The following is a 72,089-nucleotide window of genomic DNA, read 5'->3' as shown; positions in this document are numbered from 1 at the left end:
TTTATAATATATATTTTTTATTAAAATACAAAGTTTCTTATGTTACATTATTTTGGTTTCAATCTACCAATATAAATTTTTGAAAAATCTGATTCATCATCATCACTGATATTCTTGGAAAATAACAAATCCAGATTTTGTTGCATACCCATTGCTTTTCAAGTTGAATGGTTTTGCACGCTTCCATTTTTTATTTAACATAAAAAAGGTTATATACATTGCATAAGATTCCAATTAAAAGATAAGATATTATGTAAAAATACCAACCATGAAACAATTTTTTCTACACTTGCAATCCATCTCATATATTATGTAAAGATAGCAGCCAAGATATATATAGTGGTGGTGATATGCAAAGGCCTAATGGTAAGAATAAAGGCCCAATGAAGGAAGAGGAAAATATTGAGAATCAGGGCCTAAGTACAAAAAGAATAATCATACCTCCTCAGAAACTTGAAGATTATGTGGTGAATTTGGCAACTAATGCAGAAAACCTTTAGAAGATTGATGACTCACCTAAGTTTGTTAGATTTTATTTTGTATTAGATATTTCATATATTTCTGTTATGGAATTGTACTATATTTATGGTGTTGCTCTCCACTTGAATGAATATCAAAAAATTGAGAATCAATCATGTTCCTCTCTCTATTTTTATTAGGGGTTTTCTCCGAGCCTTAATTTAGAGAAGCCACGACACACTCACACACCCATCAGTGATGCTTTCAACACTAATCTCCTTCTCCCATCAAATCTAAATGGTCGGCGTTGTAACTTGTTCCACCAATGAGAAATTGTATGAATTGGTGCAAGTCCTTTCACATTTCCATGAATATTTCAACATTCGTATGGATGAAGTCAACCACCATATTAAGTCTTTAGAGCGTCATTCACACTCACCGGATGTTGTCACCCCACACAACCAAATTACAGAACAACCTCAATGTTACATTCTGAAATTCGATGTACCTAGATTCCATGGTGTTAATTCTCATGGGTGGATTTTCAAAATCAGTTAGTTCTTCCTTTACCACCAGACATCATAGGAAGAACGCATTATCGTCGCCTCTTTTTACTTGGATAGTCCGACCTTAACATGGTATCAATGGATGTACAACAACAGCCAAATCGTTTCATGTACACAGTTTATGCAAGCACTAGAGCTTCGTTTTGTGCCTACGATGTACGACGACACACGAGGTAAATTGTTCAAGCTTCAATAATAAAATTGTGTCTACAAACATCATGGTCTTCCCAAGAGCATCATTTCTGACCATGGCCCTGTCTTCATTAGTCAATTTTTGAGGGAATTATTCAAATTCGGTAGCACTTTATTACGGATGATTTCAGCGTATCATCCCCAAAATGACGGTCAAACAAAGGTTATAAATTGCACGAGGGGAAAATATTCGTGATCTTTTTTTAATGCTAAGCCTTAGAGTTTTTCATGATACCTTGGGTTAAGTACCATTACAACACTTATGTTCATGATGCATCTAGTTTGTCTTCATTCCAAGTGATTTATGGTAAACTTCCTCTTTCTATTCCTTCTTACTTCATGGTCCATCCTACATTGATGCTTGTGACTCCGTATTGACTTCACGTGACGAAATTCTTGCTCTCTTGTGTAAGAATTTAAGTAAGGTCTTAGTGCATATGAAACGTAATGCAGATAAACATCGACGTGAAATTGAATTTGCAGTCGGGTCTTAAGTATACATCAAGTCGTAGCCTTATCGACAAGTTTCACTATCGGGCACCAAATATCATAAGCTTTCCAAACGCTATTACGGGCCATATCTCATCATAGATAAGGTTTTCCATGTTGCTTACAAACTGGAATTATCAACCCATTCTCGTATCTATAATGTTTTTCATTGTTCTCTATTGAAACCACATGTGGGTTTACCTCATACTGTTATTGATCAGATTCTACAAGACTCCATCGATAATCACGCCTTGATTACACCTCTAGCCATGTTATATTTTCACACACAAGTATTTTACAGCGTCCCCACGTGTATGGCTTTGGTGCAGTGGGATGGTCTACCTCCGGAAGAGACCTCTTGGGAAAATTGGAAGAATTGTGTCGTATCCACAACCTTGAGGACAAGGTTGATTTTTTAGGGGAAGTATTGATATGAAATGGCCCAGTGGTAAGTATAAGGGCCCAATGAAGGATGATAGAAATATTGAGAATCAAGGCCCAAGTACAAAAAGAACAATCAGACCTCCTAAGAAACTTGAAGATTATGTGGTGAATTTGGCAACTAGTGCAGAAAGCTTATAGAAGATTGATGAGTCACCTAAGTTTGTTGGATTATATTTTGTATTAGATTTTGCATATTTTTCTGATATAGAATTGTACTCTATTTATGGTGTTTCTCACCAGTTGAATGAATAGAAAAAAATTGAGAATCAATCCCCTTCCCTTCTCTACTTTACTTAGGGGTTTTCTCTAAGCCTTAATTCAGAGAAGTCACAACACACTTACACACCTATCAGGTGGTGCTCGAGTTCTTATTGGATGTATAGGGTTTCTTGTGGATTAATATGTTGGTAATATCTTGAGCGTGATTACTGTATGAAAGCAGGGCATAAATTTATAGTAGGTTAACTGAGAAATTATACCCCTTAGTTCTTTTATAAAACTAAGGGGAAATACTTTTTCTTTTTTATTAAAAATTAAAATAAAAAAAAGAGACTTTTCCCTTAGTTTTATAAAAGAACCGAGGTAATATATCACTTATAAAATAAAATGGTGAATGGTAAAATATTGAAAGTAACATATATTGTTATTTCAATTTTTTTACGATTCACCACTTTCTTTGTATGTTATAATATTCAAACCAATGACAAAATTTTCAAGATCTTGTATTGTGAAATAACAACGTTTCTTGTAATTTACAGTATGTTTAAGAATAAATTTATTAATGTTATCAACCGAGGAAAACAATAAATTATGTAGTGTTTTCTTTAATTGATAACATAGGAATGTTATTCCAAAATATAACAATGGTCTTGTAAGAGGTGGAAACAACAATAATAACAATAACAACAAAAATACAATTATGTGAGATATATTACAAGAGCAAAAAAAAATATTTTGTTCAAAGTTAATGTTAGAAGAACAACATACAACACATAACTTTTTATGTCTTTCAATCCAATCCAAAAATGATATGTACAAGTTTGAAACATCTATAGATGAGTTAATTTTACGGTAAAAGTAATGAACAAATGTTTTTATAGTAAAATCTGATTATTTAACCCCCTCGGTTATTTAAGGAACCGAAGAAATAGATAATTTAACTTACAAATAAAAAATAAATTAAAAAGAAAGATATCACTTTTAAAGAAATAAAAATATAAATTACATTTGATGGGATACGAAACATGTCCTGGATTAGTTTTTCCCTCGATTATATTCAAAAATCGAGAGAATATATGATATAATTTTTTTAAAATAAAACATAGCATGTCCTGAAATTATATCTCGTCTTTTTGTTTGGTGAGATAAAAACTTTATTATTAAATGTATTATTTATAATAATGGGAGAAACTTCAACTCTATACCTCTGAGTTGAACTGTATCTTCTCTCAGCCTCAATATTTTTTTTTCTTCTCTTTAAGATCATATTTTTCTCTTCAAAATCCGATTTACTTATATAATATTGTTAAAAGTCTTGTTTTTGACAATTCTGAAATACAACATAATTTTAAATTAAATAAATAAAATGCAATTAAACAAAACTCTAAAATGAGTAATTAGTTTTTATCATATTAATAAATAACAATTTTTATATTAGACCATCTCATATAGAATTTTGTTCGGACTTTAAATTAACAAATTGCCAATGTATGATAGGATTCATTCATTTAAATTAATCAATTGAAACTAGCATATGGACCACAAATTGTTGGTCCTAGAATTGGAATAATAATATACTGGTTCTGTTAAATTACGAAAAATCCAATTAAAAATATCAGAGGTTTAAACTACTCAATGTAAAAACTAGATGGAATAATCTCTTTTTATCATATCAACAAGTATCGATCGAAGACATTAATGAATTAAATCAATTAATTGAGAAGTATATGTTGAATGGAATAAGGCCACGCATCTAAGATTTAAGTTCAACGGGATGCATCATCATGGGTACACCAAAAGTCGGCATGTACAAATGATTATTTTGAAAATAAGAATGCAACTTGTTTATTTATCTTTTGGAATTTGGAACCTGAATCTAATTCCAATCTTCTCTTGATATATTCTTAACAAGGTCAAAAACAAGACATATTATACACCTTTATTATTTATAATCATAACCATTAACTAATGTTGCAAGGAATAAGAACGTACCGTAATTTAGAGAAAAAAAGACCACGTCCTAAAAGGGACACATTTACGATAGCGGTTAATAATATTAAGAGAAACAAGTATATTGATCTCATTTTATTAGAATTTAACTTTATAAACATATTTGCACAAGAATTGCTGAGAATTTAACTTTATAAACATATTTGCACAAGAATTGCTGAGAATTTAACTTTATAAACATATTTGCACAAGAATTGCTTCCTTGGAGAATGTGGTGGATAGTATCTATCCCTATAACCTAAGTTTTGAAAATATCTTGTACTCGATCTTTTATTTTAGTGGATATTAACATTTGTTTATGTATCTTATGAGTATTTAAATATTTATATCCATATTTTTTTACAATAATATAAAGTATAATATATAAATGTATATTGTATGAGTATGAGATCCGGTGAGTATTACCTATGTTCATATCTATAGTTATTTTGCGGGTTTTTTACTCTATCAATTCTAAATATTTTTTATGAGTATCTATTGAAGATGAGTCAAATTGTCATCCATATGACTTATCCATTTACGTATTATTGTTTGAGGGGTACTCAATTTAAGGTATTCAATTTAAGATAAAATAGGAATGGAGTCCAACTTTAGAAAAAAATAATGCAACTAAATCAGATCTCAATCAATCAAGTGAAAAAGTAAAGTAAAAAATAATTACAACTAAGAAACTACCTTACAACTAAGAGGGTTTGGTATATTTCGATAAGTAAAAAGTGAATATCTGACCTAGCTGTTTGGAAGGGGTATTTATTTATATATGTGGTTACTTGACCCAAGAACCATTATAAATACTAGTTCTCATGTATCTCAATCCAACCACATGCCCCCTCGCTTTGACCAAATAATGAGAGTTATTTGTGAAGACAAGTCTCTTATGAAGATATTTTGGTGAAAATAAATGTGTTGGAAAGAAGAGAAAGAATGTTTCATGCTCAAGTCAAGATTGAAGAACTTAATTTTTCACAAGTTTGATTATGATAAAGATATAGTATCTCAAGGATCTAATTCATGTTTTTCATCTAAGGTGATATGAAATTTATTATTGATATACCTTAGGTGCTCAAGAAACAATTATGCATTTTGATCATTCAAAAACTTGTTTTTAACTTGGAAATTTTCAAGATTTCTTTCAGCAACAATTTATTGTCTTGGATAAACAATGGATTGTCATAAACATGCTTTTAACTTAGAAAAAATTTAAAATTATTTTTACTACAATCTATTGTTTTGTTGCCTCTGCCTAAACAATTTTTCAAAACCAAGTCAACAACAATAGATTGTCTTTCCATAACAACAAATTGTCACAGTTCGGTTTTTTTAAATTTAACGTTGCAACAAATGCAACAATAGATTGTCTGCTTAGAACAATCCATTGTTCCTGAAGCATAATGAAATTTTATGAACATTAACACATTTTTTCATTACCTCCTTTTGTGACATCCTTTCCCTAATCATTGCATCATATTTGTGAAGTTTTCCTAAAGCATTGCCACGAATTTTTAAAAGGTATCTTGTGTCATATAAATAGTAGTAAGTTTCATATTCAAACTTACCTCTTTCATAAATCATTTTTCATATAATTAAAACAAGTTTTTTTTAAGTATTCATATATCCATTACAATGAAACTTTATACATAACTTTCATATCATTGAAAAAAGTTTCATTCAATTATTCTGAGCACTTAAAGTATATATATGTTTAAATTGTGATCAAGAGAAAGAGAAGATCAAATTGATTATCTTGGAATTCAAGCCAAGTCAAATACTACTCAAAATTCTATACAATGTTGTATTTTTTGTTCATCATTGTTGTTTGGTAGGATCATCACAAGTTGTTGGTGATTATTGTAAAAGGTTCTTTGATTTAGGGAGATTCAAAATCCACCATAGTTTTGGTGTTTGTTGTAAAATAAGTTGGTGTTGCTTTTTTGTGTTGGTTTATGTTAGAAGAGTATAAAATAGGTCTTGGTGTAAGACTTATACAAAGATCTAACATATTGGAAAATCTCTCACAGGGTGTGGGAGGACTAGATGTACCCTTGGTTGAAAATGAGAACTAGGATACATATGTGTGTTCTTTACTTTACCGCGTTTATTTATTTTTTCACTTTAGTATTTAAGATTCTTCTAAAAGTTCAAAGAAAAAATAAGAAGACACGAACCATTGTCTTAAAATTGAGAAAATATCAATAATTTAATTCACCCTCTCTTAAATTGCATACTCAAAACTTACATTAGTATGATGCGTCATCTAGCATAATATGAAACATGGTTAATCTATGGGAGCTTAGAATTTTTTAATTATTAATCCAACATAGAGCTTGACATGTCCTCTCGTGTGTTAAGATGAAGTAGTATTTAGGGCAACTGTAATTTAGGGCAATTATTATGTGTCGGCCAAAGGCCCAAATGGTTAAGGTTAAAATCAACTCAAATCCGTTCCACTTGAACTAAGGTATAAATGTCATTTCACATTGAAAGCAAGATACACTTTTTCGATCTCCATTTTTCACTTCACTCATCTTGAATCTTAAACTAACTTGGGCATTAGAGTGTTAATCTTGCATGTCCATCCCCGCGTTGCCGTATCAGAAATCGTCACCACCGGTTCAGGATTCCTCATCCTCTACTTCTACTATTTCTAGTTCTACTACGAAACAAAAAAATTCTTCTAACTCATCATGAAGAAACACATTTTTAACATCGAAATGATAAAATTACAAGTGACTCTACAATAACAAATAATCAGACATGCATTATTTTGGCCACATGGGAGAAGTTGAAGGGATTTAAGAGGGTTTTTTTTCAAAATTCTGATCCTCTTAGTGGAACAATCCCGATGAACATGAATTTTGATTAAATAATTAGTTACAAACAAAATATCAAAGGATTATCGGAATGTCTTTTGTAGCGTGTTTTAATTTTGATCACAAATGGCAGAAGATATTGACGTCTACGAAGTACACACGAGTGCAAAGTGAAAGGTGGTGTTATCCGTTTTCTGAGAATGACAAAAACTAAAACTTGGATTGGAGGGGAAAGAGTTTCCCTATTTATAGAGAGCTGCTAAAACCCTAATACTCTTATTTTAGATTTTTCCAAAATTAACTCAGTCTTATCTATATTTATTAAACTCTTTTATTTAAATAAAATAATTAAATTAAATCATATTTAATTTATTTAACTGTCAATTCTCATTCTCATTTATTTAATTAAATAATATTTAATCAAATAAATTATATATGTTTTAATATATTAAATAATTTAAACACTATTAACACATAATTAAATTAAATCTTACTTAATTTAATCATACATTCTACTATAAGTACTATATACATGTGACCTTGTAGGTTCTCGTAACATTGACAATAATATTAAATCACTTATTTAATATTATAAACAATGAGTAGTATTTAGTAACACATCACCGCTACCCAAGTGACGAGAATGTCGTGTGATCTGACATATTGAACACAAGGCATAAAAAGTGTCACCCTTGTATAGTCCAATATTCTATTCCTTGATCACCGAGTATACTCATTAACAAAATATAAACTCAATTCTCATATTGACTTATTTAAGTACAGTCATTCATTGTACAGTCATACTCGATCAAGGGGCGCATAAATATTACTCTCGTATATGTTGGAGGGGCAAATCCCATATAAGTCACTCATATCCCTCAGCATGATTTGTAGAGTGTTCATCAACCATCTTTATGGTCATCATATTACAGACAATGTTTAATTGACAATAAAGTACTCAACTCCACATCTAGGGTCCATAGTGGTTTCAGGTCGAATGAGTCGTATACACCACTATCACTATGAGAATAACTTATGCATTAATGTTGTCATATTTGACAATAAAGCTTGACTACGAATACTTTAAGAATAACATCATTATGTTTAATAAGGTATCATGATTAAGTTACACTTAATGTATCATTAAACAAATTAATTATTATAAAGACTTTATTATGTCATATACAGGTAACACAATAAATACAATGCCTAATAAGTATATATATTAACAAACAATATATATCAAGATTATGATACTAAAGCATATACAACCAATATTGATTTGTTATTAGGGATTACTCCAATAGAAGTTATATCCAAAATCAAGTTCATATATTTTGGAATATCCTTTTGCTACAAGTCGGGATTTGAGAGAATCAATTTTTCCATTGGCCCAAACTTTAATATCATATACTCATCGATATCCAATAAGTTTCTTTCCTGGAGGGAGAGAAGTTAATTATCAAGGAGAGTGACAATGGTAACTTACAAAGTTATTAAATATGAGTAGATTTTCGAGTAGACTAAGTACTTTTTCAAAGAGCAATGGAAACATCAAGATTTTCTTCAAGAAGGTTTATAGTAGGGTCATTCGTTGGTACATACATGATTTAAATCGCGTTCCAGTGCTTTCTAGTTTTGTATTAGCAATGCAATTATGGCATTAGTATACAAATTGGTGATCTTTTATATTGCTCAAGAGGAGGATTATTATAAATATTTGTAATCAAAACTGATCATGGTAAAAATGAGTGTGATGGACCAAGATAAGGAATCGCAAAAACTTCTCGAGTAGTATGGGACTCAGCTATGAATGGTGAGAAGTAAATCTTTCCTTCGAAGAACTTTACATTAGCATAAATGTAGTATCAATTTTGTACATTGGAGTAACATTTGTAACCTTTTTGTAACCTAGAGTATCCTAAAACATATTTTATGGCTCAGGAAAAAAACTTATCAAGACATGGAGACAATTCTTAAACAAAATAGGTGCATCCAAATATTCGAGGAGCAATATGAAAACAATGGTTGTTTAGGAAATAAAACGGAATATATTATTTTATGATCAAAAGAGGAATACGGAAATTGATTAATTAAAAAACAGGATGTCAAAACCGCATCATTCAAATGTCGGACAAGTACATTTGCATGAAGTAACAAGCTATGATATTCTATTGAAAGGGTACGAGGATGATTGGACTGATGGATAATACCCTACAATGACAAAAAATAAAAATAAAAAGTCTAGAAGAAAAATATTCATTTGCACTATCACTTCTAATTTTTTTTTATTTTCTTACTGAATTGGGTGTTAGCCTCATCGACAAAAGTGGTGAGAATGGAAAAAAGATCAGATTGTTCTTTCATTAAGATAACCCAAGTTTATCAGAAGAATTCATCTATAAAATTAACAAATATTAGAAACCATTAGAATGCACACAACTTGGTTCCTATATATATGAATGGATAACAATAAATGGATAATCAACTTGACTTTCATCTTTGATTGAAAAGGAAGAGCAGACATATTTGCCTTCTTGATAAAACTCACAATTTAATGATGAAATTTTAGCAAGATTCAGAATCATTTGTTTTAATTTTGAAAAAATTGGATGACTTAATCGTTCAAGAAAAAGGTTTGGAAACTTAATCGTAGTACAACTTATAGAAGGAACTAATTAGAGGTAATAAAGACAACGTGATTCATGTTCTACACCAATCATTCGACTTGTACCACATTCATGTATAGTAAATGAACAACCATCAAAGGTTATTGAGCAGTTTAGAGACCAGGTAAGTTGGCTAAGGAAGATCAAGTTAAAAGGCAACCAAATATAAACAAAACAAATTTCAAAGTTATAGAATGAGTGACAGAAAAATGATTGAATCCTGTAGTGGTGACCTTAGAATTGTCTGCTAGAGTTATGAACTGGGGAAATTTGGGAGATGATATGAAAGAGAATAAGGAACAATTAACAACAATATGATCAAAGGCCCATGAATCAATTATTCAAATATTTTGATTCTTACAAGATATATGAAGGTTGTAGAAGCATAAACACCATTGGCAATCAACCTATGAGATGAATTTCCTCGAAAACCATGAAAATAGTAACATATATTTTGAGTGTGATTCACTCTCTTGCAATATGTGCATTAAGGACGGTCCATTTTATCCCAAAAAATTGATTGGACCAACAATAAACAACTTGATATGGAGACCATAAAATGAAGGTAACAATGACTTTTGGACGGAAGAAGTGTTGTTTGGATTTTTTAACAAACCGAGGAAGATTCAAGGGTTCTAGTGGACCAGAGGTAGAGACTTTGATAGAGGATTAATAGAATTGTGAAATGTTAGAGTGATTTTCACTAAACTTATCATTCATTTATATGCACTACTAAGTAAAAGCTATTTCACAACTGTTGGAAAAGGGACACCACAATGTCTGACCAACTGTTTTGAGGTAAGGGTGGTTGTAAGTATGATACTTTCCACCATGGTCGTGCGACCGTAGATATACACTAGGTAGCATGCTACATATCACAACGATTACTTTAAACAAACATTGAGATATTCTTAACGTATATCATTTAACAAAGGTTGTGCTAAACAACCATTGTGATATATACACTGAGTTTATTATAAATTATGTAGAATGCTTATTTTGCCAATGCTCACTAAACATATAAACTTTCAATATGATCTAGAACATTATAATATGAAAAATTAAGCTATATTAGAAGAACAAGTTACATCATTCAATGTTAGACAAGAATACTTCATCCCATTATCCGCATTTTACTATTTAACAGATAGGTTTTGTTTCAGTGCTCCTAGTTATTCAACCTCCCATTCCTTCACCTCTAGTTGATTTTGAAAAATATTAATTACTTTGCTAACAAAATTAGAGGTGGATAAATGGGCGGTTGAAGAACTAGAAGTATTAAACCAAGTCCTAACCGTTAAAAAGCGAAATACAAATAATGAGCTGAAGAATTCTTGTCTAACATAAAATGGTGTAACTTGTTTTCTAATATAACTTTATATATCATAATATAATTTTCTAATTCAATCCAAAAAGTTATATATTTGTTAAGGGGCTGGAAAAACACTCAAACCACAAAAGATATAATAAACTCATCTTCTAAACAAACCTCAACAACAGTTGGTACACAAGGTGAAAAAGATGAAGATGGAGGAAGAGAGAGAAGAGAGAGAGAGAGAGAGAGAGAGAGAGATAATAAAAAATTCTAACAAACTTCCAATACTCTGCTAAAACAGTTATGAGAAAATGGTTGCACAAACATTGCACTATAATACTCAGTGGATACAACTGTTGACAGCTACAGTATTATATATACACAAATAGTAATGCCACGTACATAAAATATTAAAAATACGGAATTATCCTTCAACACCATCCCTTAATTCAGGATTTAACTAATCAAAACTAATAACACCAATTCCATCCTTAAGTCAAGAAATTGATTAGTCTTAATCGCTTTCATCAGAATATCTGTCAACTGCTTCTAGGTGCTACAATGTTTAACTTCTAGCACTCCATTATGAAATTGACTTCTCAGAAAATAATACTTAGTCTCAATATGCTTGCTTATCCAATGCAGCATTAGGTTCTTAGCAAGATTGATTATAGACTTGTTATCAATCATCAGCTTTAGAGGCTTGTTTACCTTGACCTTCAGATCGTGCAGTAAATTCAGAAGCCAAACAAATTGATAAGCAGCCACAACACCTACAATATATTCTGCTTCACATATTGATAAACCAAGAATTGGTTGCTTCTTGGAACACCAAGAAATAAGACCTCCTAGATACTTAAACAAATATCCATAAATACTTCTTATGTCAACTTTGTCTCGACACTAATCAGAATCTGAGTAACACGTCAACTCTAGATTAGTCTTTTCTCCATAAGAGAACAAAACTCCATACTTTTAGAGTTCCCTTTATATACCTCAGAATCCTGGCAGTAGTTTGGTAATGAGACCACTTCGGTTTACTCATGAACCTACTAACCACTCCAACTGCATAGCAAATGTCAGGTCTGGTATTACACAAATACCTCATAGAGCAAACCAAACTGTTTGAAAGTTATGGCATCTACATCATCACCTTATAATTCAACGACTCAAATCTCTTCAGAAGCTCAAGTTCATATTTCAACTGATGCAAAATGATACCCTTCTCAGAGTACATAAACTTCACCCCTAAGAAATATGTCATCTTTCTTATATCAGTTATCTCAAACTCATTCAGCAACAACTTCTTGAACTTAGCCATCTCATGTTCATAACTCCCTGTTAGCAATATGTCATCAACATAGAGACACACCAAAATCATATTGCCTTCAGAAGTATGCTAAACATAAAATTCATACTCCATATCACACTTTCTGAATCCTTGGAGCTTGAAAAATAAATCAATTTTCAAATTCCAAGCTCTAGGAGCTTGTTTTACTCCATACAAGGCTTTATGCAACTTGTACACCATTTATTCCTGATTCTTTTTCACAAATATAAGAGGTTGTGACACGTATACCTCTTCTTGTAATGGATCATTCATAAGTGTAGATTTCCCATCTAAATGCATCAAAGGCCAATTCCTGTTAGCAGCTATGACAATCACCAGTATGATTGTCTCATGTCTCGCTACATGAGCAAACACTTCAAAGTAATATAAGTCAGGTTTCTGTAGAAAACCACTTGCTACTAACCTTACTTTGTGTTTTCCAATTGGTCCATATGGCTTTAGTTTCTCCTTGAAAACCCATCTGATGTTGATGGATATTTTGTCCTTTGGAAGCTTAGTCAACTCCCAAGTCTTGTTTCTTTCTATAGCCTTAAGTTCTTCTTTCATGGCCTTCAACCATACTTTCTTCTTGAGTGTTTCTTCAATATTGACTAGTTCAGAGTCTACTAACATGACACACTGAATGACTTCTCCTTCAGAGTCTACTTCAGTATCTTGTAGCATGTCAAACTCTGCAAACCTTATTGGCATTTGTCTGATTCTTTGTGGCTTTTGAACATGTTCAAAATCTCCTTTGGATGTTGGAACTGTATCAGATACTGGAACCCCAGAAGTACCACCTTTAGAGGCATGACCAACTTTAGAGTCTGGAATATTCCCAAAGTCTGGATCTCCACCAGAGTCTAAATCACCATCAGAATCAGATTCACCTTCAGAGTCAAACTCGCCTTCAGAGTCAGACTCACCTTCAGAGTTACTTTCAGAATCATTTTCTGATTCTGACTCACCTTTAGCTTTAGAGTCATCTTCTGACTATGGCTCATCTTTAAAACCCTCAGATTCTGACTCTTCTTCAAAACCTTCATATTCTGACGCATCTTCTAATTCTGACTCATATTCATAATCTCTTTCAGAATTAGAAATCTTCAATCGCACAGGTTCACCATCATCAGATTCATAAGCCATCAATAGCACAGGTTCATCATCATAATGTCCTTTGGCTATGTTTGCTTCTTCTGACTTCCTTTCCTTGTTTGACCAACAGTCCTTAGCAAAGTGGCCAAACCTATTACAATAGTAGAACCATTATTTATTCTCTTGTCAAGCTTCTCCATTCCCTTATGATGTTCCTTCTCATCGGAATTTGAGGCTTCTGACTCCTAATACCTACCATGTCTTTTCTTGGCCTCTAAACAAGAATACTTCTAGTCCTTCTTGACACAAGAAGCTTTCAGCGTCTACTCTACCTCACTCTTAAAGGTTCTTTTAGTCAGACGCAAGTCTTGCGCCTTTAGATTACTTTGCAGTTCTTCTATTCTCATGGTTCTCAGATGCTTAGAATGTTCATTTGACACAACATTGAAATAAAACTAAGGAGTAAGAGATCTAAGTACATTCTTAATGATACTTTCTTTAGAAAGAGTTTCTCCACATGACTTCATCTCATTTGTGATCAGAATTACTTTGGAGATGTAGTCAGGTACCTCTTAATTGTTCTTCATGATGAGATTCTCATACTGCTTACATAGATACTGAAGCTTTACCTTCTTCATTGATGTATCACCTTTGTATCATCATATAAGTGTATCCCACATAACCTTTATCGTTGTCGAATCAGTGATTTTCTCAAACACGTTTACATCCATAAATTTATGAATGTATAAGAACGCCTTTTGATCCTTCTTCCTTAGATCATGTTGATCATTCCTCTGTGCATCCGTTGCATTTTCTGGATGTGTAACCTGAACGTTACCATTGCTGACGAGATCAAAAACATCTTGAGCGCAAAACAACACACGCATCTTAATCATCCACCGTATCTAGTTCTTGCCATCGAACACTGCAAGTTTGATACTCAGATTACCGTTTCCGTTCATCTTCCACCTAATGCAATACACTCAAGTCTCATCAAACGCTAGTGTTTCTCAATCCCGTAGAATCAAGAAATATGATTCTATTACGATTCTGATCAAAAGTTCAACACAAACTTAAGAACCGAAATCAATCACATAACGCCTCACCATTCACTTGTGTTTCCCTGTGGATCTGAGTCAGAGCTCTAGATATCAATTGTTGGTGCACAAGGTGAAAAAGATGAAGATGGAGGAAGAGAGAGAAAAGAGAGAGAGAATAACAAATTATAACAAACTTCCACTACTCTGCTAAAATGGTTACAACAAAATGGTTGCACACACACTACACTACAATACTCGGTGGATACAACTGTTGAGAGCTATAGTACTATATATACACAAATAATAATGCCATGTAGGCGAAATACTAAAAATACTGAATTACGTTTCAGCAAACCTTATATAATTTTCTAATTCAATCTGAAAAGTTATATATTCGGTAAGGGGTTGGAAAAACACTTAAACCACATAAGATATAATAAACTCATCTTCTAAACAAACCTTAATAATAACATTCATCAACAACAAACCTTAAACAACATACAAGATACAACAAACAACTCCTATTAACAACAACAAAATCATCAGCAATATAGCATAAACTGCATACAACATACAACTTTTATTACTAACAACAATAACATATCAACTCATAAAATGTTTCAGAAACGTATTTGTCTCATAATCACATCCACAATAAAAGAAGGATGGAGTTGAAGTGAGAGCTGTAAACTTGTGTTAAATTTGAGTGAATGTCATTTTGGATCTTTCACACAAATTCACACCTCTCAATTTAGCTTCATCCTTGTTAATTTTTTTCATTCACCTTCCCAACCTACAAGTCAAAACCAGCATAAATTTCACTCATCTTAAGTTATACATGTCATATTATCATACAAACATTATGACACAGGCTATTGAAACATAAACAATGATACATTGACAATGTAGTTCACTTACTAGGTTATACATTTACTCATTAAGTTAACTTTTAAACAGATTTTGAAACATAAACTATTGTGAAGAGGAACCTGTAACATGATAATTTCCTAAGATTTGATGCAACAAAGGTAACTCTTCGAAGAAGACGAGTTTGATGTATGAGTTTGGGGTTTCCATTTTGCATGTTTGTGAAGAAAGGTTGTCGAAACGCTAATGGAGATTAGGATATATCAGAGAGACGAGTGAGAGAGATGTTAGGGTTTTGTTTTGAGAGAGACGATTGTTATGTACTGAAGCGAGAGATAATTTCGTTTATATATAAATATGTAAAACCTTTCACAACTATTGATAATAATAATAATCATGATGAAATGATAGCACCTTACACTAGAGCTGTCAAAATGGGCTACCCAACCCTATATGGGCTGGCCCTGGCGGACCTCGGGATTTTATGGCTGAGCAAAAAAAAGCTTTGTTGTAATATGGACTTGAAAATTACTACCCGAGCCCCGCCTAGATGGACTTCGAGCTACCCGACTCTAAATGGACTTTTTTTGTTATAAAAACTTAAAATAAAAAAACCTCGTAATATTTATTAGAAATGAAATTAAAAATTATTTTATTTTAAACGTAATACATTTTTAAGTACTATATTATCTTTTATAAATACTATAGTGTGTATAAATTATATAAAATAATACTCGGATATTTAGCATAAGAAAAACTAATAGAATATGAGGAAAACGAATTAATTATGTTAATGTATACAATTTAAAAGAGAAAGATTGAATAGAATATAAATAAAGTTTATTGAAGTGAGAAAAATCAATGTGTTATTTTGGAATAAGACAATATATGTATTAATATAAGTTTTAAATATATATATATAGTTATGCAGGTCTAACGGGCTACCCACGACCCATACGAGCTAACCCTAATGGGTAGCGGACTTTTTAGGGCCAGAGTAAAAAAATCTGAAAAATATGGGCTCTAATTTTAAGGTCCAAGTTCTATGATTTTTTGAGTCTGACGAGCTGCCTCATATGGATTGACCCATTTTGATAGCTCTACCTTACACCACAATTGATAATATGAACTGTGATGATATACAAGGGCAAACCCATTTTGTAACGAAAAAATAGAAAATTGTTGGTGTTGAGATTCAAATCTTTACACTTCAGATACATTTCATCAAGGTTGTTAACTATGATCGTTGTCAAATATCCTTTAATAAATAGAGATTTTTTTTTCCAAAAAGAGTTATTACTATGATTAACAAAAAGACTGTTGTAATATAATATTATCAAAGATCTATTTTCTAATAGTGATATACCTCAAAAAATAAATACAATTTACATTTATAATGAAATTAATAACTATATTTTTTCTATTTGGATTAGATGTAAGACTCTAGATTACTACTCCTTCCGTCTCTTACAATAAATGTCATATTTTATTTATTTTTAATTATTAAATTATTAAAATATATATATATATATATATATATATATATATATATATTATATATATATATATATATATATATTATATAATATATATAGAGAGAGAGAGGAGAGAGAAGAAGAGAGAGAGAGAGAGAGAGAGAGAGAGAGGAGAAGAGAGAGGAGGAGAGAGAGAGAGAGAGAGAGAGAGAGGGGAGAGAGAGAGAGAGAGAGAGAGAGAGAGAGCGAGAGTAGAGAGAGAGAGGAGAGAGAAGAGAGAGGAGAGAGAGAGAGAGAGAGAGGAGAGAGAGAGAGAGAGAGAGGAGAGAGATAGAAGAGAGAGAGGAGAGAGAGAGAGAGGAGAGAGAGAGAGAGAGAGAGAGAGAGGAGAGAGAGAGAGAGAGAGAGAGAGAGAGAGGTATATTTCAACATATCATTTAATTATTATATATTCACATAGTAATATTAAAATTTAATAACAGATTAATTATTATACAATATCAATGTAAAAAGTTTTACACTGTCAATGCATCACAATTATTCGTTTGTATTACTTTTTAAATGTTTAAAATAAAAGTCAAGCATTTTAAATAAATCAGTGATTATGATTAATTGATAGTGTAAAAAATATTTACACCGTAAATGTATATCAATTAAATTCATATAATAATTAAATAAAATATTTCAACATATCATTTATTAAAATCATAATATATTTTGTATTTATCATTTTTTTTCTTCTTCTTTTAAATAGAGTAGTTAAATACAACTATCGTTGTGGTATGAATAGAGTCATTTATGTGTGTAGGAACTTATTTTCTGTTTTGGTCAATAAGTGATGATGATCGAACCTATTTATTACCTCATGGATGACTATTTATGACGTCACATACACATGTTTTTATTTATTTAATTTCACACAAAAAAAAAAAACTGAAGTGTTTTAAAGAAGAAACTCCAGTCTAAACCCGGCTTCAATTGAATGGTATTTTTTTGCTTAAAGAAGAATCTCCATCGATTAAAGGTATTAAAAAGTCTATAATAAAAAATCACAATTTGTTAATCATTGAACGAGTAAGATAGTCAGTCACGTACCAAATAATTTAAAACAAGATTATGTGGAATTTTGTCATTAAGTGAGGTTGAATATATAAAAAGAAAAAGTAGATGGGTGTCACCGTTGCTTTTGTTTGATTTTGGGTCCAATTCAAATAGATAGAATTTGACTTTGAAATAGTGAATAAATATATTACTAAAATTCTAAGAATAAAATTGAAATGGTTTCATACATGGACGTGTGTGTGTGAGCATGATTTTTTTTTTTATATTATATAGTATATATGTCCGGTATTATTCTACTCACACTTTAATTGGTATGATTGGTATAATCACAATATTCATATGACAAACTAATGACCAAAGCATCCGTGGTGTTGGCATTAATCAAATCATTAATTTAATTATGCAACCGTATTTCACACACAACAAAGTGACATAAAACCAAACAAACCAAGTGGTGGTTCTCATGTCATTTCCATCATTAATTATCATTAAATAATACATGTTCAAATAATATATGATTAAAAATGCAATATGATGTTATAAATCTTGTTAATTCATATAAGTTGATATATATTATGAATGACAATGAGTATCTATGAGATCAGTGTTAGTATTTTTTTACTATCGATCTTATTTAATAAATATAATAGTCGTACTAATTTTATATTTGTGTAGAAATTCGTTAAACGTTTATATATAATAATAATAAAATATATCATTTATTTAATAAATTTAAAAAATATTTTATTACTTTCAATAGTAAACGGGATGGTGCACTATTATTTAAATAAAAGTGGGATGAGACAGATCTACCAACAAAATATCTCTAAATATAAAATTTATATTAATATTTGTATTTACAAGAATACGTAAAAAAAATACATATTAAAAAACACAATATTAAAATTTTGACATAACGGTCAAAAGGAGCATGTCGGACTGGAGAGTGGGATAATGGTATGTGTAAGGAGGCATAGACATATGGGTCCACCAATGATTTGGTATGATGGGCATTTGATTCCATAGGAGGTAGATGATTATGGAGCGTAGAATTTGGGATCAAGTGTGATGAGAATTTAAGATAAGGTTTTGGTGATGGCTGATGATGTCTTTCTTTGTTTGTTCCTGCCTTTAAGGTCAACCGACCATGTTGCTTTCTTGCTCTTTCATCCACTCTTTTCTTTTCTTTTTTATTTTCTATAATCTACATATTCAAAAACTTTTTTTATTTTATTTTATTTTTTGCTTTTTGAATGTTATTTGTCTCAACTTAGCGTGCCTACCAAATGTCCTATTCAAGGAAACAATGGTTGTTTTAGTGTCGATTCCGCAGTCGGCAGTACTACAAAGTCCATTTACAACGCGTTTATGAAACTTTCTATTTTATAATTTGTTAATTTTAATGTTTAAGAGTACTATTTAGTCACTTCAATTCATCATCTAAAAAAACTATAAATAGATCTCATTATTAAATAAATTTAGATGATTACATTTACAAAAATTAGTTCTTTTAAATTAAAATACGCTTGCGGTCCTAAATATTCTAAAAGTTATTTTAGTCTAAAATAAAATAAATTTTTGAATGTTGGCCATCTTTAAATTTTCCATCAAAATTAATAATTCATCAATTAACTCCAACTAATATGTAGCAAGTTAACTCAAGACGTTGTAATATGATTTAATTACTAAAGGTTTTAATTTGATTTCATATCTCGATCATAAGAGATTTGTAATTATTGAGGGACACATTATCTTGAAATTAATCTATATTGATGGTTTGATAGAGATTTTCATAAAGCATGTATGATTGTGGTTGTTGTCATTGGAAGTGACAAATTCTAGTGAAAAGAATGAGGTTCTTCTCTCCAGCTGACCTTGGTAGTGATTGTGTGGAAGACTATAGAAAATGTGGAGTTCTTTTCAATCTTCGAACAGTTCACCATTCAAGAAATTGGTGGGATCAAAGGGTGATTTCCACACGCAAAGATTGTGAGTGAATTCATGAAGCTGGAAGATTCAAGAAGTGAGAGTCGAGTAAAGATTTCACATAAGAGTTTGACATTAAGATGTATACAAGTCAAGATCCCGATAGGAGATTTATTTTTCTCAGCATTATGTGGATTGGTGATTGTATGAACTCTTGTAATATTTGTCAAAACATAGTGGAAGAAAACATGTTACAATGTGAAACCATTGAAGAGTGGAATAGGCTTCTGCGAGCACGATAAAGTTGAACTACTATATATCCCGGTGTACTCTCTCTCTCTCTCTCTCTCTCTCTCTCTCTCTCTCTCTCTCACACACACACACACACACACACATACACACACATACATACACACATACATACACACACACACTTGCATTTTAATTTTCGTAGGATATTGCATGCTTAGGTTATCAATTCTTAGTGTAGTTTATCGTTATTTTAGTTGGTAGCAATTTTATTACGTAAGGTTATGTTTTGTTAGGATTGGTACCTAATTGAGCTTTAGTGATGATTAAACTCTGAAAAACTAGTGTTGTTAGAATCCGGTATTAATTGAAGCATTGTACATGACATATCTTGTGTAATCTACAATTACTTAATTAATCATTGTATTTGAACAATATATGAGATATGTGAATTGTGTATGTTTCAACATGTTGAATTTAAATATAAGCATAAGATCTATATTTTTGCTTTAAAACTTTCACGCGCTTTTGAAAAACCTTTCATATTCTATTTTCAAAAAATCGGTCAAATTTTTTAATAAGGATCTACTCAACCCCCCTCCCTTTTATACTTTTATTCTCACCCAACAACTTTATCATCTTGGATCACTTCTTGACTATACCTACAAGCACTATATCCACAAGCTCAAGAATTTTTATTGGCTGGTCTTCATGAAATTTTGTTCTTCGCATGACAGATGTTGGACATAATGTCTGGGATAATGTGTATAACGAGCTTATATCAGATTAACATGATGCAAAATATAAATCATAAAGAAAGAAATAATACAAAGGATTGTTAAATTTGTTTGGGGGACTTCTAACCCAAGAAAGGGATCCACTATCAATAGTATTATTATAAATAATCTTAGATGAATAACCCTTGTTCAATGCATCTCTTCCTAATACTACATATGTCTTTCTATTAAGGATTCGCTCTAAATATGAGAATCCCTCTCACTTTCTCTCAATCACTACTCTATGTTAGACGAAGGCGACTTATCTAGAGGGATGGTGAATAGATCCTAAGTTAAAAAAACTTTATAAAAACTATTTTGAAAAATTTAACGGCTAGCAGAAGTGACTCAAATCGAATCTTCTAAACCGAACCGCTATCGAAAAGCCCGGATACGCGTATAGAGAATCAAGTTATGATAATGAGAACAAATTGATCAAAATATTTTTAACCACAATCACTTAAATGTTACACTAATAGTAAGTTTATTTCCAATTATCAAATACACAAAAATGCAATTGAGACAAATTATTGAACACCTTGTGTGCAATCATGTTCGTTTAGAATTTTGTATGGTTTTGTTGATTTGCAAATCCAACCACAATCTAATAGATTATGATCAACTCAACAAAACCTTTTTCAAAATTTTATCAAAAAATTTCACCAAACGTATTGATTACACAATCGACGAATTCAATAATTTATAAATGTAAAGTAAAGGAGAGAGAGAGAGAGAGAGAGAGAGTGAGAGGAGAGTACACAAGGATTTGTTTAAAGAGTTCCCCAATCGGCCTTACTATGGGTACGTCTTCCCTCAATTCAAACTCAAATGAGATAGTGAAAATTAGCCTTGCTTTGCAAAAGTCATTTACAAGAGAAATGTAGCAATGCAACCCTACAAACCTTATATTTGATGTTGATTCTAACACTTTCTCTTCCCTTGATCCGAGCTTGATCAAGTCATCCAACAATACCAATTCGATCAACCATCTCACGCTACTCTTTTGCAAGAAACCCATGTTCTTCAAAGTTTTCACTCGATCAAATCCAAATTACGAATTTGTGTAACCCAAGATTTGCTAAGATGATCCACCGTCTCATGCTACTCCTTTACAAGAAACCCCCATTCTTCAAAGCTTTCACTAGTCGAATCCAACTTGCGTAGTCTTGTACAAAACCTTCAAATCCCCAATTTATCTTGAAGGAAAACCCCAACTTGGTTTTCTTATTTGAAACCCCCAAAGATCCTCAACCCAATTTACAATTCAACAACCTAAATTGGACATTATCAACACTGATTCTATATGACAGTCAAAGAAAAAATAATTATATTGTAGTTTGTTTATGTGTATGCATAGAACGTAGGTTAAAGATGAAGATAAGTCTTTCATATTCCTGGTTTCGTGTCTAGAAATGATGCATGTATGAAGTATTTATATGTATGCAAGTTGGAGGCAAAAGGAATGCAAAAGATTTTTAAAAATCATGAATTTTTGGAAAAATGTGTTGCATGTATCGATCTGTGTAAGTCATGTGTCGACACATACATGCGGCACATCAAACAGAAGCTACATCCTTTAAAATTGGCCCACGTGTGTCGACTCATAGAAGAATTTTTCTTCTATATGTCAACCTGAAATGCTCTATGTGTCGACACATCAAACAAAAGCTACAACCTTTATAAATGATCCACATGTGTTGACTCATAGGATGTATGTGTTGACACATATACCTGTTTTTCTCACAAAACCTATTTTTAATGCATGAAACCTTTTCTAAATCATTTCTGAAATGTTTTTATGCTTTCTAATCCTAAGATGCACATTAAGACTTAGAGGATACCGTCCAATATACATAAACGCTAAAGTATTCTAGTTTTGACATCATACAAAATACATCTAACTGGAAGTTGCACTCACACTCTAGTGATCAATATATAAAACATAATTAAGTATTATTGAAATACAACTCAACTAACAAAATAACCTTTATGCATTTGATAGGAAATTAGTCACTATAGAGGTACACAAATAACAACAAGAATAAAGACTCAAGGAACAAACCGTAACACACTATATCTTTAATAATTGCATGTCTTTCTTTGTTAGGAATGAGTATTTTTATATAGGAAACCATATGTTGGGCCTGAGCATTTGATTTTAAAAACAAACATATTTGATTAGATGTAGAATTAGTTTTGATACAGATTTGATTTACTTATTAATTAATGTCCACCAAGAGATATGTTCTAATTCAATTCGATTTAGTCTTTTAAAAATCATATTGCTAAAAAATACTACTCATAAATGACAAATCTCCTTGGAATCAACCATAATCACGCACTGATTTACTTACAAACTCTGGCTATAGACTGAGGTCAGATGTTGGACCTCATGCTGGAACATCTTGTCCCACATGATTCATTTTCATAAATAGCATTATGTATTGCCCATGTTGTTTTACATAAAGCAGCCAATAAAAGGAATAACACTTCACGAACCAAAAGAGAGTTTTTTCAATGGTGGAGGTCACGAATCAAATAGAGACTTAGACAAATCTCCCAAATACAAACAAGATCTATATCATTAGTTTAACTCCCAACCAAAATGTTGACTTCCTAAGGAAGAATTATTTATTCAATAGAAAAATCTACTCTAGGTAAAATTACAATTTTACCCTCACCCGAAACATATTCCTCACTTGAATCAATAAAACTCTCAAAGAATTGTGGCTAAAATAAGTGAGAAAGTTATAAGTATTTAGAGAGGTGAGGAGAGAAATGAAAAGTGAAAATTTTCACGTTTTTTGGATGTGAAAAAATGGTTGATAATCTCTCTATTTATAGGCCAAGAAGTGGTATAAATTTGGAAACAATCCATGAGTCAAATTAATGACCTAATCGATTAGGCAATACAAATAACGATTATTGTGGCCCAAAATGGAAGGTTTAGATATAGAGTTGTTACCAATCATTAAGATTTTGCCAAAATCGATTATAGATTCAATTATCCATCACCTAATCGATAAGGCCAAAGATAAAAAGCTGCAAAAAGTCTACAAATAAATTGAAGACTTCCCTAATCAACTGGCTAGGCCCCAAAACATTTTTATGTGATTTTAATTTTAAAAAATGAGAGGCATCTCAATGTTTTTATTGTGTGTGTGTGTGTGTGTGTGTGTGTGTGTGTGTGTGTGTGTGTGTGATTTATCCATAATACTTCTAGAAATGACTTTGTGTCTTTACAATACGCTAATAACTCAGACATACATGATTAGGCGAACTTTCACAATTTCTCTCTTTTAAGTTTTGAGATTATTATCTTTGAATTTAGCATCACACAAGAACCTTTAGTCTTATTTATGAGGCTTGAGATATCTCTATGTTGATTACCATCATTTCAAGCAACCAGTGATCATAAACCTTAAGTCTTCACTTGAAAGTCGTTGGACTATAGTGTTAACTTTAAATAAATTTCTTGCTTGATTCAGGATGACAGTTTGATCAACCATCTTGTGCATCTTTGATCATTTGTGTTATCTCTTGCAGTTCCTTGACCTAAAGTGTTATCATCATCAAAACTAAACAGATACTAGTTGACTTGCAACTTGGCTATCTATAAGCTTTACCGTCTTGGATATCTTATTGACTATATCTGCAAGCACATAGATCCATATTATTCCTACTTTTTATGATGATAATGCATCTCACAGAGAGGTGGTAAAAGAAAGAACAAATAAATAAAATTTGGAGTGTGTCGCACCTCAAAAAAATGAGAACACGACGCTTACGGAGAGCACACTCGAGGGATGGACTGAACATAGTCACCACCGAAATTTATTTATTCCCAAATAGGGAAAGGAGAAATATCGATAAAACCCCTAAAAGAAAGGATAAGATATGGTCATCGCAACCAATATCAGGGTTCGGTAGTCGGTTACGTAGGGGGAAGGTATTAGCACCCCTCACATTCGTTGTACTCAATGGGAACCGCTTAGTTAATATCGAATTGAATGTTAGCTTATATTAGTTTCTAATCTTCTAATTATTTGGGATATAAAAAGATAGATTAGAAATATTTTTGAATTTTGTTAATGAGAAAGAACCTATAAAGTTTTTTATTCTTAGGGGGCAGAGAGGAACTAAACCTAAATTTTTTATTAACGGGCCTGACAAGATTTACAAATTCTACTTCTGCGTATCTCCAGGTGCAATAGAGAATTCAAGACTTACGTAGTTTTGGGTAGAAAATGTTTGTTTGTTGGTCGATTTTAGCGAAAGCTATCTTGTATTAATCGACGAGAAACATTGTTTTACCCAAAACAGATGAGAAGTGGACATATACATCACATCGAATGGATTTACAAATCAACATTCGTAAAAACGTCATTTATCTCAACTCAATAATTGTGGATGAAGCATTGCTTTGCATCATATTAAGACAAGATGCCTTTCATTTATGAAAATGTTTTGAAGTTTAATCACACGGCGGTGAGAAAATAGTTTGATTGGTTGAATGTATTTTGGGTGAATGACAAACGTTTGATGAGAACAAGACCTAAGACTCGGGATCAAACATTTGAGGTTCCACCAGAATGCTAGATTTCAATGGTCTTTTTTCATTCGATTTATTTAAGAAAATTGTTTGATGGACAAAGAACACTTGATAAGAATCAATTATTCAAAGAGTTACGCTAGAATGCTGGATCCCAACGACCCTTATTTTGTTAAAGTTAATTTATGTGTTTTAAGGAAGAAAGAAAAGAATGAACGGTTAACCCAAAATGCATGGCTCGGGACCAATCATTCGAGGGTTCCCACTAGAATGTCAGATTCCAACAGTCCTCTTCTATCATGTTTTTGAAAAAAAGAATTTTTTTTAAAGCAATAGTTAAAATGATTAGTGAAAGGTTGAAAATGAATTGTATTTATTTTGAGATGGATATTTAAATTGTGGAATGTTGGAATTGATTTTGAAATCAAAGGAAATGTTTGAATTTTATTCTTTACATGTATGATGAACATGAATAGATATTAATCAATTAAATACATCGAAATCGATTTAAGCAAATAGTCAAATTAATCAACTTAGAAAAAAGTAAATAATTAATTAAGACTATAATAAACTAATTAATAAAATTTTAATCAATTTATTTTACTACTAATTTGAATTAAACAAAATAATAAATAAGGTAATAATAAAAAGAAATAAACAAAATAATATGGGTGCATGCAAATTCTAGTCATTAGACCTGAACCAAATATTGATACTTAAATTAAACACACAACGAACATACTCTGATTATAAAATAGTAATTAAAAAAATGTAAAAAATAAAAAATAAAGAAAGATTTTTCATTGTTGACTTTTCAAACATTAAAACTTAAAACACATTATCAAAAAGAGTATAATATTCATCAATCACTCTAGTACTTCATTTGTAGCAAACATGTATAAAACATGAAATCTTTGGTTTCTATTAAAAAATAACATATCCCGCATTGATCTAAATGATAAAATTTATATGATTTTTCATCATTTTCAAATGATTGTAGAAATTTTCTATTTATAACACACCACATATAAAAAAAGAAAATAATAAAAAATTCAAAACCAAACAACATCTTCGCCTCTCCCACTCAAAAAATTTCAGTTTCATTTAAAAATACAGAACGTAACCACAAGGTAAAAAGAAAGAAAAAAATAAATAGCAAATTATGAGAGAGCACATGAATCTACCTATCGAAAATGAAGTGAAGCAATGGTTGGCTTTCCTCGGCAGTGGCGGATCGGAAATACAAATCAATGGTGGTGCTTTTCCTAGTGAAGAAAGCAAGTTGTGCTCGGTGATGCTAACAAGGATGTGTGGCGGCGGTCCTGAAGCTGTCGGATCCATACAATTGTTGATGAATCTGTGTCGACATCAAATAGTTTGAGTTTTATGGTAACAAAAATGGTGCAATTTCAACAGTTTGAGGAGGTGTGGTTTTGGAGTATGAAGTTTGTGATATGGTTAGTGAGTCTTGATGTTTATTTATGGTGGAAAAGTTGAAGGTTGTTGTGTGTTAGCCGTGTGAAACCTATGGTGGTTGATGTTGATTTTGAAGATTGTGTATGGAGGATGTTTATGGGCAATGTGGTGGTTTTTATTTATGAGTAGTAAGAAAAATGGAAAGTTTTAATGGGTAGTGTGTGAGTTTAGAGAAAAAAAAACAAATATGGAGATGAAGACTAACATGACATATGATTTTCAAAGTTAAAGAAAAAAACAAATATTGTGTTTGGGTTCAAGATTCAAGGTTAGCACGGTTTCTACCAACTTCTTCCCTTTGAATTTCTATCCAACTTTCAAATGAGAGAGTGACCAAATAGTGAGGCACCGCTGGTTTATACTTTTGTTTTGTTCTCTATGAAATTGAGAGAAGACAGTTGGCTATGAGACGCCTCCCTTGGTGTTTTTTTATGAGTTTTTGTGTTTTTTTTTAAGTTATGATAGAGGGGACCTATCTCATTGAGAGGCGCCGCTACAGGGATTATCTGGATTGACTCTCTAGGTTCTCTTTCTTACATTTGCCAATGAAGCAATATATAGCATGAGTTTTAGGATTGCAACTTTATTTAATACCAACAATTCCTTTTAGAGTGTTGTTAGTATAAAAATAGTTGTAAACAAATTAGATTAAATAAAAATAATATTAATATAAATAAATAAAATTAAATCGGAACAAAAACATAAAAAAAAATCTAATTAATTATTATGAACTTTTTGACAAAGAAATAAAAATAAAATCACTCAAGATGAATAAAATCCGGGCACGAAAATGCTCGAAAAATTAAACTGACTGCACCAAAATGATCAGCGCGAAATAAACATCTCGGAAATATACAGCATTTGAGCAAATTTTGAAATAAAATTTGACTAGTTAAAAGACTCAGACTGACCGAAATGTGACCGAAAAAGTAGTCAAAAAATTAAAATGAGCACGCCAGATTAAACTACGGCAAATTTACCGAGATAACCCACATTTTCGAAGAAATTCCCAAAATAACCCAATTTTCAAAAAAAATCCCAATATACCCCATTTTTAGAGGGAGGCGCCAATTGGATTGGCGCCCCTCTTAAAAATTGCAAGGAGGCGCCAATCCAATTGGCGCCTATGTGTAATTTTTAAGAGGGGGCGCCAATCCAATTGGCGCCTCCCTTGAAAAAGCCTCAAATGAAAAAACTTCCAACATGAAAGTTGTATATCTTTTCAAGACAATGAATTTGGATATAAATTTTGCATCATTTGGATTTTTTATGAGAAAGTTATGGGCAGTTGAAGTTGGACTTCTGAGTTTTTTAACTGTTATCTGACCGATAATGTTTTGTATTATTGCATGTGTTTCTTTTAGGAATATGAATTTTTGTCCAACATAACATTTGAACTAGATATCTTAAATTTTTCAATGCACTTGGTCCCACCTCAAAATAATTAAAAATGAGTGAGTTAGGTCCCTGCGAACTTGACCCAAAATTAGGGTTTATGTCAATACAAGTGTATGTGAATTTTGCCAAAAGGGACCAACTTCAAGCCCTTTAGTTTGAATGATAAAAGCCTCAAATGACAAAACCTTCAACATAAAAGTTGTAGATCTTTTCAAGATAATTAATTTGGACTAAAGTTTTGCATCATTTGCAATTTTTATGAGAAAGGTATAGGCACCTGAACTTGGACTCTTTGACATTTTATCTGTTATCTGACCTATAATGTTTTGTATTATTGCATGTGTTTGTGTTAGAGTTATGAATTTTTGTCCAACATAACAAGTGAAGTAGACAGCTTAAAGTTTCCAATGCACTTGGTCCCACCTCAAAATAATTAAAAATGAGTGAGGTAGGTCCTTGCGAACTTGACCCAAAATTAGGGTTTCTGTCAAAATATGTGTATGTGAATTTTGCCAAAAGGGACCAAATTCAAGCCCTTCAACATAACAATAACAAGTCCTTGAATTAGGGTTTCTGACCTATAAATTTTTGTATTATGATATGTGTTTATTTTAGAATTATGAAAGAAACCTAATGTTTGGAGTTTACACAAAGATAAATTTGACATAATACGAATTGATATTAATAAAATTTGGATTTTACACAAAGAATCCTAATGGTGATGACCGGGATCACCTAACCGACCTCCGGTCCCACATCCCCTAGCTACCCTAACCCTTGGCCCTAACCCACGTTGACGATTCTGCACCGGTGTTTGTTCATCTGATGGTCCAGGAGCGTCATTACCTCCTACAGGAGAAGATCCGTTGAGGTATTCAGCCAACTCAGCATAGTCTTCAGTATTCAATGATGGTGTACCGGCGTAGCTGAGCTCATGACCCATGCCAGAGAAGTTGGGGTGTGGTTGACTCATGGATGGGCGACCGGGACGGTTGAAGGGGGACATGGGTGACAATGATGGGTCTAGGAAAGGTTGGAAAGGTTGTTGGGGTGTTTGGAAGAGATATGGTTGTGGGATGTTTTGGTATTGTGATGTTTGGGGTTCTTGGCTACGGTAGGTGATGGGGCGGTTAGTGTTTTGGGTAAGGCGACTTTGGTAGGGTGATGGTGTGGGTGCGAAGCGATGTTCGGTCGAAGGTTGATGGTCCATTTGTTGGTGGTGGTATGGGGGATGTTCTTGGTTTTGGGGTTGGGTGAATGGCATGTTTTGGTTGTATGTTTGTGTGTTTGTGGAACGGAAAGTTTGTCGGATAGGTGGTTGTGAGTAACCGGGCTGAGAATGTTGTTGGGGTTAGATGTTGATCCTTCTTGTGTGTAACTTGTCTGGCGTGGGTCGTAGAGGTACATATCATCGGCGATGAATTGAAATCCAACTGATATATACCAAGCCATATAAGTACGACTTGGTTTTACCTCATTTGGCATGACTGCGTCAGTTAAGACATGGTCATGACGGTGCTTCCACTTGCGACACTCTGATCTTGCAAAGGTTTGCCAAGAGTTGTAGTTCCATTGGTCGTTCACTTTACGCATATGCCATTCTCCTAGGCTAGCTGGGGGATCTGGGATATTCTGGACCATACCAAACTGCAGCTTCACACGGTCGGTGTTGTGCAGCTCCACTGTTGTGAACCGTATTATCGGTGTGCATGTTGTCCATACGGCTGCGTCTTCAAGGTTGATCTGATGCTCATGATCCATATTAAGGTATGGACGCCAAATGAACTGAAATGTTAAAGACGATAGGATTTAAATGAATGTAGAAAAAGTCAACATAATATGAAGAAATAATGAAATTATTTTGCTTACGTCTGCCAGTCGAAATTAAAGGTAGGCGCCAAACCAATTGGCGCCACCTTCTGCATGTCTGACAAGTGGCATTGTTGTCTCCTGCATGCTGAACAAATCACTTATGGATGGCTTGCATGATTGACACATCATCTCTGACCATCTTAGGTGTCCGACACGTGTTTGTCTTGTCTCCTGCATGTTGATGACTACCTTCTTGATAGCTTGCCTGGTTGACACATCAACTCACACTGTCTTGCAGGATTGACACGTCATCTCAGACACGTGGCTCTCTAGTATCCTGCATGCTGAATACTCACTTCTGTCTTGCATGACAGACACATCAACTCTTGACTAGCTAGCATGCTTGATACATCAACTCACACTGTCTTGCATGAGAGACACATCAACTCTTGACTAGCTAGCATGCTTGACACATCAACTCACACTGTATTGCATGACAGACACCTCATCTCTGAAATTACTTGCATGCTTGACACGGTATCTCAGACTAGCTTCAATGTGAGACACTGATACCATCTATTTAAGTGTCTTACTATCACATTCATCTGCACTTGCAAAATACTTTTCATCTCCAAAATACTTTTCATCTTCACTCACATTCATCTTCACTCACATTAATACTTATCATCTGCAAAATACTTTTCATCTTCACTCACATTCATCTGCACTTGCAAAATAGTTTTCATCTCCAAAATGTCATCTTTATCATTATACAGTATCAACGTTCACTGCAACGGTGAAACATTTGAGTCTGAGCTTCATGGTTTTTCTTTTAGAAACACTGATACCATTAGAGTCACGATGAAGAGAAATGCAACCTTTTTGCATTTCAAAAAAAGAATACAATCCTTTATAGCATCAGGTATTGTGTCAAAGATGACATATCAGAATCCTATATTTTTTGAGAATGGTCAATGCAAGTTTTTCCCCCTAAAGATACGAGACGATGAAGATGTTGAAAGCATGTTTCTTAGTCATGAACATTCAGGCATGGATTGTATCGAGTTGTACATTACTCTATAACCATGTATACCGTCTCAACAGTCTCAACTAACAGATCAGGATCCAGCTGGTGGAGATGCTGCAGATGATGCACAATGGTCAGATGAACTCAACCCAGAAGCAGAAGTAGAGGTCGATGTTGTTGATGAAGAAGAATAGGAGACTGAGATACAGGTTGATCACATCCTGAATAACGACGATGAAAATGAGGCTCAACCACCACCAATACCTCCTACTCATGCCTATATTCCTCCTCAACATATGACAAATATGGATCTTCACGACGATGAAATGTCCGACAGTGTCTTCTATAATCCGTATCCGAGACCAGTAGGCGAATTAAAGGTGGGAGACATGTTTCGTACCAAAGAGGAATGTGTCTTGGCAATCAAAAAATACCACATGAACAACTTTGCTGACTTTACGGTGAAACGCACTGATTCTAGAAGGTATGTTATCGAATGTCGTAACATGCTTTGTAAGTTTCGTTTGGCTGCATCTTACAAGAAGAAAAATGACTCTTGGGAGATCGCTTCAATAGACCCACCACACAGTTGCGTCGCAACAACCGTTCAACAAGATCATCGTAAACTGAGCACAGCTTTGATATGTCGAGACATTCTGCCATTGGTAAATAAAGACCCATCAGTGAAGGTGAGTATAATTATATCCCATATCCGAACAACATATAATTATACTCCATCTTACAAGAAAGCATGGATTGCGAGGACAAAGGCTGTTGAGCAGGTTTTCGGCAACTGGGAGGACTCATTCAAGGAATTACCACGGTTTTTATGGGCACTAAAAACTTATGTCCCAGGAACTGTGGCAATTCTGGAGACAGTGCCAGCAATGATGCCAGACGGAACCTGTGCTACAGGTAATAGAATATTTCACCGTCTCTTTTGGGCATTTGACCCGTGCATCAAAGGTTTCGCTTTCTGCAAACCTCTCCTGCAAATTGATGGCACTTGGTTATACGGAAAATACAAGGGTACGTTGCTCATGGCAGTTGCACAAGACGGTAACAACAATGTATTTCCCATTGCCTTTGCTCTTGTTGAAGGTGAAACGGCTGCTGGATGGGGTTTCTTTCTTCGACATCTCAGAACGCATGTCGCTCCACAAGCCAATCTATGTCTGATTTCTGATAGACATGCTGCCATCAAAAGTGCCTACAACAACCATGACAACGGATGGCATGATCCTCCTTCTACACATGTCTACTGTATCAGACACATTGCACAAAACTTCATGCGTGCTATAAAAGATAAGAATCTTCGCAAGAAGGTGCTGAATGCTGGGTATGCTTTAACTCAACCGTCTTTTCAATATTATCGTGATGAGATTCGACTGTCTAATGAAGACGCGGGGAGATGGATAAATAACATCCCAGTAGAGCAGTGGACAAGAGCATTTGACGGTGGTTGTCGATGTGGCCACATGACAACAAACATTGTGGAATGCATGAACGGGGTTTTCAAAGGAATTCGAAACCTGCCCATAACCGCCTTGGTAAGATCAACCTATTATAGGTTGGCTTCTATGTTCGCAAGCAGAGGTGAAAGATGGAGTGCAGTGTTAATGTCCGGACAAGTATTCAGTGAATGTTGCATGAAGGTCATGAAAGAGGAGAGCATCAAAGCTACGACACACGCTGTAACAGTGTTTGACCGTCATAGACAAAATTTCAGCGTCCAGGAAACAATGGGCAACAACGAGGGGAGACCAAATTTAGCCTACGCGGTTAAACTACACAGAAGTTAGTGCGATTGTGGAAAATTTCAGGCCTTCCGCATACCTTGCTCCCATGTCATTGCAGCATGCGCTTATACTCGTCAAGACGCTTACACCCATTTATCTGATGTGTACAAGGCCAACACCATCATGAATGTATATAGTCAAAGCTTTTCAGTACTACCAATGGAGGATTACTGGCCTCCATATGAAGGAGATATTGTTTGGCACAATGAAGAGATGCATAGAAAGAAGAAAGGAAGGCCAAACAGCACACGTATAAGAACAGAGATGGATTCCACAGATAAAATGATAAGATTATGTAGTATCTGTCGTCAACCAGGACACAACAAAAACAACTGTCCCAATCAAGGAGCATCATCTAGATCTTAAGCTTATTGTAACATGATATCTAGATCTTAAGCTATTTGTAACATTGTATCTAGATCTTATGCTTTTTGTAACATTGTATTTCTGTAACAATCAATCATTATATATCATTAAGTTCTTGTTACAACGAGTTTCATAACCAACATCAGTACAAAACATCTGAAAACATAAATAATTCTAACTGATTACAACAATCAAATTAATATCGTCTCGACCGAACATCATTTCCCTAGCATCCTTATCAGTCTTCATTCGCACCCAACCAAAGATACTGTCAAGTCTCTCAATACTTCTGATTTTTTCCCCTTCTGGTATTTTCCCGTCTAACCATCGAACCAGCTCCCTCTTCAGTTGATCTAACGTGGTGATGTTCCAAAACAGCATCAGCAATTGAGGTTTGTCTCTCGCATAAATCACCTTACCGTATCGGCGACGAACACCAAACATGATAGCCAAATGATTATATGAATTGTGGAACAATAGGTCACACTACGCATCTATTTATAAGACAAAAAAGGAATTTTATGAGGGACACGGAAATTGAGTTCGCGCCTCCTTTTAAAACATACACATAGGCGCCAATTGGATTGGCTAGAGCACCTACCCTAGGCTAGGGCACCTGCCCTAGCCAATCCAATTGGCGCCTCCATTCAAGTTTTAACAACATTCGCCATATGAACAACTTTCATGTTCATCAAAAATCCATTTGAAACTTGGAAGCTCATCATTAATTTCAAAACATTATAGGTTGTTTTGACATAAACCCTAATTTTGGGTCAAGTTCGCAGGGACCTAACTCACTCATTTTTAATTATTTTGAGGTGGGACCAAGTGCATTGCAAAATTTAAGATGTCTAGTTCAAATGTTATGTTGGACAAAAATTCATATTCCTAAAAGAAACACATGCAATAATACAAAACATTATCGGTCAGATAACAGTTAAAAAACTCAGAAGTCCAACTTCAACTGCCCATAACTTTCTCATAAAAAATCCAAATGATGCAAAATTTATATCCAAATTCATTGTCTTGAAAAGATCTACAACTTTCATGTTGGAAGTTTTTTCATTTGAGGCTTTTTTAAGGGAGGCGCCAATTGGATTGGCGCCCCCTCTTAAAAATTACACATAGGCGCCAATCCAATTGGCGCCTCCTTGCAATTTTTAAGAGGGGGCGCCAATCCAATTGGCGCCTCCCTCTAAAAGTGGGGTATATTGGGAATTTTTTTGAAAACTGGGTTATTTTGGGAATTTCTTCGAAAATGTGGGTTATCTCGGTAAATTTGCCTTAAACTATGCGAACCGTAGATTAACAAAATTAATGTATGCAAGATTGATCTTGAAAATTTTAGCCCGCTAATTTTAGGTACATTTGAGGATCAGTTCGACTGATCTGTCTGTAAATACGAAAATTTATTCTGATTGAAATTCCAGGCATTATGTAATATGAAATGCATGTTATGATATGCAGATGATGCGAAACTCATGATGAGTGTATCGATTTACTGAATGAGGGGCAAAATTGGGGTATGACCGTTTCCCCTATTTAAATATCTTCAACCAGAGAATATGAAGAATGTTAATCTTCATATGATCACGGTGGGAGATAGTTAAATACTAAAAAGACCTTAATTTTGTCCCTAAATGCAGATGATATGAAATGCTATGAATGCATGTAGAAATTTTTTATTTTGATTTGCTAGGGGTATGATATGAGATGAACCCTAACTGGATATTTTGTGATATATGAAGAATGACAAATGGACCTGTGGGGAATGACAGATACGTATGGTAAAAATGGTCTACATAAGACAAAAAATGAGGGTAGAAATTCATTGAGGATAATAATCCAGATGGAGGAAAGACAATAGGGGAATATGCAAAGAGATTTTAACCACATGTTCATACATGAACTGACAAACACCAGAATATTCAAAGAATTTTCAACAACAGGTTCAAACATGACCTGACAACACCGGAACATTCAAAGAATGCTCAATTCATAGGTTCAAACATGACCGAGCAACATTAAGGAACATACAAAAAATGTTTGAACAACAGGTTCAGACATTGACCTGATGACAACCTGAATATCAAGGAAAGTTTAGTCAACAGGTTCATACATGACCTGACCATTTGGAATATTCAAAGTGTTTCAACAACAGGTTCAGACAGGACCTGACAATGCTAAAAAATCAAGGAAAATTTCAATAGGTTCATACATGACCTCGACATTGGGATATTCAAAGAAAGTTTCACCCGCAGGTTCAGACATGACCTAACAACACTTGGTAAAAATCAAAGAGAGTTTTATCAACAGGTTCAGACATAACCTGGTGACACTTTAGAGTATATTTGTCAGTTCTGGAGATTTCTCATAAGAAATTCATCCAATCAGAGATTTTGGAGATTCCTAACAGGGAAATTATCCAATACAAGAATAAATTGGAGTGTTCTTCTCATTAGAAGATCATCCATACTACAACAATGGGATTTTCTCATTAGAAATTTATCCATAAAAAAAACATTAGAGTCTTCTCATTAGAAGATCATTCACACAAAACATTGGAGCTTTCTCATTAGAAAGTCATCCACATAAAACATTGGAGTTTTCTCATTAGAAAGTCATCCACATAAAACATTGGAGTCTTCTCATTAGAAAGTCATCCAAAAAAAAATGGAGTCTTCTCATTAGAAGATCGTCCATACAAAACATTGGAGCTTTCTCATTAGAAGGTCATCCATACAAAACAAACTATGACGATTATTTATGAAGAAATCAATAAAAACAAACATCATTGGAGTTTTTCAACAAGAATAACATCCAAGCTTCTGGGAATTCCTTAAAATGAAGAGTCACTCATGACTTTCTAGGAACCACCAGGAAAAAACAGGGTAATCAAACTTTCTGTACGTGCCAACAACAATTGGATTTTGATCGTAAGCACTGGATTATAACCAACTTTAATGGATTTTACCAACAACAATTGGACTTGACCGAAGACATTAGTAAAATAATTACCGACTACAATAGAGTTTTTCAGTAACAACTGGACTTGAAATGATGTTGGCGACAACCAAACTTCAGATACCAATTACGACTCCATTTACAAACGGAGTGACAATGATGCCAACGATAATTGGGTTTAAAATGAGTACTAGTAACAACTAAGCTTGTAATAATGCTAGTGACAACTGAATTTTAGGAGACACCAATGAGCCTTGAAATATTTCTAAGGAATTGCATATGGGTGTCTAGAAGCGCATCAGGAAAAATAATGACATGTCCGAGAATTCATTGGAGAGTAAAAGAAACGAATTTTGGAAATGCATCACAATTACAAGTGATATTCTAGAAATACAGCAAAATACAGACACATTCGGTAATATATCAAGGAAATTCTGGAAATACATCAGAATACAAGACAAACATATTCGAGAATACATCAGATAAGTGGGGAAACATCTGGAAATACATCAGACAAGTTATGGAAATACATCAATAAATAAAGGAGTAATCCGGAAATTCATCGGATAATCCAAAAAGGAATTGAACCTCATAGGAAAAAAATTGATAGGTGCCAACTGAGTTGGACTTGAAAATGTGCGAAAACTGAATGATGGTTTAAGGGCACCAAAGACAAACTGGAATTAGAGGTCAAAGGATATAGGATCAACAACAAGACTTGGGTCAATGAAAAATAAGCACGAAGTACATTTCGGCTATGCATGATTTGAATTTGTTTTTATGCATGATATATGAATGATCATGATATGAAAATGCTGACACTTGAGTAGACTGGGAGTTTGTAGAAACTATTTATGGAAGTTCTGATTCCTCAACACCAATAACTCGATGACATATCTATGATGGATTACTACCGTCAGAGGAGGATTTATCAAGATTGATAGCCATAACTTAGCCAATGGTACCTTTTGGAGGATTAATGAATCATGCTAGCATAATTTCTGGGCACTCATCTTAAACTCAATAGTTGTTGACGTATGGCAGAATTTCTTTGAGCAGTTTGAAAGCATGGAGGGAGTCTTCCCCTTTGTGGCTCATCTTGTCCCAGTTTGTTAGGTCTTTGAAAATGTTCACCTTGAAAGTGAGTTTGAAACAGCTTGACATGAGACGATCTCGAGATGGCCTTCCCCAATGTTTGAATATCGCAATGATCTGACCCTGATTAACCAAAACCTAGAATGGTAGACTTTTGATTGACTGTCTTTGGATAGTTGGACTCTATGAGCTTCTGAGGTGGCTTGCCCCAGTCTGAGTCTTGAAGCAAATTACTCTTGGCTAACTAAACCTTGGGGTGTTTGGCTCGGATTGACTGATATTCAAAGTGATTTCCCCTGACTAGACTTCTTTCACTTTATCAAGTTCCTCAATTGTATATTGTTGGAATTTCTTTAATGTTAAGTGTTGGCTCACAAATAAGATTGATCATTCAAAAATGGTGATTTTAATGCAGTGTTTATGCAAAAATTTGAAATCAAAATTTATTGATATGAACAGGTGAAATACAGTGAACGAGCCATTGGTAAGAACACCATGATCTAGTCATTCATAGTATGCAAGTTGGTGTGATCAAATGATTAACAAAATTCGTTTGGAGTCAGGTTAACACAACCTTGTTGTAGTATGCTTTCAGAATAAACCCTGCCTCAATTAGGTCTTTTAAAAGGTTGTAATGCGGTCTGGTTCACGTTTTTTTAAACAAAAGGATATAAGGCTCAAATTTAATTTTAACCCACCCCTTCTTCTTGATGATCTCCAATTCCTACATTCGGTTAATTTGATACACGCATTCGACTTCCAAGAGGGTTCCAAGGTGTGATGAGGATTCAAGATCTCATTTTCTTGAAATGGCAGTCACCTTATTTTGTTTTTGTTGAGGATTTAGTGACATATTTTGGTTGATTTTTTTTATATCCCTTAGTTTTGCCTGGACCACTTCTTTGAAGCCTTTGGTCCACCAAGATGCCCTGATTTTTGCCTATGTCATTTTTTGCGGTGTTTGACTTAGCGGGCTTTATTCTTCTTATTTGTTTTGAAAAATTGTGACTTCCATGTTATTGGTGGATGAGGAAGCACCACTGCAATTTTTTCCACTTTTTTGTTTCTTCGACAATTCAAGATGTGTGCGAAGAGTAACATATGGTTGAAACTCTTTGGAGGATGTGTAGAGATGGACGGATTCTCTTGAAAATTCAATGCACATTCAAACTATCTGAACACAACTACCTTGCCCCTGGTTAAGATTAAGGGTTTTTAAATCTGAAATAAACATCAACTCCTAGGCTCAAAGTGGTTGACTAGGGATTAACTCCTTATCTCTTAAGTGTTTGGGGATTTGAAACAATGTCTTACATCATCAACAAAGTTTTCTTTGAAAGCGTACCACATCAATTATGGATAATTGGTTTTCATCATCCTCCCTCAAATATTTGCTAAAACAAGCAGTTTGAAAAAAGAAAATGGATGGGAGAAATATTTTTATCTCTTTTTGTTGATCTAAATGAAAAAAAAACAAGAGTGAATACGAATGGATTAATTTAAAATGCATGATCACTTTATTAATATTACCATTAAAAACAACAAAGCTTAAAAGCAAACAACATTTAACATGCAAAGAAAGTACAAATGAAATGCTAGAAATAGCCAAATGATTGTCAATGTTGAGGATGAACTCCTTTGTCTTGATTTGCTGACTCTGGGAAGTGCTTCCTAAAGTCTTTGAACTCATTAGAGTAATGGACCATTCACCACATTAGGGACATCGAAAGTCAGTTACCCTTTGTTGATCATACGTTGCACTTCTTCTTGGAAAATATTACACTCTTCAATTGAGTGCCCCACTAATCCATCATGAAACTCACATTGGATATTCGGGTTGTACAAATGAGGGAATGGAAACTTCATTGACCTGGTCTCTCTAGGAGCTATCGACAAGCTTTGGACCAACTGAGACCATAATTGACTATACGTCATTGGGATCGGGTCAATATACAGAATCTCTCTTTCCTGTCGGATTAGAGGTCTACGTTGATTCTGACGCCGAAGTTGATTGTTTGGATTTTGAGCCCGGTGATTCTGACATTGATGCTGACGCGGAACCAGAGTAGGATGATTCAACAGACCTTGCCACGGTTGCTGGTACTGAGGACCGGGAGGTAATGGTTGCTGGCATGGCACTTTGGGCATTGCTAACTACTCGTTTTCAGCTAGTTGAAGGTTGGAATTAACAAGCTTTTTAACATTGTCACGACAATCTTCAAATTCTTTCCCTTCAATCTCATCGTTGGACGCAACCCTCTTGGATCCACTACTCACTTCTCTTTTGTTTCCGTTGGCATGGGTCGTGACATTGGAAATCCAAGGCGATATTTCAATGCTCTTACCTGGAAACAATGATATCTCGTTAGCCACATCCATGACCTCTTCCTTGTGGTACAAAACCTTGAGGGGTTTCAAGGGTCTTTTGCCTTTCTCGTTCCATGGCCCGTAAATCAAGATATATGTACCCGAGCCTTCCTCCTTGAGTGTTGGTGACCTTATGTCAATCAATATTTGCAGCTTGAGCTTAAAGCTGTTGTATTCCTCGATGGAGGCCTCATTACTCTAGTATGGTATCCACAATCAAATAAAATGAAATGCAGGTAGTTAGGATCTAGGATAACTTGAGTAACTCAGAACACCCTACTAGGTAAGCTCTTTAACAGATAGTTCTAGGCTTTATACCCATAAACCCACTCACGAGATAATTTCTACATTTTTGGATAAGGTTCCCAGGTTCATGGAGCATAATCATATCAATGTCATGCAACAGGCTAGCCGTTTTATGACAAGAGTGACGAAAGGTCTCTTCTGAGTAGGGTTTTCATGTATGGGTGCAACAAGGATATGCCCTTGGAGTCCAACATTACACAACCACCAAAGAGGAAACTAGTTCTAAGAGGGGAACCTAGAGTCATGAATCCTTCATGAATCAACATCAGGCGACGGGCTAGTTGTCTTATAACGAGATATACAAACAGGTTTACTCTATGGGAGTCTTCATACTAGGCACGCCAGGAGTGGCCCTTGGGGACTAACACTACACAACTTCCAATTTTAAACTTATGTGTTCATTCTTCCTTTTCCAAAGCTCGGGTGTAGAGATTTATTCATGATATCAAAAATCCCACCCCCCCCCCCACACACACATACACACACACACACACACACACACACACACATACACACACACACACACACACACACACATAAAGCAAGCATAAAGGAAACCATATGCATAAACAAATCTAATATACATACGAAAACCTAACTAAACTAGGGTTGACTCACTCAGGGATGTTCTAGTCCCCAACAGAGTCGCCATCTACCGCATCTCGAGAAAATGAGAACACGACGCTCGCGGAGAGCACAATCACACACTCGCAGGATGGACTGAACAGAGTCTCCACCAAAATTTGTTTATTCCTAAATAAGGAAAGGGGAAATATCGATAAAACCCCTAAAAGAAAGGATAAGATATGGTCATCGCAACTAATATTAGGATTCGGGAGTCAGTTATGCAAGGGGAAGGTATTAGCACCCCTCACGTCCATTATACTCAACGGGAATCGTTTAGTTAGTATCGAATTGAATGTTAGCTTATATTAGTTTCTAATCTTCTACTTATTTGGGATATAAAAAGATAAAATAGAAATGTTTTTGAATTTTGTTAATGAGAAAGAACCTAAAAAGGTTTTTATTCTTAGGGGGCAGAGAGGAACTAAACCTAAATTTTTTATTAACGGGCCTGACAAGATTTACGAATCCTGCCCGTACGTATCTCCAAGTGCAATAGAGAAATCAAGGCTTACGTAGTTCTGGGTAAAAAATGTTTGTTTGTTGGTCGATTTTAGCGAAAGCTATCTTGTATTAATCGACGGGAAACATTATTTTACCCAAAACAAACGAGGAGCAGACATATACATCACATCAAATGGATTTACAAATCAACATTAGGAAAAATATCATTTATTTCAACTCAACAATTATGGAGGAAGCTTTGCTTTGTATCATCTTAAGACAAGATGTCTTTCATTTATGAAAAGGTTTTGAAGATTAATCGCACAACGGCGGAAAATAGTTTAATTAGTTGAATGTATTTTAGGTGAATGGCGAATGTTTGATGAGAACAAGACCTAAGACTCGGGATCAAACATTCGGGGTTCCACCAGAATGTTAGATTTCAATGGTCCTTTTTCATTCGATTTATTTAAGAAAATTGTTTGATGGACAAAGAACGCTTGATAAAAATCAATTGTTCAAAGAGTTACGCTAGAATGTTGGATCCCGACGATCCTTATTTTGTCAAAGTTAATTTAAGTATTTTAAGGAAGAAAGAAAAGAATGAACGATTTAACCCAAAACGCGTGCCTCGGGACCTACCATTCGAGGGTTCCCACCAGAATGTTAGATTCCAACGGTCATCTTCTTTCATATTTTTGATAAAAAGAATTTTTTAAAGTAATGGTTAAAATGATTTGTGAAACGGTTGAAAATGAATTGTATTTATTTTGAAATGGATCTTGAAATTGTGGAATGTTGGAATTGATTTTGAAATCAAAGAAAAGGTTAGTGAAGTTGAATTTTATTATTTACATGTATGAGATGAACATGGATAGATATTAATCAATTAAATACACCGAAATCGATTTAAACAAATAGTCAAGTTAATCCACTTAGAAAAAAGTAAATAATTAATTAAGACTATAATAAACTAATTAATTAAAATTTTAATCAATTTATTTACTACTAATTTTAATTAAACAAAATAAATAATAAGGTAATAATAAAAAGAAATAAACAAAAAAATAAGGGTGCATGCAAATTCTAGTCATTGGACCTGAACCAAATTCCGATACTTAAATTAAACACAAAACGAACATACTCTGATTACAAAATAGTAATTAAAAAAATGGAAAAAATAAAAAATAAAGAAACATTTTCCATTGTTGACTTTTCAAACATAAAAACTTAAAATACATTATCAAAAAGAGTATAATATTCATCAATCACTCTAGTATTTCATTTGTAACAGACATGTATAAAACATGAAAATTTTGGTTTCTATTAAAAAATAACATATCTTGCATTGATCTAAATGATAAAATTTATATAATTTTTCACCATTTTCAAATGACTCTAGAAATTTCCTATTTATAACACAACACATGCAAAAAAAGAAAATAATAAAAAATTCAAAACCAAACAACATCTTCGCCTTTCCCATTAAAAAAAATTTAGTTTCATTTAAATAACAGAACGGAACCACAAGGTAAAAAAAACAAGAAAAAAATAAATAGCCGATTATGAGAGAGCATATGAATCTACCTATCGAAATTGAAGCGAAGCGATGGATCGGAAATGCAAATCAATCGTGGTGTTTTGCCTAGTGAAGCAAGCAAGTTGCACTCGGTGATGCAAACAAGGATGTGTGACGGTCCTGAAGCTGTCGGATTCATACAGTTGTTGATGAATTTGTGTCGATATCAAATAGTTTGAGTTTTACGGTAACGAAAATGGTGCAATTCCCAACAGTTGGAGGAGGTGTGGTTTTGGAATATGTAGTTTGTGATATGGCTAGTGAGTCTTGATGTTTATTTATGGTGGAAAATTGAAGGTTGTTGTGTGTTAGCCGTGTGAGATCTATGTTGGTTGATGTTGATTTTGAAGATTGTGTATGAAGGATGTTTATGGGCAAGGTGGTGGTTTTTATTTATGAGTAGTAAGAAAAATAGAAAGTTTTAATGGGTAATGTGTGAGTTCAGAGAAAAAAAACAAATATGGAGATGAAGACTAACACGACATATGAATTTCAAAGTTAAAGAAAAAAATAAATATTGTGTTTGGGTTTAAGATTCAAGGTTACCACGGTTTCTACCAACTTCTTCCTTTTGAATTTCTATCCAACTTTCAAATGAGAGAGTGACCAAATAATGAGGCACTGCGGGTCCATGGTTTTGTTTTTTTCTCTATGAAATTGAGAGAAGACCGTTGGCTATGAGGCGCTTCCCTTGGTGTGTTTTTTTAATTTTTGTGTTTTTTTTTCATTTATGAGAGAGGGGACCTATCTCATTGAGAGACGCTGCTACAGGGATTATCTGGATTGGCTCTCTAGGTTCTCTTTCTTACATTTGGCAATAAAGCAATATATAGCATGAGTTTTAGGGTTGCAACTTTATTTAATACCAACAATTCCCTTTAAAGTGTTGTTAGTATAAAAATAGTTGTAAACAAATTAGATTAAATGAAAATAATACTAATATAAATAAATAAAATTAAATTGGAACCAAAACATAAAAAATTCTAATTAATTATTATGAACTTTTTGACAAAGAAATAAAAATAAAATCACTCAAGATAAGTAAAATTTGGGCACGAAAATGCTCGAAAAATTAAACTGACTGCACCAAAATGATCAACGCGAAATAAATCTCTAGGAAATATACAACGTTTTAGCCAATTTTGAAATAAATTTGACTTGTTAAAAGACTCAGATTGGCCGAAATGCACCGAAAAAGTAATCGAAAAATTAAAACGAGCACACCAGGTTAAACTACGCAAATCGTAGATTAATAAAATTGACGTCTTAAATATCGATCTTGAAAATTTTAGCCCGCTAATTTTAGGTACATTTGAGGATCAGTTCGACCGGTCTGTCTGTAAATACGAAAATTTATTCTGGTTGAAATTACAGGAATTATGTAATATGAAATGCATGCTATGATGTGAAGATGATACGAAACTCATGATGAGTGTATTGATTTACTAAATGAGGGACACAATTGGGGTATGACAGAGTGGTTAAACTATTGGTGTAAGCCCTATATGCCAATAGTTTGATTATAACTTGATACTTGTATTGGACTACATATTAATAATAAAAGGTATTTATTTATTATGTTTGTTTTTCCTAAATGATAAAATCCCTAGAATAGTAGTTTGTTTAATGAAACATTAAGTGTGACTTAATCATGAGACTTCATTAAACATAAGGACATCAATCTTAAAGTATTCATAGTCAAACTTTATTGTAAAAGTGGAATAAGATTAAAGTATTAACATTATTATGTTGATATGCTAATGATCACACCTCATGGTCTTCATTCGTAGCAGCTAACACTAAGACTGAAGACACATTGTTCGTGTAGACTGAGTATAGGCAATGTTGTACAACGCTCATGATTGATCTTCTGATATTTCATCAACACTTAATCATCATAAGAGGTAACTAATTTATCACTGATCATTCTCATTAATAAGGATCGTCTAATGGAAAATTTGTTTTCCGTTGAGTTTTATAGTTTCATTTCTCTTTCGTTGTATCAAAGCCACTTACGAGACCATGAATTATATAGTTGTGTATTTTATGTATCCTCTATTTTAATTAGATTAAAACACATAATGAATTAAATGATGATAGATAAATTAAATACTGACATCGTGTTTTGTATGATTTGGATGATTTGATGTTGACTATGTTTTGGAATCCGAAGTTTGTATGACAAAGTAGTGATACATCTATCATCCATAATTGATAAAAATATGATTGATTAATTTATATAAGATATAAATAATTATGGTGTGACAACAATGTATCTGATATACTAATTTGTTTCTTCCATTCAATTAGTATAGTAATTAATACTCATTTGAATGATTAATGTTCATTCTGCTTTGAAATCCTACGTTTTAATGGTGAAGCAATAACATTTTGATCAGTTGTATTGAGTAATCAATCATTATATTTTTTATGGTATGAATACGTTGCATTAGGGTTTATGAAGATGCAAGAGTTGTGCTGTTATGAGTTATGTGGTTAGAATTTGTGACAGTGCAAGAGTTGTCCCTTAGGGTTTGTAGAAAGCATAAGTGTTGATGCGAAAAACGATTCCAAATGAATTGTTCATTAAAATTTTGCGACGCGGCGCTGGCCCCCAAAAAACCTTGCAAGGGATGTTGTCTGGGCAGCGAAACCCCCGGCTAGCTCTGCGTGGTGTGATCAATCTCCAAGATTTAATTTGATTTAATTAATTAATAAGATTTAATAATAACAATAATAATAAAATAATAATAATAATAATAATAATAATAATAATAATAAGTGTGTTTATTATTATTGTCTTGTTTTTAGCAGTTATGACCTTAGTCTTCTTTGATTTTTGTTTTGAGATTTTAAAAACGACATGGGTGTCGTGCCTTTCTCTATGCTCTCTTTATATAACTTCTTTTCTCATCTGACTCTCTCGTATGTAAAACAAGTATTTTTTGATGTAATTTAATATAATGAAGAAAGATAAGAAGACAAGATCAAAGGAGGACAACCATGGAGACCTAACTTGGAGAAGCATAGATCATTATTAGGATTAGCTTAGGTTCTCTCATTGACTTGAGGGAACAATTGTGTTAGAGGCCATAATTGTATCATTTTATGTTATATGTATGTTGATGTATGTGATGTATGTTGTTGCATGTGAGAGACAATTTATATGATAAATAAGTTTGTGAGATCAAACTAACTAAATATTCCCTTAAAATAAATATTAAGTTTATTATTTCCAAAATTTAGCAATCATCAAGACTAGTATTGAACAATGTAGGTTTCACCCACAGTGATGTGTATGTTCTATATTAGTAAGGTGAGATGAGATAAATGTAATATCTAAGTGTTAAAACTTGAGTTTAACTAAACTAAACTAATCATAATACGATTATATGAGTTTAGAAGCAAGAGCTTGGAACATTCCATATGATGGATTAGAATAAGGAGTTATTCGCCCAATGGATAATATCGAGAGTTGTATTACATACAATTGGAAGGATTTCCTACCTAAATAACTAAGTTTTATGTAATCAGTCCACCGTTGACTTGAAACAAAGTGAAATATGGATCTTGATCCACTAGAAAATCTTCCAACGGGATTTTATGAGTCAAATGGTGAGGGTTATTTGGTTTGAGTAAAATAGTGGAAGCATATTTAATTAAATGCTTAATTGAATTTGTTTTTAATGATACTTATATCTTCACTTTTATGTAGATTACCATGTCAACAAACACCTCTAACAACATTTTATGATTAATCTTTGAGAAATAAAAATTGTTTGTGCAACACCACAAATAAGATGTGTCTAGAATCATACTATCTAAAATGTTAAACTAGTACCGAGTAGAACCAAAGTGTCTAAATGACGTCTAATACATGTAATAAACAAGTACAAAGTAGTACAAATACATGATAAAGACATCTAATACAAGGAAATACTACAGATGGATAACAATATAGCGGAAACATAAATAATTCTGTCTTCCAAGCCTTCAAGACTTCATGTATTTACCTCCTTCCGTGGTTGGGATACCTGAAATCTTTAACATGGGGTGAGATACAACTTATCTCAGTGGAGTTATCCTATCTTACGAGTCCCCTCGATCATAAGATATGCTAACAATTATTTGTGACGCTAGTGAATTATTCCTTACAGGATTTCAATAATCCATGGGTACCAGGGATAAGTCTCGTTCATGAGAGATTGATATATCGATTACCCCCTTATTTAAGGCCAATGTATACCATGAGTAGCAGCTGAAACTATGGTTACCGTTATGGGCTAAGGGTGTAATCAGTCATTATTTATACTCACTATACCAAGAATAACTCAGCATCAAGTCTCCTTTCATTCCTATGGTTCCTTACATTATTTCATTATTCATATAGAATATTCTCATGTAATTGGGTATTAATTGAGTCATTATTCCATGGATACTTATGGTCAGGGACGAAGCCAGAAATTTTATGTTCTGGGGGCAATATATTAATTTATGAATTTGTAGCATAATATATCTACGACGAATAGAATTAAAAATTATAAATATATATCATATTATAAAATTTATCTTTAAAAAAAATTAATAAAATTTAATTTTTTTATTTATGTAATTATTTAATTTCATTATCAACAACAATATTTATCTATCTACTTTTATATATAAGTAATTGACGATGATATGAGTAGTTGATCATAATTTTTCATAATGACATCTTAGTATTAAAATAAAAATATATAAAGCGATTTTTTTTAAAATATTTTAGTAAAATATCATTTTAAAATTAAATAAAAAATCAATTTAACTATATTTTAATCGAACATATTTTAAACTCAAAATTAATTTTTAAAATAAATAATTCACAAAAGAAACCCTAAACAATTATTCATATATTTACATCCTTTTAAATTATTTTTGTATGATAAATTGGTCATTTAAGTTTTTTTTATAACAAATTGGTCATTTAGATTGATTTCAAATCTTTTTTCGTGTTTAGAATATTTAGAGATTTCTCATTGAACTTCATCATTTTCATAATCACTCAAAATAATTACATCCACAATTTACACATTTACACTGTTAAAAAAGACTAATGGTGCACATGTTTGATAATTTAAAGGACCAAGTTGTTACACATAAAAACTTAAATGACAGATCTATTACACAAAAATAATTTAAAAGACTTTTGATATAATTTTGCCTATATATCATATAATTTTACATATAATTTTAAATTATAAATTCATAACAAAATACTCTTTCAATTATTTGATAAATTACTATTTTTAAAATAAATATTTTTTATCAATTATTATATAAATATATAATAATGTGGCTCCGTTCCTGCTTATGGTAGTATCGGTGTATCGTTACGACTTCCCATTAGAAGCGAGATACCCTTTAGAAATACAACCCTTCTAATTTAAACTTAATCATAGTTCTAATTACAACCCCGCTCCGTTGGGTTTAGCATATGGTGTATCATTGCTAATTTTGAACCTTACGATTGGAATTTAGAATGTTTAAATAATTATGGATCCTCATGTCGGATCGTCTAGATCGGTGCTACGCGCCACATAATTTTCGTACAAACTAGTGTCAGCGTACCAATCTATCATATGCTTTTGGTCTATTGAACGCCATAACACCATATGTACCAAGTAAATTAAATGAAGAAAAGATACACTCAAATATTGTACTATTCCAATATGGGATAGCTCTTAGAATTAACTTTTCAACGCGTCTGGCCACATATCATTTCGAGTTACAAGACTCAAGATACTCTAAGATTGGTGCCACTAAAAATTCAGTATCAGCAGCCTCGCTTAGCCAGGACAAAGTGGGGTCAAAGTAAGGTCTCTCTTAGCCAACCATCCATGGCTAAGCGAGAAAACCATAAAACCTAGTTTTTCCATTCATGAAGATTCTCTTAGCGAGCCACTGGTGGTAAGTGAGAAAACTAGAACATAACTCGTTTTTGCACCCATAATTTCTAGAAATCCACACTCATACACACTCCAAACATGTTAAGGGTATAAAACAAGTATGAAACAATTCCATAACATCACAAACCTAATTCTAGAATTGAATAATGAAATCAAACATAGAGATAACATCAATTAGACATGTCAACATAGTACTCAAACCTTTGGTTCCTAACATGCAGTTTTCCCCTTAGATTGGTTCTACCAAACTACTCTAAAGAACCCCACATTTTGAAATAGAACCTGAAATTCTTGATGAATGAAAGTGAGGGTGATGATCAAGCTTGGCCCTTTTGAAGTTCTACTCCAAGAAAACTTCATTTTGATATCTCTTCATAATTCTCACACTTGCAAGATATTTCCTTCAAGACTTAATCAATTCCTTATTTCCACTCTCCATAAAATTATGAAATGGCTTGAGAAGGTGAAAGGGGGTGAAGATTGGGGCTGAGATGATGAAGAGTCTTCAGATATTAGAAACTTGAGGTTGAACATGCAAGTTGGTGATGGATTTAGACCCATTTTTTATCCTTCCCTTGATTTCATGTTTTCTCCCTCACTTTCTCTCTAAATTTTGGTTGTGAGAAGTCATAATGGTGTGCGAATGAGGGAAAATGAGTTCACTGCCACTTATAGTGAGGCTAGTTGAAAACCACCATTTCCCCTACAACTTAAAAGATTTACCAATATTCCACTCTTGATAAAAATGAGTCATTAGCATCACAACACACAATTAATCAGACTAAAATCCTTTTAATATTTTAATTAATTGGTGTTGGAAGGCTAGGGTATTACAATTTGGGACAAATTTTCTGGATTGACGCTGAAACTTGAGGATTATCCTCAAATATGAGAAACCATTATATGTATTAGAGACACTAATTCCTAAAATGGAACCTCTTAGTTTTGCTCCTAAGGCTGGAAGAGATAGTTATAAGAAGCATGCCAATGATGCCACTGAAATAACCTGCCTCATGTTGTCTACCATAAACTCATAATTGCATAAGTAATGTGAGAACATGGCAATGTCCAATATGAACAAATAAATAAAGATGATCTATCAAGAGCAAGTTAGGCACGAGAGGTTCGAAGTTTCAAAATCCCTTTTTCAAAGACAACTAGCTAAGGGAGCCTTTGTAGGTCCCCACTTACTCAAGATGATTGGTTATATGGAGAACCTTGGAATATTGGTTTTCCCCTCTAAAAAGAGCTTGCAGATGATTTTGTCCTACAATCGTTTCTGGTGAGATTCAGTCAGTTTGTCCTTAATTTCAATATGAATGATATGGACAAAACTATGCCAAAGCTGTTATGCATATTGAAAACTGTTGAGCAAAATCTAAAATCAAAAGGGATGAATATTCTCATGGTCAATAATAGAAAGTAGCATAACAAAATTCCCAACAAGCAGGGTAGTAAAGAGAAAGGTAAGGAAGTTGCCAAACTCAAACTTATTTTTCATACTTTGAAGCCTATTAAAGGTATAACAGATGAGAACACTTGCTTCTACTACAGTAAGACCAGACTTTGGAAGAGAAATTGCCCAAAGTACTTGGAAGATAAGAAGAATGGAGTAGAGACTTTAACTTCGTGTAGTTTTGTCATAGAAATAAATTGATTTAATTGTTATTTTGGTCCCCCCATTTTTATGTTTTTTGAGTTTTTGTCCCTCCATTTTAAAATCTAGATTTTTAGTCCTTCCTTTTTACGTTTTTCAACATTTTAGTCCTCTTCTAATTTGAGGTCAAATTTTAATGACATAACAGTCCACTTGACGATGTGTCAATGCCATATTTGCAATAATTTATTCCAAATATATATATTTTTTTTAAATAACCATATTTTTCATTTAAAATTTTAAAATAACCTATTTTTCAATTTTTTTACAGAAATGACCAATTTCATGAAGCATGCGCCAGTTGGACTGGCGCATCTATTTTTCATTTAATAGAGGCGTCAATGGCTTGGGCGCATGCATTGGGCCATGCATGTGAAGGCGCCACATGTAATGGCGCATGCATGTGAAGGCGTCACATGCAATGGCGCATGCATGTAGCCATGTATGTGTGCGTCCAAAGCAATGACGCATGAATGTAGCCATTTGTGTGTGCGTCCAAAGCAATAGCGCATACATGTGCACTCATTTATAAATACAACATCTCTCCCATAATTTTTCACAACTTTTTACCCTTCTTCCATTTTCCTTCAATCTCCTTCAATTTTCTCTAAAATTTATATATATTCATACTTGTGTCCATATATTCACAAAAGAAATATCGATTTAATCTTTTTAGTAGTGCAACCTCTGATGAAGATCCGACTTTGGAATGTAGATACGTTCGAACATCTTAACAGGATCTTGAACCGTTGGTTAGATGGAAACTTTGTAGATGGTGAAAGGATCGGAAGATTTCAATGGCTTTATACGACGTTCAACCAAAATGGAGAAGTTCGTTTCTGGGTGGATATTAAAACTAACAGAGACATTCATGGGATGATGTATACTCCTCACAAAATTGTTTTGATGGTTGTAATCGCATAGTTATGTTGTTCATGTGTTGTATTTGTTTGTGATGGTATTTTATTTGTTGTAGTTTCTTGTGTTGCTTATGTATTGTATTTTTTTGTGATGGTATTTCCTCACAAAGTTATCATATGAAATGAATGTTGTTTTTAATATAAAGCAAAAGAGTTACAATTAAAATTATCTTATTATGCTTGTTCCAACACTGGGACATTTAGTACGATTATAACTGGGCTGACGACATGAACTACATAATCTAACCATTTTGTTCGTCGTATCCATTTCGGTTTGAATACGGGTGTTGGGCGGCCCTTTTTCTTTCTTCCCATTATTTCATTATGCCAGAGAATGTCCCCTTGATATCGAGACCAGTAATCCTCTTTTTCTACCACTGAAAAGATAATTTTGTAAACATTGCAAAAGCTTATGACTTTGTAAACGTCGGATAGTAAGTTGGAAGGATCCCGTCGAACCTTTGAACATGCCGTTATGACATGGGATCAGGGAATACGAAAGGCTTGGAACTTTTCGTAGTCGCACCAAGCTCTATCTAGTTCCACTCGATAGTGTCCCCTCGGCATGCCTTCATTATGATCCATTGACTCAACAACATTGTATCAACCTTTAGTACGGTTAAACATCGTGACCACATATATGTTAGCTTTGGCAGCTTCCTCTTTAATGAATTTCATTGAAGCATCACTTAACAACTGCCCAAATTGTAACACTGAACTCCATTTGGAACGTCTGGTCTCAAACAGCGCCCATAGCCTGAAATATGTTGCTTGCACTAAAGCGATTATAGGTAGGTTTCAAATGCCTTTGAAGACAGAGTTCATTGATTCCACAAGATTTGTTGTCATGTGGCCCCATCATTGACCGTTGTTGTATGCCCTAGTCCATTTCTCTGATGGAGTATTGTCGATCCACCTTACTGCATCTGTGTTTGCCAATCTGATGTCTTTGCGGTAGTGTTTGAAAGAAGGTTCTGTTAATGCATACCATGCATTGACAACCTTCTTCCACAGCATTTTGTCTTTGATCTCCCGCATGAAATTTTGAGCGATATGTCTAATGTAATACACATGCGTCGAAGGAGGATCCTACCAGCCATTATCAATGTTTTTGTAGGCACTCACTATTGAAGGATGTCGGTATGAGATCAAACATAAGTTAGGATGAGGAGCAACGTGAAATCATAGATTTTTTAGGAAAAAATGTCATCCCTCAGTAGTCTCCCCTTCAACTAGAGCAAAGACGATTAGAAAAATGTTGTTCTTGCCATCTTGTGCCACTACCATCAGTAGTGTTTTTTTACATTTTTCGTACAACCATGTACCATCAATTTGTATAATAGGTTTACAGAAAGCAAAACCTTTGATGCATGGTTGATACGCCCAGAAGAGTCGGTGGAATATTCCATTACCAATAGCACAAGTCCCATCTAGGGTATACGTCGGCAACATTTCCAAATAGACAATATTCCTTGGAGCATAATATTTAAGAGCCATTAAGTATTTTGGAAGTTGTTTGTATGACTCCTCCCAATTGCCAAACACTTTTTCAACTGCCTTAGTCCTATCTATCCATGCCTTCCTGTATGATGGAGTATAGTTGTATTGTGTTACAATATGCGAGATTGTTGTACTCACCTTTAACGATGGATTGTCGCTAATGACAGACAAAATTTCATCGCATATTAATTGAGAGCTTAGTTTATGATGGTCTTGCATTGAGTTCATGATTAAGCATGTGTGAACTAGACCCATAAAACCTATCTCCCAAGAATCACTCCTCTTCTGGTAAAATTCTGACAATCGGAACAAGCATAACTCATTTCGACAACTGGAACATGACTAGTTGGTAATGGATCTTCTTATTCTTCATCATTCACCATTTCATCAACCAATAACTCAACTTATTCTTCTTCCTCATCAACAACATCGACTTCAGCTTGTTCGTCGTCATCAATTTCAAAAAACACTTGTGACAGATCAGCGAACTAAGACACTTGATTTTGTTGTGTTAATATATATATAACTCTATATCATTGTACCCAAATTGTTCATGACTGAGAAACATATGGTGAACATCGTCATCATCTCGAATCTTCAACTGATAAAACTTTACTTGGTTGTCGGCAAAAAAATACCGAATTTTTATAGATGATTTGTCCCACCTAACTAAACTGCAATTTCTTTTCTATTCTTTGTTTCAAATGTGAAAAATTTGATTGTCTATTTATTGTAAATCAAGTTACTTATGTGTTGCGAAAACAAAAACCGAATAAGTGACACTCAAATACTTCACCATCAGTATGGGCATTGATCATGTAATGTGGTGATGAAGACATTTTTTTAAGATATAAGTTTAGTGTTTGATGGTGAGTACATTGATCATGTATTAGCATGCAGTTAAATAGGGTAGATGGTGAAGGCAATGTATGCAGAAGACAAGGCAAGCACACTGATCACGTATCAACTTTTTTAAGAATTTGATTCCTGCAGAGACAAGACAAGGCAAGCGCCCTTACCAATGGTGTCTGCAAGATTCTTCTGCCCTGACAAGACAAGGCATGCGCATGCATGATTCCCTGCAAATATGCCTATAAGATAACAAGACAATGCATGTACCCATGCTAATGGCGCATGTACACATGCATAAAGCCACTCATTCGCCATCTCCAATGGAGCATACTCACATGCATGCAAAAATACAAGGCATGTGCCCTTACCACTGGCGCATACTCACATGCATGCAAAAATACAAGGCATGTGCCCTTACAAATGGCGCCTTCACATACATCACATGCAAATTACATTTTCCCGTGAATGCAACTTATCATCAAACTTAATTTCAACTTACTTTCTCATCTATAAATATTGCGACACTCTACATCTCTACAACACTCAACATATCTACAACTCTCAACCTCTCTGCAACACTCAACCTCTTTGCAACACTCATCATATCTGCAACACTCAACCTATCTACAACACTCAACCTATCTGCAATAATATGTCTCTATTGACCATGGGTGATGAACATCGAGGAACAGTCAATAATATTATGACATTTGTATGTTATTACTTAATCTATATTATTTATTACTTATTCTTATTCTTATTCTTATTTCCTAACAAAATGTCTCTATTGTTTATTACTTCTTTTTACTTATTTCTTAATTATGTTTTATCAGGACCCAAAGATATTTCGATGTCGTGTACATGAATATGTACCACGTGATCCTTTGATAGAATCATATATTCGAGGATGCGGTTTTGGTAATCTACTCAACATAGTCTCATACTCAATTGACTACAAATTTATTCTTGCTTTATTAGAAAGATGGAGACCCAAGACCCACACATTTCACCTTCCTTTCGATGAGTGTACCGTCATACTTGAGGACGTCTACATGTTGTTAGGTCTACCTATCGATGGTAAGGCCGTAAATGGTATAGTTAACCAAGATAACTCTATATGCGAGGAATCGTTGGGTGCCCCTCTGTGTGAAGATACAACTACGGGACAGACTTCGGGTCAACCTAGGGGTCAAGGTATTAATTTAAAATATCTTAAACAATATTATTCAATTATAACATTAAACGAAGAATCTACCGAGTATGAAAAGATAATTAAAGCTCGGTGTTATATTATGATTCTATTTGATAATTTTTTATTTCTTGAAAGTACTAGTAATATGGTAAATATTATGCATTTGCCGTTGTTACAAAACATAAATAAGGTAGGCACATATAGTTGGGGTTCAACTGTTTTGTCCCATCTATATAGTTCGTTGTGTAAAAATGCAAAAAAAAATACTTGTATGTTTTAATCTTGCGCCTATTTGTTACAAGCACGGGGTTGGTCAAGATTGTCGTCACTCGCCCCGGTCAACGAGAAGTCATTCACATTCACCTATACAACAAAGTAAGTTTATATAAAATCTTCTAATTTATTAGATTTTATACTACAACTAACTGTAACTAATATATTTTCAATCTTTTCGATCTAAGTGGTCAGTTAAAGGGATGAACTACAACAGGTGTCCCAAACACGATGTAGTAGTCTATCACAATCTTTTAGACCATATTGGATCAGACGATGTATTACTACTAAACAACTCTATATTTGATTTTAAAAAATTATCCAATTACATATCCTCTAATCTTGTCAAATTCTTATACATCTTATCTGGATGTCGTGTATGGGTCTTGATCATCAGGTTAACCATGATGACGCTGCAGTTTGGACAGCAAAAACATCAATTATTCGGTTCACTACTGTGGAGATGCACCAGAGTGACTGTGCAAAACTGCACTTCGATATGCAACAACAAATTTCAAAACGTCCGACATGTTTGAGAGATTGGCATCAACAAAAAGTCGATGACCAATGGGATTATTTCGATTAAAGAGACTTAACAAAAGAGATGTTTTGTCATTTGAGGAATCGACGACAACACATCTTAAAGGAACCATTCATATATGGTACTAGACCAACTCAACATTATATGGCATGGTTTAGGTCGGTTACAGCGCCATAGTTTGTGTCTGAGCCAATGTATTTGATTGATCCACGCCAACGAGCTTCGTCATCAAACGTCCAACAACAAATTCACGCCCAACAACAATGTCAACCCACCCAAACCCAACGACCAACCTCACACCTTCACCCTATCATATACACCCAACCACCAAACACCTAACCTCGCAACCAATTTATGCCACACACCCAAACTCAAAACCAGGAATCAATCCCTAACCACTAACAATCATACGCAACCACCACAACAATCTATAGCCCGAATAATTCATATGATTTAACGTCATGCCATGGTAGCCCCCCAATAAGGAACACCCAAACATCCCATCACCACAACATCAGACCATTGTTTGACTTTAGTACACCACATGAACCATTACTTTGTTTCCAAAATGATTCAATATCCCAATTTGGGTAACCATATTGTCCATAAACCATCCAACTATAACGACCCAACTACGACAACATGCGCACTGAACTCAATTACGGAAGCGCCGTTGGCGATAATTCCCCAGCTATTGGGGAGAAATTATGACAAATCTATCAAATACCGTTGGACCTTCCACCGGACCTTCACACCAGCCACCATTGCATCATGTCATCACTCAAAGACCCCAAACACCTCAGGCAAATCGTGGGAGACCTTAAAGACCGGCTAACGCACCTAGATGTGGAACATGAGGCGTTTCAATCGGACGGATCATTAATTTTCTTGTCAATTGTTATGTATTTTAACTTTATATTATAATATTAATCATTATTTTTCATTTACGTATTTAATTTAATTATTTATAAATATAAAATATAAAATTAAGAAAATATATTGCATAGTGCATGCGCCACATGCATTGGCGCTTACACATGATATAGTGTATGCAGGCGCCAATACAATTGACTTCAAGGCATGTATGCACCCAATCAAATGACGACTCTGTTAATTGACAAATTTTCAAGGCATGCATGTGCCCAACCAAATGTCGTCTCTGTTCATTGGGTAATTAGATGTGTCAGTTGGACTAGCGCATACGTAATGAAAGGTGATTATTTTCGTAACTATTTTGAAAAATATGGTTATTTAAAAAAAACTATTCCAAATCATATTTTATTTGAAAATTTATAATTAATTCTATTCTAATAATAATATTTATAAATAAAATAAAATAAAATATACAAAAATAAATAAAATTCGTATGATTTTTTTTCCAGATATTATTTTCAATTATATATAATTGTTTTTAGAAAATTTGAAGAATAAATTACTTATAAAATTACAAAATTTAAACTTGGGATTCAACATAATTAAACCCATGACATTTGTATATTATTAGACTTGAATTTTTCCATCTGAGCCATAAATTTTAAACTTGGGATTCACTATGTTCTTTTAAAAAATCCCCTTGACATAGAATTATTTAACATGAGCATCAAGTGTAGTGCCACTGATGGTGCTGACTATTGTTCTGTCCTCACCAACCAGTACATTTAAAATGCTACTTTTGTTAACATTTGTCTATCAATAATAGAAATTGCTGGGACGTAATCTTCTTCTTCAACGAGATAATTGTATCAAATATCAATGTTTCAGGAGTTGGGTTTTTATTATTTCAACAGTTGTTTCTGAATTATATCAATGTCTAAATAATTGTATTTTCTTCAATAGATCCAACTTGTTTAGTGGGAGTAACCTAAGATCTCACTCGGATATCAAAAACTATGTTTGATTTCGTACTGTGTTTGTTAGATGAAGACAACTCAGTTGACCTTCTCCTAAGCATCTGTCTCGTACCATCAGCAACACAAACTGTAAGAATTGATTTAATCCTACTACAGAACAACATTTGAGATTACATTGCTTCTTCTATTATGTTGAAACACAAGTTTAAATTCTTCTATATCCTAGATTTTGCAAATGAACATAGTGGCTTAAATGGCAGACTTCAAGTCTAGTTTATAAAACTCTTAACTCTAAATCTGGGTTTGATTCAGTTAAACCTCAAGTTTAAATTTTGTAATTTTATAAGTAATTTACTCTTCAAATTTTCTATAAAAAATGATATATAGTTGAAAATAAGTTCAGAAGAAAAAAAAACATTAAAAAGTCATGCTAATTTTATTTATTTTTTAAATTTTTATTTTATTTTTTATAAATATTATAATTTATATTAAAATATGAATATTGAATGTGGTTTGCACATTTGTACTAATGTGTAAGAACTAAAAAGGAATAGATAATTGATAAAAGGTGAATTTGATCAATCAGTTGGAAATAGAGCAAAAGTTGTTGCTTTATCGGTAGGAACTTATGTATTGACAAGTTTGGTTTTTCATTTATAATAAAGAACAATTGTTACTCTATTTATTTGGATGATATCTTATATGTTACTGCACAAATGAACAATGGATTGTATGCCCTTGATCTTGAAATGTCAATTTTTAGCATTAATACTAAAAAGATGAAATCTAATAAGTAAAATTCAACTTACTTTTGGCATTGTCGCTTAGGCCATATAAACGAGAAACACATTTTCAAACTCCATAAAGATGACCTCTTAGACTCTTTTGATTATGAATTATATTAGACATGCAAACCTTGTTTACTTGGAAAGATGACAAAGTCCTCATTCATAGGAAAATGTGAAAGGTCAAGTGATCTTTTGGGCCTTATACATACTAATGTATGTGGACCAATGAAAACACCAGTCAGATGAGGTTTTCATTACTTCATCACATTTATTAATGATTATAGTAGATATGATTACGTGTATTTAATGAAACATAAATTTGAATCCTTAGAAAAGTTCAAGGAGTTCAAACATTGAGTACAAAACCAACTAGGCAAGAATATTAAAACCCTTTGATCATATCGAGATGGTGATTATTTACGCTTAGAGTTTGATGGCCATCTGAAAGAGTGTAGGATTTTATCCTAACTAACTACTCCTAGAACACCATAATGGAATTATGTATACGAGAAAAGAAATTGAACCTTGTTAGACATGGTTCGATCCATGATGAGTCACGTTGATCTTGCAAACTCCTTTTAGGAACATGCTCTATTGACAAAAACTTGCACACTTAACCATGTTCTATCCAAAACAATTAAGAAGACACCATATAAGATATGGAGTGGTAAGAGATCACATATGTCTTTCATGAAGATTTGGAGTTGTGAAGTTTATGTGAAACAAAAAAAATTCAACTAAACTTGTGCGCAAATCTGATAAATGATTCTTTATGGGGTATTATAAAGAAACGATGGGATATTACTTCTACAATCCTTCTTAGGGCAAAGTGTTTGTTGCTCAAACTGGAGTATTCCTAGAAAATGATTTTATTTTCAAAGGAATCAGAGAGAGGAATGTAGATCTTGTATAAATTCAAGAATCACAAAGTAGTGACATGCCTATGAAGGAAGAAGAGTAGGAAACATAAGCGGCTCTAGAAGAGCAACCGACTCATGTAGAACAAGACCAACGTAGGTCAAACAGGGTATCACTAACCTGAGAGATATGATTATCTCATAACTGATCAATGTGATGTATTTCTCATGGATCAAGATGATCCTGGGACAGACCAAGAGGCCATCAGTGGTCCTGAATAGAAGAAGTGGCTAGAAGCCATGAAATTTGAAATGGATTCCATGTACACAAACTAGGTTTGGACCTAGGTTAAGCCTCTTGTAGGAGTCAATCCTATAGGATGCAAGCGGGTCTTCAAAAATAAGACTAACATGGATGTTAAGGTACATACCTATAAGACACGATTGGTTTCTAAGGGCCATAAGTAAATTCATGGTGTAGAGTATGATGAAACCTTTTCACCCGTTGCAATGCTTAAATCTGTTCAGATTTTACTTGTTATCATTGTATATCATGATTATGAAATATGAAAATTGGATGTCAATACTTCTTTCCTTAAAGAGAATCTCCTTGAGGATGTGTACATGACATAACCTGTAGGATTTGACATACTAAAAGAATATAAAAATATATACAAGTTACAGCGGTCAATCTATGGATTGAAGCAAACTTCCAAAAGATGGAATCTTCATTTTTGTGGAAATTTTTAAATTGTATGGATTCATTAAACACTAAGATAAGTCTCGTGTCTACAAGAAAGTTATTGGAAGCATGCTTGTATTTTTTTATTTTATATGTAGATGCCATACTACTCATTGGAAACAATATCCCTATCTTGCATCATGTGAAAACTTGGCTAGGGAAATGTTTCTTTATGAAGGACATGGGTGAAGAAACCTATATATTGGGAATAAAGATCTATAGAGATAGATCACAAAAACTTCTTAGCCTAAGTTAGAGTACATACATAGAAAACATGTCGAGATTCTTGAATATGCATGATTCTAAGAAAAGATTCATACATATGCCACATGACTTATGTCTATCCAAAACACAATGTTCTACAACTAAGTAAGAAATGGATCATGTGAATAAAATTCCATATGCATTTACAATAGGATCTATAATGTATTCCATGTCATGTACTTGAGTTGATGTCTTGTATGCTTTAAGTACAACGAGTAGGTAAAAATTTGATACTGGTGATGCTAATTGGGTTGTTGTCAAGAATACTCTTAAGTAATTGAGAATAAATAAGGAGTTATTATTGATATATGGAGGTCATGAAGATCTCAACGTAATCGGATACATTGAAGCTAACTTCCACACATATAACGTAATTTGGTTATGTGTTTTGCTTAAATGGTGGCATTGTGAGCTGGAAAACTTCTAAGCAGGATACAGTTACTGATTATACAATCGAGGTCGAGTATATTGTTGCTTCAAATATAAATAAATAGTTTGTTTAGATCAAGAAGTTCATTATTGACCTTGGCATGGTCACTGGCATTGTGGATCCCATTGACCTCTATTGTGATAACAATTGTGCCATCGCACAAGCTAAATAGCCTAGCTCTCAACAACAATTCAAACACATACTTAGGCGATATCATAATATTATAGAGATGATAGATAGAGGAAATGTGAAGATATGCAGAGTATCAACACTTGATAATATCGTTGACCCAATGCAAAGCCTCTTTCACATCAAAAACATTATGACCATACTAGATTTATGGGTATTAGGTGTATGCATGATTGACTATAGTTCTAATAGATTATTGATGATGTAAGCCCAATAAGCCAATAATTTTAATAGAACTTTGTACTTGTATCAGATTATTTATCAATAATAAAAGGTCTTTCTTTATTATGTTTGTTTTTCCAAAATAATAAAGTCCCTAGAATAACTAGTTCGTTTAATGAATCATTAAGTGTGACTTAATCATGATATCCCATTAAACATAAGGACACTGGTATTAAAGTATCCATAGACAAACTTTAATGTGAAGTCGGATAACATTAAAGTATTGATATGTGTGTGCGTGTGTGTGTGTGTATATATATATATATATATATATATATATATATATATATATATATATATATATATATATATATATAGAGAGAGAGAGAGAGAGAGAGAGAGAGTACACAACATTAATTGTCAACGTAACGAAAACCTATCGAGTCACACACATAAGAACATATTGGTGAAAGAGTGAAATATGAAACATCATAAGGTACACTATACTTAAGAGATTTATTGAACACCATATGGTACAGTGCGTTTAAGTGAACTATATAACATCGTAAGCTACGGTGCACTTTTAAGTGGAATATGGAATATCGTTAGGTATTGTGTACTTAAGTGAAATATAGCACACCATAATATACAATACACTTAAGTGAGCTTTTTTAGCTTGCAGCCCACACAAGTGGTTCTATAAATAAAACCCTTGTGCATAAGCTTTCACACATGATGAAATTCAACTTTGAACCCTAGCTATATACTCTCTCTCTATCTATCTCCCTTCCCCCCCCCCCCCCCATCCCATCTCTCTCTCTCTCTCTCTCTCTCTCTCTCTCTCTCTCTTACACACACACACACACTCAAAGTCTTCATTCATAACAACTACCACTAAGATTAAAGGCACTATGTTCATGTGGAATGAGTATAGGCTTTGTTGTTTTGCGCTCATGATCAATCTTAGATTCTGCATCAATAATTAATTATTACAAGAGGTAATTATTCTATCATTGATCATTTGTGAGGACCAGCTAAGGGAAATTTTAGTTTTCTATTGCATTTTATATCCCAATTTCTCTTTATAAAATCCCCACCACATCAGTAGAGAGTATACTTTACTCCCTCTTTGTCATGATAAAAAAGACGAGTGAAGATTCTAGACAACAATTGTAAATATGCAAGCGCATAGTTCACATAGGTTAAACACATTTGATTATGGAAGGGAAACATATAAATAAGATTAATTTAATCAAATAGGGTACACTTTCATTAATTACAACTAGGCATGGCAACATAACCCGTACCCGTGGGTATCCACCCGAATCCGCCCCGAAGTCGACGGGGAAAACCCGCTTTGACTGGGTTTGGGTTTTCCCCGATTATAAAATATGGGGACGGGTCGGATAATGGGGGCACTAGTACCCACCCCGAACCCGCCCCGTTTATTTTATTATGTACATTATTATTATTTTTTGACAATTTAGAATATTAAATATGTGGTTAAAGTTTTGATATTTAAATTTAAATTTATTATTTAAAATATTTGAAATATATGTATGGAATTTTTTTAGATTGTTTTATTTTATTATTTGTAATGTAATTTTATTTTGGAAAAAATAAATATTTCTATTAAAAAAATTGATTTCATTAAATGAATGGTGGCGGGGCGGGGATACCCGAACCCGTTTGGGACGGGTTTGAGTTTTGATTCTCCATCCCCGTTCTCCATCCCCGTTTGGGTTTGGGGCGGGGAACGGGGATTGTTTTGGGATTCGGGTTTGGGTTTGGGGGAGGTAAAAACCGTCCCCGACCCGCCCCGTTGCCATGCCTAATTACAACATGTAGAATACAAATATCAATAAATACCATGAAGGAATCAAACATGAAAGGAAAATAATAACAAGCAAACAATCAATTCGCCTCTTCATCGTCATCGTTTGAACCAATCAGAGATATAAGTTGGGTTGCAATGAGCTTGTTGGTGAGGTGAAGAATCTTTGAGTTAATCCTCTTTTTCATTCTTATCATTTCTTGTTGATTTTGGAGGAGGTTGTTGAGAATAGTGTCGGAAGAGGAAGCAGGTGAAAGAATTTTGTAATCTTAATCATTTATGTTATATTCTCTTCTTGTTGTTGATGGGTATGAGCTCTTTTGCGTATATTTTGTGGTAACACAATTAATACTCCATTTTGAATTTTATATCTCATATGATTTAAATTGCCTTTTTCTTTTGTTGATTGTCTTATTGCTTATTCTTTCTCTTCTAGATCAAAGCTAGTACGCTCGAGGATTTTCGTAACAAATTCAGTATATCGAAGAAGCATATTTTATTTTTGCTCCTTATCGTATGATGGATCACATCACTAGAATAATTCCTTTAAAATATTTTATCCAAGAACCATACTATAGGTATGTCATATTTGTTCAAGTGGCTAGAGTTTATTTTTCTTGGGAAAAGCATATGATTCATCACATAGTGGATCAGACAAATTTTCGGGCGTATAATGCCAACAGTGAATGAAGTATGAATGGCAGTGTTTAGATTTGTCAAGAAAAATACGTAAGCTTTGTTAGAAGATATACAACAATCTAGAGGGGGTGAATAGATCCCAAATTAAAAACGAGCTTACAAAAACTGTTTTATAAAATTTAATGGCTAGTGGAAGTGACCCAGATCGAATCGTCTAAATAGAACCGCTATCAAAAAGCTCGGATATGCGTATATAGAATCAAAGTATGATAATAAGAACAAATTTTATCAAAATATTTTTAATCACAATCACTTTAATGCTACTCTAATAGTAGAGACTATTCCCAATGACAAAATACACAAAAATATTATAGAGACAAATTATCAAACACCTTGTGTGCAATCGATTTCGTTTGACAACATCAAAAAGAGACAAAGAAATACATGAGAAGCATCTTATATCACACATAAATAAATATAACACACATAGGCGTTTTCAAAGATAAGATCATCAATAACACAACACTCACATAGAATGATGTAGATATTGAAAATGCATGAACGCAAATAAAAGAAATTTAAGCAACAATATGACATATTTCCCACAAATCATGTCAAATAACATAACAATAATCATAAAATATGAAGGATACAATGCAATCAAAAACTCATGAGTTGCTACAAAAGCGACATGTTTACATGACATATACCTTTGGTGCTTCCGAATGTTGCACATGCATGTGCTCTAGCAAGGAGATTATTTAGATTTATCACCACCGAAACCAAAAGCAAAAACGTTATCATAACCATGACATATTACAAGAATTTTGTAGACATTATACCATGTTCAAACATATTTCATGCCGGAATAGATAAACAACAATCTCACATATATCATGCAAGAACTAATAATAGATAACATACTTATAGACAAAGAACATATTTCAAGTATGGAAGATGAATAGAATGAAGTCACTATAAGCATATAAAATTTAAATACATAAATTGAAATTTTTGGTAGTGATCACTCATAACATGTATCATACACAAAGTATATCATATACCTTTGAAGAATACAGGTAAAAGAAATAACTTACTTACAAAGCGAAAATTGAAACGATATTGCCTCATCGTATGAATGATGTAGGATGCACATGCATTCCACAAAGAACTCTCGAATGAAAATTGGAATAAATGAAAAACTTGCCACAAACCCTTTTGACATCAACCCTCTTACCAATTTTCTCTTTGAAAATTACACGACATTGTGATTTATAATGTATCCGAGAAAGTTATTGATTTGATGATCATCCTTTTTGGTTGGACTTTCATTCTTGTCCTTTTCATGATAATTATCTTGATCCTCCTCGGGTTTCGTCGTATTAGGTTGATCAATCTCTTATTAGATGTCTTTGAGTATGTCTTTTGAAGATACACCTGTATCATGAAACAAAATACCTTTTTCGATATTTCTCGAATATGAAACATTAAAAGTAATTTACACATCTTTTACCAATTAATGAACATTAGTTATTGTCTTCCTTGGTCACACATCCCTTCTTCCTTGCCACAAAGTCAATGAAATAGCACTACGCCAAAAATGACTTTTAACAGTGCATCTTAGACAGCGTTTTTAAAAGAAAGCGCTGTCTAAGGTTAAAATTAAAATAAAACACGGAAAATGTTCCAAAAAAATAATGAAAGCGCTGTCTAAGGGGGGGTCTTAGACAGCGCTTTCTAAAAGCGCTGTCTAAGACCCCCCCCTTAGACAGCGCTTTTAGAAAGCGCTTTTAAATATAGACCTTAGTCAGCGCTTTTGATAAAGCGCTGTCTAAAGTCTTTAAATTAAAAAAAAAATTAAAACCAAAAGCGCTGTCTAAGGGGGGGTTTAGAAAGCGCTTTTGGAAAGCGCTGTCTAAGGCATACCTTAGAAAGCGCTTTCCACAAAAGCGCTGTCTAAGGTCTAATTAAAATAAAATTTCAGACTCCATTTCAATTTTCGTTCTCTGTTCTTTTGTTTTCCCTCCTGCGAACGTTGAAACCCTAGCAGCGAAAACCATAACAGCGAACACGAATACACTTCCATTTTTCGGTTTCAATCATTGAACGTGTTTGAAGAATCGTACGTGTCTCGACATTTGGGTGTTGACTTCGTTTTTCGTTTCTACTGTTCTTCATTTCTTGCGGTATGTTCTTCAATATTTCTTCATTTCTTCGTTTCTACTATATAATCTTGTTGAGAATGTTGAGAATGTTTATAATCTTGTTGAGAATGTTTATAATCTTGGGGTAGTTTACTAATGTTGAGAATGTGCATAATCTTGTTGACTGAGTTTAGTGTATTATTCTTGTTGAAGTTGTTTTGATTCATAAAAACTGAGTTTAGAAGTTGACAATAGAAAAATGTTGATGTTTGTAAGGAAAACAATAAGGTACATTGTTGTTGTTATGTTTGATTAGAAAACTGAGTTTGTAAAAACTGAGTTCATAAGGTACATTGTTGTTGTTATGTTTGATAAGTAATAATGTTGATAATAGAAAAATGTTGATAATAGAATAATGTTGATAAGAGAAAAGTAATGGAAGAAAAAGTTTGATTCTTGTAATAGAAAAAATGAAAGTGATGAGGTAATTAAAGTTGTCATGTTTGATAAGTAATAATGTTGTAATAGAAAATTAAAGTTAGTTATAGAAAAATTAACGTGTTATAGGTATAGTTATAGGTATATTGTAATAGAAAAAGTTTGATTCTTGTAATATAAAAAATGAAAGTGATGAGGTAATTAAAGTTGGTATATTGGCGTATCGGATACGTTATTGAAGTTTATATTAACATTGGTTATGTATAGGTTTTTGAAGTTTAAAATGAATTGAACTTTATAATTGTTAGGATATTCAAAGATACTACCTTAGTTATGTATTTTCGTCTGGATTAATTGTTTACTTTAATAAGTAGGAAAACCATGGATAAAACATGGATCTGTGCCGATCGAATGACCATGGATAATGCATGATTTCTTTATTTTTTTGTTTTCAATTGCTTTGATTATAAGTTATATTTGATATTTGATGGTTTCCTTGGTTTATTACAGGTTAGACATGGCTGATGACCAACATGAGGAAGTTAGTAAAAAAGTATCCGCGGAAGAAGAAATTCGAAGAGGCATCACAGTAATGAGAAGGGTGGTCCAAGGAAGATCTCGAGGCATCATACTAGATGTCTATTGGAACAACCAGGGACAGCTTATAGAACCTAATGGGCATACCTTAACTAGTTTTATCGGTGCACTAGTAAGGAATGAAATTCCCATTACATGTGATGATTGGAGAAACAAAGAGCTGAATGAGTCCAAAGAAAAAATTTGGAGTGAGATAAAGGTACAATCATTTGGCCCTTAATTATACGGTATCAATTATGTTTTTTCAATTACCGATACTAACTATCAATCTGTATGTTTTTCTTAGCGATGTTTTAACATCGAAGAAGAAAGAAGAGGCTTTTGTATGAAATTGGCCGGAAAGCTTCTAAGAGGGTTTCGGACATTTTTATCATCCAAGTTCCTTAAGGATGCGGATGGTAATTTTGTGGATGCGGAGCTTCCTAAAAAATATGAAAGTTTGATATCGGCTGAAGAATGGGAAGCTTTCAAATCCAAAAGACAAGACCCGGTTGTTCAAAGAATAAGTGCTACAAATCGGGAAAGAGCATCAAGTCCCGCATATCCGTACCGAAAAGGACGTGTCGGATATGGACGCTTAGAACAATCCATGGTAAGTATTTATAAATTGCGATAACAAATTTGTTCATCATATATTAGTTTTATCTGATCAAATTGTATGACTTAATGTGTAGCTGCAGAAGGAGGAAAGTTCAGAAACATCTCTTCCTGCACATGTTTTGTGGAAGGAAGCCCGTGTGGGCAAATCTGGAGTTCCTCAAGAAGAAGTTTTACACGTATACCAGAAATGTGTAAGTATAACATTTTTTCATTAATTGAATAACATTTTTATACACAAATATTTGACAAGTATACGGTATTCATCTGATTTTTCAGGAGGAGCTATCTCAGTCTTTATCTCCCGATGATACTAAGGGCATACTTAGTCGGGCATTAGATGTCCCTGAGTATTCTGGTCGGGTGAGGGGTAAGGGATTTGGAGTCACTCCGACCTCCCTGAGTATTAAAAAAGGAAAGGCTCCTAGTAATCGGGAGCTTCATGCAAGATTGGAAGCCATGCAAGCTGAGCTTGATGCATTGAGGAGAGAAAGAGAGGCTAGCGCCTCAACAGTATACAGAGATGCTTCGGACAAAGACAGTATCAACTGTACCTTTCAGCCGAACATTCCAGAGGTAATTACATATAATTGTCTTAAATTGAACTATTTGCTTAAATTATGTATTTGACATATATACACATTAACGATTTCTTGTTATTATTGGTTTTAGGGCATTTCCCATTGTCAGCTGTATTTGTCGTCACCATACTATTGGATGGTTGGCAAGGGAAAAGTGCATAACGTTAGCGGAGTATTACTCCACACTAGAGAGCTCCCTGCTGGATGTTTGAAGGTATCAGTTGATATTGCAGTTGAGCCGAATGCAGCATTACCATATCCTAGCGATGATTCGGATGCAACAACGGTGCACGAAGCAGTAGGTTCGTTTGTTGCATGGCCGACAAACCTCATATGCGTAGGATATGAGGTATGCTTAAAACTTATGTTAACTTTAATGTGTATATTCAAAGTTTAAAATTTATGCTTAAAATTTTACTTACATATTTTCCTTGGTTATGTTAAATAGACTCCCACAAAATCCAAATCAAAAGATAATACGATTCCACGGCATACCGAGTCCACGGTTTCAAGAAAAGAGGTAATATACAATTATATGACATATATTCATGGAAGTTGTTACATTCTTAATTTGATCTAACTATTTATATGACATGTAGCTTCAAGAAAATGAGGTTAGCAATGCCTCCGCACAACAAAAAAAGGAGGTTAGCAACGCCTCCACACGGGTAAAAAGTTCTGGTGCTAAGAAGACCGTAGCTAGGAAAAAACCTACCACCAAGTATAGGTCGTGCCTCAGGACATTTCTAGAGATGACCGATATACCGATCGGAGGTGTTCGGACTGTACATATGGAGGTAGGGATTTTCGGCTTTGATCACGACCAAATGATTGGTAATGAAGACTTCATGCAAGTTTTTAGTCATGAAGAAATCGGCGTCACCGTTGTCAATACATATATTAGGTAAATCCGGTCTACTTTGTTTTATTAATTAAACAACTTATGTTAATGATGTTTACTTTATGTTAATCCGGTTTACTTTATGTTTCAAAAGAGGTGTTAATGATGTTTTTATATTAGGTTTTTGTATGACAAATTGATGCGCCCCAATGGTTTGGACGTGTCATTCGGATTCTTAGCACCCGCGACCGTCAACTTAGATTTAATCTTAAGTAGACCGGATACCGTGACGGAGTACGTTCTTCGGATCCTCATGGACAATAAAGATGCGGAGAAGTTGTTTTTTATACCGTTTAATACCGGGTTAGCATTTCATTCTAAATTCATCTATTATAATTATTTTCCAAGTTACCATCTAACATTTGCCTAATCATTACAGTGGACATTGGTTGTTGCTCGCAATCAATCCTATCCAAGAAATTGTGTATTATCTTGACTCGTTAGGAAATGATTGGACAACATACCCGGATATGAAGGTCCTAATTGACACGTAAGTGAGAATGTTCAAAAAATTTCTTAGTTTATGTGAATTGTTCTAATTGCTTCATTTTTATTTTATTAGCGTCCTACAAGCTTTTCGGGCCCAACGAGATATCCAAACCTCAAGGAGGGGCGCCAACTCCATTACATGGATTAAAGTGGCGGTATATTTTTAATTACCACATTTTTTATTATATTAGTGATGACACTTGATAAAACTTAGGATTTATAATCCATATTTTTTTTTCATATGTAGTGTCCTCAACAACGTAATCAAATAGATTGCGGGTATTTCATGTTGAGGTTTATGCGAGATACTCTTGCTTTGGGCCGATTAAAGATTCCCACCGATGTATGTATTTCTAACTTATGAGTTATTTTTATATTTACACATATCTCATATAATTAAATAGTTGGAATTAATTCAAAATATGTTATATTATTATGTAGTACTTTGAGGAATTCAAGTGTGCATTTTATACAAAGGATCAAGTGGACGAAATCAAAGAGGAGTGGTGTCAATTCATGATAGAGCTCAATGTTTGTTCATAAATTTGTGTAATTAATGTGTACATTTGTAGTATATGTAATGACTTGTAAATGTGTACATAAATTTGTATATATTTTGATACATTTAAGGCAAAATTGGTTTGAATTGGTATATATATATATATATATTTGTTAGCCAAAAATTGGTAGAAAAAAGGCCAAAATGGCATATATAAAATGTGATAATTGTCTGTCAAAATCTGGTTGAAAACAGGTAGAAATTCTGGTTTATAAACCTGGAAAAAATGTGGTTTAAAACAAAAGCTTCAAAAAATTTCGTATACCTTAGACAGCGCTTTTGTAAAAAGCGCTGTCTAAGGGGGGGATTAGAAAGCGCTTTAGGCAAAAGCGCCGTCTAAGGGGGGGCTTAGACAGCGCTTTTTGAAAAGCGCTGTCTAAGGTATACCTAAAAAAATTAAAATAGGAGGGTCTTAGAAAGCGCTTTTGGCCAAAGCGCTGTCTAAGGGGGTGGGGCTTAGACAGCGCTTTTCAAAAGCGCTGTCTAAGGTATACCTAAAAAATTTAAAATAAGAGGGTCTTATAAAGCGCTTTTGGCCAAAGCGCTGTCTAAGGGGGGGGGGGCTTAGACAGCGCTTTTAAGATTTAAAAAAGCGCTGTCTAAACCTTTAGCAGCGGAGGTTTAGACAGCGCTTTAAAGCGTTCTCCAAGGCTAAAAAAAGCGCTGTCTAAGGTCTTGTTTGTTGTAGTGTAGGGAGATGTCGCTCATCATATGTCTTGAGCATCCACAAACGAGATCCCATATTCTCTTCATAGACCCAAGACATTTATCCTACAAGATCAATAACAAATGCTAGGTACCCAATCTTCATTGGATCCTTGAGGGTGAGTTAAATCAAGGTTGCATTTAGGCAACAATTGAAAAACACCTTAAGGAACAAAAGTCTCATAAACTTGTATTTTTCAATAGTATAACCTTTCTTGCAACAATAGTGATAAGATATGTTGTGATGAGATGTAATTTTTCTATTTGAGTCCTTTTGAACATATTTATACTTTTAATATGAAGGGTTCAAAGACCGGTTACACTTTGATGGATCAATAGCAAATGTAATCTTTGGTTGTAATGCCTTGTCCAATTTAGCTTGAAGAGTATTTACCTCTTTTTGCCAAATGTGATAAGTTTCACGATCAAACCGTGAAGGTTCTACATCCCCATTCTTTTCTTTTTTAATATCTAACATAGATTGCTTAAGAGCTTTCATATTCTTTTTGGTTTCTAAAAATTTATCTTCTAAGTGTTAAAAGATTCTTTTGTTTGAAGCTAACTTTTTAAAAGTGTATACGACTTCTCTATGTAGATTTTCAAAAGCATTTTGTAATTGAGAATAAGATAATTCATTCATAGGTTCAAGCTTAGAATGACTTACATTCTTCTTCTTCTTTTTGTTGGCCATGAAGTAATGCTTAGCCAATTCGAAACTTCGACTTGAGCTTTCGTCACTTGAAGAATCACTTCCACTTTCCAAGCAATATAGGCTCTTCTAGACTTGCTAGATTTCTTGTGATAGCCTTTCTCTTTGTCTTTCTTGATTAACGGACAATCCTGTCTATAATGACCGACTTTTTCATAATTGTAACATGAACTTCTAAGTTTACCCTTCTTATTCTCATCTTTCTTTGAGGAGTTCGATAGCCTTCTAAAGTTGATCAGGTTCTTGTTGGAGTGCCTGACTCCATTTTTCCTTATGTACCTTTTGACAAACAACCCCAATCTCTTCATCATCGAAATTATCGTCATCACTTGTTTCATAATCATCTTGCTCATTGGTTGAGGACTTTGAACTTGAAGCCTTTAGAGCAATACTTCTTTTATATCTCATTGTCCTTACCTTTCTCCTTCTTTATCTTCTTCTCGTGCTCTTTTTCATTTTTTTCCAAGCAAGTAAGTTCTTGCTCATGTTCTTCTAGTTGGCCAAATAAAGGAGTGAGATCAAGTGTTTTAAGATCACCCGCTTCTTTGATTATGATGACCTTAGGTTGTCATTCCCTAGTAAGGCACTTCAAAACTTTATCAGTAGCAATATCATTAGAAATAGGCTTAACTAGAGCATTCAAATGATTTTTAAGATGTGTGAACCTCTTTTGCATGTCGGAAATGGTTTTATCATGCTTCATGCGAAATAGTTCAAACTCTTGATTTAAGGTATTTATCCTAGCTTGTTTGACTTTTATCAGTTCCCGCATGGGCAACTTCTAATGCGTCTCACATAGATTAGGCAGTTTCACAAAAGGAAACACGATAATATTCATCAACACCAAGTGCGGATATGAGAATATTTTGTGTCTTCCAATCATGTGACCATAATTTCTTATCATTATCATTCTATTGTGCTTATGGTTTTGG

This window comes from Lathyrus oleraceus, chromosome 2 (assembly GCF_024323335.1).
Source record: "Lathyrus oleraceus cultivar Zhongwan6 chromosome 2, CAAS_Psat_ZW6_1.0, whole genome shotgun sequence".
NCBI classification, from domain to species: Eukaryota; Viridiplantae; Streptophyta; class Magnoliopsida; order Fabales; family Fabaceae; genus Lathyrus; species Lathyrus oleraceus.
The sequence above is the reverse complement of the archived record's forward strand: the minus strand, read 5'-3'. Positions refer to the sequence as shown.